Here is a 71611-nt window from a genome sequence, read left to right on the forward strand (position 1 = left end):
TTTGCATTTCCCTAATGATTAGTGATGTTGAGCATCTTTTCATGTGCTTATTGGCCATTTGTATTTCCTCTTTGAAGAAATTTCTATTCAAGTTCTTCGCCCATTTTTTAATCAGGTTATTTGTTTTGTTGTTGTTGAGAGAGTAGGGCATTTTATCTGTCTTGTTCACTGCTGTATTCCTGGCACCTGCAGCAGAACCTGGCACATCATATGCACTCTGTTTACTTACTGAACATTTGTTGAATTAGTGAGGACCTTTCACTTTCAGAAATCACTAACTGAAATGGGATTCTTCCAAAGGGGTGGTGATGCTATGGATGTGATATGAAATGTGATATCTCACTTGTTTCACCTTTTTGTAAATCCTGTGTGAGTTCTGTAATAGGAGGCTAGGTGAAGTCGGGGCTTTCTGGGTGGCTTAGTGGTAAAGAATCTGCCTGATGCAGGAGACCCCGGCTCGATCCTTGGGTCGGGAAGATCCCCTGGAGAAGGAAATGGCAACCCACTCCAGTATTCTTCCCTGGGAAATCTCATGGACAGAGCAGCCTAGTGGGCTATAGATCATGGGGTTGCAAAGACTCAGGCACAACTTAGTGACTGAACAACAACAAGGTCAAGCTGACCTCACATCTAAGGGATTTTGACTATGCCATAGTGAAGGAAATTTAGGCTTTTGGGTTAGGCCCCAATTCATATTCCAGAACTCCGTTTCTTACTGGCTATATGGCCCTGGGCAAGTTACCTCTCTAAGCCTCAGTTTGCAAATACATCAAAGCGAAATTGAAAGTGAAAGTTGCTCAGTTGAGTCGGACTCTGCGACCCCATGGACTATACAGTCCAGGGAATTTTCCAGGCCAGGATACTGGAGTGGGTAGCTTTTCCCTTTTCCACGGGATCTTCCCAATCCAGGGGTCTAATCCAGGTCTCCTGCATTGCAGGTGGATTCTTTACCAGCTGAGCCACAAGGGAAGCCTAAGAATACTGGAGTGGGTAGTCTATCCCCTTTCCAGCGGATCTCCCCGACCCAGGAATTGAACTGGGGTCTTCTGCATTGCAGGCAGATTCTTTACCAACTGACCTATCAAGGAAGCCCATCAATGGGAATAATAATGCCTACCCAATAGGGTGGTCACAAGGAAGATGTGAGGTAATAAAGTCCTGTCACTGATTGATCATTCCCTTTCTTGCTCTCCTTCCATGTGATTCTAAAATTCTATAACATCCTACAAATGACCAGAACACCAGGACTCACACTGACCCTCATATTAAGCACATGTATCTGTTGATCATGTTCTCTGTGTGAGATACTGCTCTTAGGAGGGAGGAGGCTTAGAGATGTGTGAGGCATGGGTCCTACCCTGGGGACAAGGCTGGGGGGCAGATGAGCTTGAGGCCAGAAGAACGCTGGAGTGATCCTGAGCTGGCTTTGCAGGAATGGTGGGGATTAGATAGGCTAAAAGAGTGCCCTGAAGTGACAATGACAAGGGCATGGCTATATCAGATTTAAGTTCCTGCCTCTGGACTTCCTCTCACCCACTGGAGGCCACTCAGGAGATCCGAGCAAGGGAAAAGCCAGGTAGAAACCGGTGAGGGCTCGCTGGGCTGCAGAAGGAGGCATGGAAATTATCTAGGGATGCAAATCCTCCTCACAACGAGGAAGTCGTTCCCCTGGGTTACTTAAATTTCTTCTGCTGGAACTGAAGTTTGTTTTTCTCTTCTGCAGTCTTTGGGGGAAGGAGAGAATTGCTAATAACCTTCCTCCATTACCCAACATTGATCTGTGGGAGGGGAGACGGCCGTCGCCTGGTCTTCCTGCCTTTCCCTGTGTGTATCCCTCTGGATGTACTAACAAGGGCTTAACCAGAGATGAATAAGTGCCAAGGCATTTCCAGCTTACAGCACTTCTCCAAAATCCCTCCTCCCTCTCCTTCCTCCTTTCCCTTTCCTCCCCACCCCTCTATGTCCCCAGCCCCGGTCCTTGGGGGCTCCAGACAAAGGTCATCCTCCTGGAGGAGATGATCCTGCAAGCCTGCCCAGGTGGGCTCACCTCTGCTCCTCCCTGGGAGCTGCCAGCAGGCAGCCTGGGAGCCCAGGGATGTCAGGTCAAACGCAGACGATGTAGGAGCAGGAGCTGGGGGAGGCAGGGGGAGGCGGGGTGTCCACCAGGGAGGTGATTAGCTTTGTGGCGCCTCTAATAATAATCTGTGAGGCTAACAAACAGCACTGCGGAGGCGGCGAGGGCAGGCTGCGCGCTGGCTGTCTCTGTCCTTCTTAAGGTTAGACCAGGAGGGAGACCTTGTTAATTGCAGACTTATCCTGATTACTACCAGCTCTCAGCCAGTGAGCCACAGGAGGCAAAGCCAAGGCTTAGTGGAGAGATTTGGAGCAGCTGGAGTCTGCTGGGGTAGGGTTTCCTACCGACCCTGGGGACCCAACTTGCGAGAAAGCCCTGGGATTCAAAAACTCAGTTCATCTATCGGTCAGTATTGGCTGGCTGCAGTGTGTTCTACAGAACATTCAAAGGAGTCCTGAATTTCATTTTTTGAAAGATATGAGTTGAACCAACAAAGGTAAGTCTCCATCTATCCCCTCAGAGAATCCCTTAACACACACACATACACACTCACTTACAGGTTCTGAGCCTTGTGGTGTTAGACGCTCTATAAATATCCATTGCATTGAATTAAACTTGAAATTGGACCCAGAGACTAGGGGTGTGGCTGATCTCCCTCTGGCTTCCCTGGCTTCTTTGGTGCTTGACCTTGTAGCTGCTTGGGCAAAAGGACAACACAGAGTGAGGTGGGGACACCTGCCTCAGCTGGGAGGTGGCTGAGGCCATGAGGGGCAGCAGCAAAGGCAACAGAGGGGCCGGGCTGGCATCAGGGGCCATGAAAGCAGACGGAGGACACTAGACCCAGCTGTCCAGCAAATGCAGGGTGGGAGCGTGGCCACAGCAGGAGCCCTGGTTAGCAGAACACGCCCAGGCTGAGCCCCATGAACTAGAGCCAAGAGGACAAAGAAGGGAGATGAGCCATGGGCAGGCAGTTTGCCGAAGGTCAATACCAGAAAATCTTTAAAAATGCAGTTTTCTGAGGCTAGCCTCTGTCAGAGAACAAGTGGCTCTTACCCCAAGACCGCAAGGGATCTCCTGGAAATAAGCTTTATGGAGGATGCTGGGCTTTTCTGGTGGCTCAGCTGGTAAAGAATCCGCCTGCAATGCAGGATACCTGGGTTCCATCCCTGGGTTGGGAAGATCCCCTAGAGAAGGACATGGCAAGCCATTCCAGTATTCTTGCCTGGAGGATCCCATGGACAGAGGAGCTTGGCAGGCTACAGTCCATAGAGTTGCAAAGAGTGGGACATGATTGAGCGACTAAGCACAGCACATGGAGGATGCTGGAAAGAAGAGGGTAGAATTTCCTCCCTATTGGGTGGAAGCTTGCCTTCTTCAGAGAGGTCCCAGTCGGTCTCTCATATCTGGGCAACTCACGGGGATAACAGCCCTGGTTCTGAACTGCCCCATCTTGTGCAACTGTTAGAATTTTCTTTATTTCTGTCTCTTCCTGGTTGCCCCCTGCCCTCTCCTCTGAAGACCTTATGGCCATGTGCACTGGCCTGAAATCCACCCCTTCCCAAGGCACCTGCTCCTGACACCCCTCTAAGATCTGATCTACGGTGGCAGGACTAGTCATGGCACCATGAAATAACACCGATAATAATAATGAAGGAATGGATGGCCATGTGTTAGGTTCTTTGATGAGCCAGGGCCCTGAGCTCAGTGCATTATTTCATGGAATCCTTTTGTCAATCTCATGAAAGATTGTTTAATCATTTTATGAGACCTGATTTATATGAAAGAAGAAACTGAGGCTCAGAGACGTCACACAACATGTCCAGGGTCACTCAGATAGCAAGTTGCTATGGCGGGATTCCAGCTCTGCAGGGGGTTGCTCTTTCTCCTCCAGAGAAGACCAGGGAGAGGGAAGAGCAAACCACCCCCCCCACCCCGCTTCTGTTGTCACGAGGGCTCAGGGTGTCCAGGCCCATCAGGTACCCCCTTCCCTACCTCCGTCCCACTTCAAATGGCCAGAAACAGGGTTTCATCCCCTTGGTGGACACCCAAAGACCCACTGTTAGTGCTTAGACTTGGTCTTTGTTTTATATGAAACAAACGAATAGAGAGAGACATTGGAGGAAGTCACTTTAATCCCTTGATCCCCTGAGTTGATGGGAAAAAAAGAAAGATCAATTCGGCAAATGTTTCCTTCAAGGATGTCAGAGCGAGGCGCTGTGCTCTTTCCTTGTTTCTCTGGAACATTCCGTCAGCAGGAAGTCCCTCCCACAGGGTACCATGGCAGTGCCCCTGGGGACCAGAGTCCCTTTCCAACTTTTTCCCAGCCTCCTGCCCTGCTGGTCCTGCCCCAGCTCCTGAGTCCTCATCAGCTCAGAGCTGGTGGGGGTGGAAGGGGCACTTTCCCACAGCCCTTCTTCTCTGGGTTGGGTTCTATAGTTCCTGCTTATTGGCCCTTGGTACTGTTCTGAATGCCTTATGGCTACCAATTCATTTCATCCTCCCAGCAATCTGGTAGGGTGTGCACCATTCCCATTTTACTGATGAGCAAACAGAGGCCGGGCAAGATGAGTGACTTGTTCAGGGGCACAGCCTAAAAGTGCTGGAGACAGATGTGAACCTCCACGACCCAAGTCCGTGGCTCAAACTCCGCCTTCTTGGTACAGGATGCTGGGGACGCTTAAAGTGATTTTTTTATGTGTGTGGGCGGGGGGAGGCTGGACAAGGAAACTTTCTACCGTGAATAACACTGCTCTACATGCCAAGTTCCAAGCAGCTGACGTATTAATGAGCATAGCGGTGGCCTGGCTGGTCTTTCGTGTCCCCCTCAGAACTTGAACAAAAGGCACACTTGCCAGGCATTGGGTGGGTGGTTGATTGATTGGAGTTTTAGCTGCAGGAAGCTCCACTGGCTTTCACAGTTGCTGGGATTGCAGCAGGAGAGGAGGGAGGAGAAGTGGTGGGCCAAGGGAATGGGCCCCCCCGTGAGCTACTCAGTCCTGGGGTGCTTGCTGTGCCTCTTCCTCGGGTAGAGTGCCAAGCAGACACGGTGGGTCCCCATGAAGGTGGCAAAGCAGATGTGTTCCCACCTCCCTCTCCTCCTAGGGGACTCTTCACTCCTCTTCTTCAGCCTGAGAAGTGGGGCGCCCCAGGAGCCTGCAGCATGAGCTAAATTGGACTTTGCTTACAGGAGGATAATCTGTAGGCCCAACTATGCTTGCTTTTCTCAGGCTGCCTTGGGATGAAGGCATGGATCTCCCAGAGGAGGCTTGACTCCAGCCCCCAAACCTGGGAGGGAGGTCGGGCTGTGTACAGGGAGACACGCAGGTTAGTTCTAGAAGCCATCTGCTTTTCGCCTTCAGCTCAGAGTGCCCACATCTGCTGCTACATGTCCAGGTACCCCACCTGCTTGATCTGCACTGGGGGAGGCTTGGGGCAGGAAGACGGGGGAGAGCTGGGAGGAGGGGAAGAAGATGTAATGTACTGAGCTGAGACCACTGGGGGAAATAAAGGATCTATTTTTTTTCCATTTGTTCTTAGCAAACATTTGTCATTTAATTTCTTCCTAATTACACAATTACGTAATTATGTAGTATTAGTAAAATAAAGCCTAAAGACGTTTGAGTAAAGAATTACTTAAGTAAATAATGTCTGACTAAAGTAATTATTTCCCGGGTTTTCTTTTTTAAAGTAGAATTGGATGAAATTAGTTCAGGCATTGTTGCGGAGCTGAGTGGGGGTGGGGGGGCTGCACAGGCCTGGGGCAGAGATAAGGGCCCCCTGGTCCCCTGGGGTTCAGCTCCCAACATCTTGGAACTTTCCTGTCTCTGTGGATGTGTCTCTGATGGCAAATTCCAGCCCTGCTACTGGCTAGTGGCTTGGGAACTGGCTTTTGTTTTGAGCTTCACAGGGTCCCTCAGAAAGGCTAGTTCTTACCTCAGTGGGAGGGGAGGAAGTTCAGCGCAGGGGAAGTACCTAGTTTCTGAGGGCTGTGACTCGGTCTCTCCAGGTTTGCAAAGAGGCAGCCAATCTTGAGACCACCAAGTCCATAAAGAAACCAGCCCTGAGGGTTCGCTGGTGGCTCAGTGGTAGAAAGTCTGCCTGCCAGCGCAGATCCATGAAGATCCTACATGCCAAGGAGCAACCAAGCCTGTATGCCACAACTACTGAGCCTGTGCTCTAGGGCTGCGGAGCAGCAACTACGGAAGCCGGAGTGCCCAGAGCCCGTGCTCCGCAGCAAGAGAATCCAGCCCGACGAGAAGCCCCCACGTGGCAACCAGAGAGGATCCCCCACGAGCTGCAACTAGAGAAAAGCCCCATGCAGCAGTGAAGACCCAGCATAGCCAGAAAATACATTAAAAAAAAAAAAAAAGAAAGAAACCACTCCCCCACCACAGCTGCAGGATGAGGGACTAGGTCCTATGAGAGGTTGGGGGCTGATATGATGGCAGAGGTGGAGCCTGGATCTCAGGGCTGCGGAGCTACCAGGAGACCTAACGTGGCAGGCCCCTGGGGTCAGGCGCAGCTCACTCTGGGAGTTTCCCTCTTGGTGTGAAAGGTTGCAGAGAGAACAGCTCCTTCAAGGTTGGCAGTCAGCTCCCCAAGGCCCTGGTGAACTTGGACCTGGCCCTGTGCTTGAGAGGGGTGGAAGTTGGCCTCCCAGAGAGTTGGCAGACCTGGGAGGAAGGGAACCCCTGGATGGGGTGATGCTGCTAGAGTGCCTCCTGGATGCCTGGGCCCATCGGTCAGTTCTCCAGATACGAGCCCGTTTCCCCATGCTTCAGGGTCTAGGGATGAACTGACCCAGCAGCTTAGTACAGAAGGTGATTCCTGGGGGAGCAGGCCACACTGTGCTCCCTCCATCTCTCTTCTGCTCCCATCCCCACAGTGCTCGTCCATCCTTCAGAAGAGAGTCACTTGTTCCTCTGACCTGGAGGGCTTGTGACCGTCTGATCTGGAGGGCTTGTGACCCTCTGAGATCCCCCTACCTCAATGAAGCCCCAGACAAGGGAAGTCCTGAAAGACTCTTTGACACTCCTTAGGAGAATAGAAGCAATCTATTCCTCCCCTGGAGCTATTTTTGAGTTAACTGAGGACTCACAGCCCCTGCTGAGGCCCCGGGGAAGCTGAGGGACATGTTGCTGACCTTCTGTACTCCTGGTGGTGGTGGGTGTCAGGCTGAGTTGCTTATCACGGCCCCCTGCCTGCTGCACATCTCCGAGAGCTCAAAAGTGACTTGCTTGAACATGAAGTGGCTAAGACTTCTTAGCCTTCTCATTGGGACCTGGCTTTGGGCCTTTGATTGACGGCTCACTGACACCAGCACTCTTTGAGAAAGGAACACAAAAGAGGTTTCTGGAAAGTTACCAGAGCCACAGGAGAGTATTGGAAAGGAATGCTGACACAGTCGTTTAGGCCAAAAAACACAAGGTGGGTTAAAAACATTAGCTTTTCTTGAGTGGCTTATCTGTTGCCATTGAACTACAAATGTTTGGAAGTATTTAGTAAAGTTAAAGAGACATTGCCCTACAGCTGGGCAACTGTACTCTAGGCATATGCTGTAGAGAAACATACAGGTGTGTGGAGACATATACCAGAGAAATCATAGCACTATTGTTTGTAATAGCAAAACAGGCAAACAAAAAACGCAAAAGATGGAGCAACCAAAATTTCTAACAACAGGGGAATAAAATGAATAAGTTGAGTAAGTTGTGAAGTACTCATTCAATGGAGTTCTTTTCAGCAGTAAAAATGAATGAAGTGGAGTTACATGTATCAACATGGATGATTCTATGAAACATCACAGAGCTAAAGAAGAAGGCTGCAGAAGAGTATATCCACTGTGATACCACTTCTAAAAGCTGTAAGCTATGCAGAACCAAGCCAGGTACTGTTTATGAATAATGCATAGGAATACAGACACCAAATTCAACGATGCCCAAACTCAAGAGCCTGGAAATAGAGAGTGAGAGGGAGGGTGGGCAGGAACGGGAGGCAGTACAAGGGCATCCAGCCTTATTGGTCATGTTTTATTTATGACACTGGGATGCGGGTGTAAGGGTGCTTATCATATTATTCCTTAATTTTTTTGAGTGGTTGAAATATTTTAAGAAATTTTTTATTAAGAAAGAAAAATGTAGAAATCCAAACAAAAATTAAAGACCCCCTTGGTTTTTCACAGAAGTGCCAGAACATGGTATGCATGTGTGTGGGTGTGTGTGTGTGTATCCATGCATGTGTGTGAGTCTCGGTGGAGGCAGGTGGGGAACAGTTGGGGTAGAGAGCAGTGGCAAAGACCTCGGATAGACTAGGTCATATAGCTGGCTCCTGGGAAGTTTTCTGGATTGAATACTTATTCAGGAAAGTTCCTGTCTTCACATAATATTTGCCTATGTAAGAAGCTAAATATTCATTGAGTAATTAGCCAGTTCAAATGTGTGGTATGATAAGACAATTCCTTCTAATTATAGGGATGTCAGTTAAAAGATGTCATGCTAGGATGCCATTCACTGCCAAGACAGCTTTAATAAAATTCTCACTGAGATTTTGATTCAAAAAGGTAAAAAAAAAGAAAAAGACACTATTATTTTTGATAATTAAATATTTACCAGAGTTGAGAAAATAAGTCACACTAATGTTTTAGGCTAATCAAGAGCTCTTTTTAAAAGTTCCAATAAAGATATTGTTGCTCTCACAGCTCCGCTGCCGGGTTCAAAGATTCTCTGGACTGACTCTCCTGGAGGGTCCCCAGGCCAGCTCTGACTATTCCTAACTTCACATGTGGGCATCCATTCCTCCTGGAGACATTATTTAACTTGTTGTTCAGTTGCTCAGTCATGTTGGACTCTCTGCGACCCCATGGACTACAGCATGCTGGGCTTCCCTGTCCTTCAGTAATCTCCTGGAGTTTGCTCAAACTCGTGTCCGTTGAGTCGGTGATGCCGTCCAACCATCTGCTCCTCTGTCGCCCCTTCTCCTCTTGCCCTCAGTATTTCCCAGCATCAGGGTCTTTTCCAGTGAGTCGGCTCTTCATGTCAAGTGGCCAAAGGATGGTCCCTCTGGTGTCTGCTCCCTCCCCGCCGATTCCACGTGTCACGACTACAGAGCCGTGTCTTTTTTATGGGGTGGAGGTAGGGATGGGGGAGGAGATATGTCACCCCTAATTCAGTTTTCTCTATAATAAGGGAAGCTCAATAATGAATTGAGCTTGACAAAAAGTTAATGCAATAAAAATTGCACCCTGACTCAAAATTTAGCTCCGATACTCCCTGGTTATGTGCCATTGGGGAAGTGACTTAATCTCTCTGAGTGTCAGTTCTGCTTCTGTAAAATGGGGATATTACATAAATACCTTACAGGATTCTTTGTTGTCGTTGCAGTATAATTGACTTACAATGTTCTGTTAATTTCTGCTATACAGCAAAGTGATTCAGTTATGTGTGTGTTCTTTTTTGACATTCTTTTCTATTATAGTTTACCTTAGGATATTGAATATAGTTCTCTGTGCTATACAGTAGGACTGTGTTGTTTATCCAGTCTATATATAAAAGTTTACATCTGCTAACCCCAACTTCCCTCTCCATCCCTCCCCCAGTCCCTTCCCCCCTTAGCGACCATCTGTTCTCTATGTCCATGAATCTGTTCCTGTTTCATAGACAAGTTCCTTTGTGTCATATTTTAGATTCCATACATAAGTGATTTCATATAGTATTTGTCTTCCTCTTACTCGTTTACTCCACTTAGTATGAGTATCTCTAGGTCCATCCAAGATTAAGGTAATTTAAACCCAAGTCTTCTTATACAGACTTGAGGACATTGTCTACTCATTTCTGTCTTTACCTCTATGACCTGCTAGCCCTCCCTCTGTGGGCAAAGTTCAGCATGGGACCCATCTTGTCTCCCCCCAGCTCCTGGTTTTCTCAGAATATGCTCCCATGACCACAGCTACTTGGTGCAGGGATGGTATCTGACCCAGGTTGGACCAATCTGAGAACTTTCCAAGGATTTTCAATGAAGAGCTGAAAAAGCTAGTCAGACCATCTCTGCTTAAAGTGAAAACTGAAAGCAAAGTAATTCAGTTGTGTCCTGCTCTTTGCGATCCCATGGACTGTAGCCTACCACGCTCCTCCGTCCATGGGATTTTCCAGGCAAGAGTACTGGAGTGGGCTGCCATTTCCTTCTTCAGAGGATCTTCCCAACCCAGGGATCGAACCCGGGTCTCCCACATTGTAGGCAGATGCTTTACCATTTAAGCCACCAGGGAAGATATCTCTGCTTAAAGATACTGTAAATAGGAAGCACCCTAATTGTAGTATAACAGTTAAGATTGGATTTTGCTGCATTTAACTGAAACTTCCACAACCCATGCCACACACACACCCAAAAACTAAACTAAACAAAAATAGTAATTAAATAAGATAGACATATATATTGCTCTTCTGCAAAAGCACTCTAGAAGTAGATTGTGCAGGACCAACTGAGAGCTCCCAGGTCAGGCCCTGATCTTTCTGCTTCTCCATCCTCAGAGCAATTTCCAGCCTCCAAGTTATCTCCTGTTCCATTAAGAGTGCAGGAACTTCAGTGACCTTATTTGAATTCCATGCAGTTGGAAGGACAAAAGGGAGAAAAAGGCCCTCCGTTTTTAGAAGGCCTAACCCTTCTGCTTACATCTCATTGGCCTGAACCTAGTCACATGGCCAAACCTAGCTGCAAAGATAGTTGGGAAATGTAGTTTTTTGGCTGGTAACCATGGCTGCCCAATGAAACCAGGATTCTGTCACTAAGGAAGAAAGGGAAAAAAATGCACGTAGCACTAGGCTATCAGTAATCTCTGCTCCGTGGAGTAATTCTGTCACATGGAGAAATCTGGTCTGTTATCACATCTCTATATTTCCCATGGCTTGGTTATTTAATCTTAGCTCTGATTATGGGAGATTCTTTTAATAAACTCCTTCTTTTCTCCCTTTCATTAGAAAAAGTGTCAGTCACAGCCATGAGGGTCCTAATATTCCTCTCCTTTAAGATCCCTTTACAGCTCCCTGAGACACTGGAGGGACTTTAATAGCTCTTGCAGCTTTAGTGGTTACTTTAACTAGAGGCTCCCATGCGCATTCATTTGTGAAAATGTTGTGGTGTTTTGCTTTCTCAGTCACTCTCTGCCTCTTTGGTCCTAAATCCGAGATTCTTTGGCTCTCTTCTGGGTTGTGGGTCCCAGAACATTACAGGGAACTTAGAGCTTTCTGCTTTCTTGTTTCTTCCAGTGTTGTCTGAAATTAATTTTGTTTCTCTTCTCCACTCAGAAGTACTGGAAGAGAATTTGAGCTCCAGTGACTCAAGCTGTAAAACCGCTTCCTCTCCTCCTGCCTGGCGGGACCCCAGAAGAGATCTCCAAGACGTTTGTCTGTCTGCCTGGCTTGTGCCAGGACTCAGCACACCCTCTTAGTTTGGCAGAGAGCAAGGTAGGAATTAGGAGAAGAGTCTATCCTTGGCTCTTCTCTGGAGAGTCACTTGTGCCATAATTCTGGTGACATCCAACCATGGGGTTCGGTTGACCTTGGGAGACCCTGGAGGTATATTTTAAGAGGAAGACTAGGCATCCTGAAGATTATTTTTTGACAAACTCAGTAATTGCGTAAAAACAGGAACCATTTCACCCCACCCCCACACCCTATCCCAGAGAGGCTGGGGGTGGAGCTCAGAGCTGATCATGGGATTTGCAAGGGCAGGTCATTGTGGTTAGTTGATGGGCATTTGAGAATGCATTTTGTGCTGAGTCTATGGGTAAAAAATACTTCTCTATGAGCTGATTTTATTGCTGCAATGAACCTCATCTCTGTGAGTCAGAAGGTCGTCCTCTGCAGCAACCATGTGACTGGGAGTCAGAGAAAAGAGGAATCAAAGGGCCTCCAGAAGTAATTTTATACACCTCTTGCCTCTATTCCATTAAATCCAGTTGCCTAATAGCTAACAATGATTGAGCACTCATTATCTGTGCGTACCATGCTCACAGAGTATGTATAATCTTATGTAATCGCCCCATAACCTTTTGAATTTAGTAATGTTAACACTCCAGTTTAGCAGATGGGAAAACTGAGGCTCAGAGTCATTCACAAAGTTGTCAGAGCTGGGGTTTAAATTCAGGGATAGTTGGATTCACAAGCTTATCCTCCTACACACCACACTTTACCACCTTCTGCAACATTTACTGAAGGTCTCCACTGCGCCTAAGCTGGTTTCTAGATGCCACAGGCAGGACCAGATCAAGATGGAGGCTCCCATTACCATCTCCTATTTCCTGCTTTCCTTTCCATTAAGTGCCCATCTGTCACCATCATGCGGAGCTACTGCTAAACAATTCAGTGGAAATATAATGCAAGCCACATATGTATTTTACATGTTTTATGAGGTATATTAAGTGAGATAAAAAGAAACAGAAATCACTGAAACTCATACCATCTGTAAAAAATGGTTTAAAAAAATCACATTACCGTGGTATATCAGTGTGTAGAAAACAAAATCATTCCAACTAAATCGTCCATTGACACTGACAGCGTTGTTTTTCTTTATTTATGTTTATCTTTATCTTCATTTTTCATTGAAGTATAGTTGATCTACAATATTGTTTTCGTTTCAGGTGTACAGCAAAGTGATTCAGTTATACACACAAATGTATGTGTATAATATCTTATGAAAACCTATAATGGAAAAGAATCTGAAAAAGAATATGTATATGTATATATAGATATATCTATTTGTATATAGAGATATACATATATATGTGTATATGTATATATAGAAAATTATGTATATACAGATACAAATTATGTATATATACATAATTTGAAAAATAATATGTATATATATACATATACACATATTCTTTTTCAAATTCTTTGCCATTATAGTTATTATAAGACATTGAGTGTATTTCCCTGTGCTACACAGTAAGTCCTTGTTGTATATCTAATTTATATATAGTAGTTTGTAAATGTTAATCCTAAACTCCTAATTTATCCCTTCTCCTTTTGTGTTGTGTTTTTAATACTAGAAATGATACATGTTGCTGATCTGTGTACTACAGTACAGCAATACTATGTTATGGAATATGATGGTTAGAGTGAAATGTGCTTCTACTAAACTTTACAATAAAACTGTATCTAATGTCAAAATATTTTATACTAATGCTTCTGCCTTTTAATCTAAATTAAATTCAAAAGTCAGTTTCTCAGTGGCATTTGCCACATTTCAATTGTTCAATAGCCATGTGTGGCTAGCGGCTACCGTTTCAGGCAGCTTAGGTCTAGCATCTGATTGAAGTTTTTCGTGATGCAAATGCACTTAAAGCATCCTGGCCAGAGAGAAGACAAATCAGGCTGGAGCGGGGCGTCTGTAAGAGAAGCAGAGAGTGAGGCTGGGATGCCATATGGGTCCATGGGAAACAGAAACCGCCATCAGTTTTTGAAACAGGATAATACAATGGGAATGGTGCTTTAAAAAGATTAACTGGATGCACTGGACAGAATGGGGTGTGAGGACACAGATTAGAGGCAGGAAGATCGCATTGTGGGGAGGGGAGATGGTGGAGCTGTGAACTACAGTGAAAGCTGCCAGAAAACGAAAAGATATCTCTGAGAAACAGTATGAAGAGTTACTATGAAAAGACAGCCTCTTCAATAAATAGTGCTGGGAAAACTGGGCAGCTATATGCTAAAGAGTCAAACTGGATTGCTTTCTCATAACATGTATAAAAATAAACTCAAAATGGAATAAAAACGTAAATGTAAGTCTTGAAAACATAAAAGTTCTAGAAGAAAACACAAGCAATATGCTCATTGACAGTGATTTTAGCTGTTTTTTTTTTTTTTTCTTTCCTAATTTGTCTCCTTAGGCAAGGAAAACAAAAGAAACAAATGGGATTATATCAAACCAAAAGGCTTTTGCACAGTAGTGGAAACTGTCAACAAAATGAAAAACAGCCTGCTGAATGGGAAAAGATATTTGCAAACAATACATTTTATAAGGGGTTAATATCCAAAATATACAAAGAACCCATACATTGAAAAAACAAATAATCTGTTTAAAAAATTGTCAGAGGACCTGAATAGAAAGTTTTCCAAAGATGACATACAGGTGACCAATAGGCATCTGAAAAAAACGTTTAACATCAGAAATTATCAGCAAATGTAAATTAAAACCACACTGAGATACCAATTCACATCTGTCAGAATGGCTATTATAAAAAATACAACGCATAACAAGTGTTGGCAAGGATGTCTTCCCAGAAGAGAACCTTTGCGCACTATTGGTGGGATTGTAAATTGGTGTAGCCACTATGGAAAACAGTATGGAGTTTCCTAAAAACAGAAAAAATTAAAAAATGGAATTATCCTACTCTTTTCATGCACAAGAAGCAAAGAAGGATCGTGACAGCACCCAGCAAGAAGATAGCTAGCTGTCTGCAAGCCAGGAAGAGGGCCTTCAGCAGAAACCCAAACTGCCCACACCTTGCTCTTGGACTTTCCACCCTCCAGAACTGTGAGAAATTAATGTCTGTTGTTTAAGGCACCCAGACTATGGGATTTTGTTTTAGCAGCCTGAGCTGACTAAGACACCCTATCACAGGGGTGCCTTGACTCTCTAACTCTTTCTGAAGGACTGGCTCTTCACAAAGTGAGTGGTTCCCGTGAAGCCCCTGGGAGGTTTTTCCTGCCACAAATGGGGCTGGGGACCAGTGAAGGGCTGACTGCCTTCCTCCTCCTGGCCGGCCGAGTGAGAGGCCAGATGGAGGGTGTCTCCTTCCACACCCCTCCTCATTTTTAATTGAATGACTGCTCCCAGGGATCTGTTTTTCTGCTCTAAATGGTGTGTTTTGATGGTGGTGCTCTAATATAGTTACCCACCTGCAAGTACATACCAGAAAAAAAAAAAGAGTTGCGGGCAGGGGGGGTGGCTTTCAAATGGAATAGGAGCCCGAGGAGGCCATGGAGGGGGAGGAGATGGGAAATATTGCCCTGCTCCTGTACAGCAGCTCAAGGGATTTACTCTAGGCTTTCAGAGCCAAGTGAATATTGCTTATTCATGTGCAATCTAATCCTCTGTGAGGCCTGAGGCTGAGGGCAGCAGGGATGACCTGGTTACAGAGGGGCAAGGAGGGGCTAGAGTGCCTGTCTCTGGGCGTTGTGGGATGGACCAGGCATCCAGTGCTCTGGGAAGGCTGGCATCGGAAGTAGGCCCTTGAATGGCTCTGATACATGGGCAATGGCTGGGAGGAAGTGAATACGGGCTGGAGGTGGGATTGGTGATCAGACTCAGGATCCCTTGGTGGATCCAAGGTACAGAGTATGCGGCACAAATATTCAGGGAGCAGAAATGCCTGGCACCCTCTGCCATGCCCCTTGGAAAGGACAGCTGAGCGGCAGATTGATGCACACTCCTGGGCAGAGGATATCTTAATCACCCACTTGGTGGCTGATGGATCATCAGAGGAGGAGCGGCAGAGCCGGGCCACCCTGAAGCTCTGACTTGATAACATGTGATAATTCACTTAGGGGCACAGGGGAGGAAAAGCTTTCCCAACTGTGGCTCACCAGCGCTGAAGACCTGAAAACAGCCACTTGGGACGGCTTTTATGTTTAGCTGTCAGCTTAGAAGCAGATGTCTAAGCGAACCTGGACACGGATCAAACAAATATGCTGGAAACCGCATGCAATGCACAGATCTGCTCTTATATCCTGCTGAGGGCCTGTGTGCCCGGCCTGCGCCCCTCCAGCCACACAGAAGGAGAGACACAGGAGAAGGCAAGACCTCTCTGTGACATCTGATGAAGTGTGGGGGCGATTCTAGTACAGAGCCATCACGAAGCAGCAGGCAGTAGCCTCTGCAGGGCACAGAGTTGCAGTGGGGAAGATAAAGTGGTCCTCTTTTGACCAGTGGAAGCTAAGACCTGCTCTCTGGCCACAGGAGCTTATGACAGTTCAGAGTCTGGTTACAGGAGACTCCTGTTTCCTAAAGGGAAGGCAAACATTCCCTAGGAGCCACTGGGTGGAGAACAAAGACAGCTTCTTGACTTACCCATCTGTTCTCACTCTTTCTCCACTTCCTGCCAAAGAAAGAACCTGCAGTGGTTTTGTTTCAACCAAAAGCTGAATTCCGCTGGGAGGGTGGAATCCTGTAGTTATTCTCATCATGGGAAGAGGTAATGCCACCTTAACTGTGTCCCACCTAAGGGGCAGAATCATAGGTGTCTTTTACCAAGAACACCTGTGCTGTCCTTTAACTGAACAGGTGTAATAATGATAGAAATACCAGCAGATATCACTACGTAGTGTTTGCCCTGCATTCAGGCCTGGACTAAATACTCCACGGACATAGTCACTTCTTCTGATCCCATGTTAGTTCTTCCTGCCGCCCTCCTCCTCTGACCTCAAAAACCCTCACAACCACATTCCCCAGGATTGAAGCATTTGGGAACTCAGACTGAAAATAAACCCCAGGTAATCTCTGAGCAGGTGTGTGTTACCTTGGGTTGGCTCCAGGTAAATGATTAATTGGTTGATACCTTTATTGGCTGGACTGTGGCAGGTGGGGATGGGAAGTAATTAAGTAACTGGACAGGTCAGAGGTGATGAGACATCTAACAGTGAGTTTAGAACTGTAGCCACACTATGAAGTTTGTAAAAAGTGCTTGTCCTTGTGGAAGTACTCTAGGGAAGCAAAAGCGCATGAGGAGGGAAATGTTCTTAGCCTCCATTTTACGTACAAAGGAACCGAGGCTGGAAGTTGAGGAGTGATTATTCCAAAGTCAAACAGCAAGTAAGTTGCACAATCAGGATTTGAACCCATGTCTGTCTCACACCAAAACCACACCTGTCCCTTTTGAGACCAAATCCCAGCTCAGAGGAAGACATGAACAAGACCATGATGAATACAGAGGAGACATCCAGCCTAGCACAGTTCATATGTGTGCATTTGTGCTAAGTCACTTCAGTCGTGTCCGACTCTTTGCAACTCTATGGACTGTAGCCTGCCAGGCTCCTCTGTCCATGGAATTCTCCAGGTAAGAATACTGGAGTGGATTGTCATGTTCTCCTCCAGAGGATCTTCCTGACCCAGGGATTGAACTTGGGTCCCTTGCTTGGCAGGCGAATTCTTTGAATGAACTCCGGGATTTGGTGATGGACAGGGAGGCCTGGCGTGCTGTGATTCGTGGGGTCGCAGAGTCAGACACGACTGAACGACTGAACTGAACTGAACTGAGTGCAACCTGGGAAGTCCAGAGTTCATATCTTTGAGTAGATATTGCATGGGGATAAATAAGGATAGAAAGTTCTATTGCTGTAATAGAAAACACCTTTATAGACTGGAAAGGCATTTCCTATACCAGTTTCTCTTTCTCTTGGAGACTCTCGGAGATAGAAGGGACAAAGGAAGACATGTAGTTCCATCCCCTTCTTTTACAGAAGGAAAAGGGATCCAGACAGAGGAACCAGGCTGTTCAAGGTCACACAACTTGTGAATGACATGATTGAGCCTAGAATTCAGGAATTCTCACTCTTATTCCCAACCTCTTCTCATTGCTCTGTGAAATTTCTTACATCTTTGGGTTCTTCTCACCATGAATAACACATGACAACTTGCTCCAATCTCATTAGTCTGAAGAAGAAACTTTTATAACACATTTTTCTACTCTCTCCCTATCCCTTTTCCTCTTTTCACCCAACTAACTGGAAGGATGACTTAGCACCAGCACGATCTACCTGGGACAAGGGAGGGGGCACAGATTTCCTGGGTTGGAAAGATATTGGTACTGGTTTCTTTAAAAGTATCTTGAAGACTTACCTAAAACTGTAATAATAAAGATAGTGTTCTACAGGTGAAATGATAGAGGACTAGACTGTTTAAACATGGCATAGTTTAGAATCAGACCCCCACACATGTTCAGTCACCTCATTTATGATAAAGGTGACTGTCACGTCGTGGGGGCAAGGATGACCTTTTTCAATAAGTGATGCTAAGTTAACTGGATATCTTTATTTGAAAAAAAAAATTAAATCCCTACCTCACACCAGACAGATAAATTATAATTCTAAATGAAAATTTAATTCTAAATTAAACTATAATTCTAAAATGAAAGCTTTTAGAAAAAAAAAGCAAAAACATGGAAGAATATCTTCTGGATCCAGGCTAAATAAAGATTTCTTCAACAGGGCACAAAATGCCTAACCATAAGGGGAAAAAAATCTGATGTATTAAACTACATTAAAATTAATAACATCAATTGATAATAAAAAGTAAAACCACACAGCTAAGAAAGCAGAAAGGCAAGCTACAGAGTTGGAGAAGATATTTGCAGAATACATATCTCCCAAAGGACTCATATTCAGAATATGTAAGGATCCCTATAAATCAATAGGAAAAAGGCAGATAATTCAGTAGAAAAAAGGAACACAACATTTGAACTGGCTTTCTCATAAGAAGATCTCCAAGTGACCAATAAACATATGAAACAGTGCTCAACTCTTTTGATAATCAGGGGTATGAAAATTAAAATCACTGTGAAATATCACTACATTTTCAGCAGAGTGCTTAAAAGAAAAAAGAGACAATACCAAGTATTTGGTGAGGCTATGGACCAATCAGAACTCCAGCGCTGATAGTCGGAGTGAGAATCAGAACAACTATTTTGGAAAACAGCTTGGCAGTTTCTACTGATGCCAAACATACATTTCTTAGAACTAACAGAAAAACATGTAAGTTTATCAAAAGACACACAGGAGAATGTTCAGAGCAGTATTTTAGTACAAGCAAAACACTGGAAACAAAGCATATGTATCAACAATGGAAATGATAAATAAATTGGGTATATTCACACTCTGGGAAACTATATAGAAACGAGAGATCAAACTCTAACCTATGCAGCATCATGGATGAATCTCATAAATATGGTGAGTGAAAGCGAGCAGACACAATGGAGAATATACTAGATGATTCCATTTATTTAAGTCAGAAGCAGGTAAAATGGATCTACAGTGTTAGAAGTTAGGATAATGATTACCTTTGAAAGGACATGGTAACTGGGAAGGGAGGGATAGGGGGGCCCAGGGTGGGATGAGTGGAAATGTTCTTTTGTCTGATTTCAGGGTACATTTTGTGAAAACCATTGTGTTGTACAATTATGTTAAGCTACCATAAAACATATCTTCAATTTATTTTTCTCTCGTAAAATGGAAGAAAGTCAAGAAAAAGGGAGGTAACATCAATTTAGACATACTTCAAGCCTGCTGTCTTGCTAAATTTTACAGGCACTAACTCATGTAATCCTCCCAACCGTCCCATGAGATAGGTGTTAGGTCCTCCATTTCACAGATGAGGAAACTGAGACCCCAAAAGGGTAACTGTCCAAGGCCACGCTATTAGCAAGTGCTGGAACAAGATGAGACCTAGGATTTGAATCTACATTTGCCTGGGCCAGGAGCCCATCTTCCCTCCACATCACAGTGCTTTCAGCGAAAGAACATGAGTGCTGGGGTCAGAACAGTTAGCTTTGAGTCCTATTGCCGTGACTCACATGTTGTGTGCTGGCAACGGTTGCTGTTTAGTCGCTAGGTGGTATCCAGCTCTTGCGAACCCATGGACTGTAACCGCCAGGCACTTCCTGGGAATGCCAAGGTGTGAGAGGAATGCAAGAATACTGGAGTGAGTAGCGATGATTTCCTTCTCCAGGGGATCTTCCCGACCCAGGGGTCCAACCTGCGTGTCCTGCCTTCGCATATAGATTCTCTGCTACTGAGCAACCAGCAAAGCCCCACATGTTGTGTGACCTTGGGTAAATCAATCTAGCTGGTTCTTGAAGTTTGCATCTGCGTTTTGAGGAATTTGGGCAGGGGTGGCGAGGTGATGCTGGTTGAAGGCTCTGGTAATGTACATGAAATCACATTACAGAGCCCCACGCTCAGCAGATGCAGAATCCTTTTTGTTTCATCAAAACCCTATGAGGCATTCATGCCGTCCCTGGCAGGGGTGTGGAGCTCAAAGCAAAATTCACCATGCCCCTCTCCCTGTTGTCACTGTTCTAGTAAATTCAGATGAAAGTGAACATCAAGGGCAAGGTTGGTGGGAAAAAGGAGCCATGTTCAGCCTGAGGGTATATGTGAAAGTGGGCAGAAGGCCTTGCTCTGGTGTTGAGGGAGTTTGCTGGCAACCTTATGAAAATGAGCTTCAGGTCTGTGGTTTTAACACCTGCCGGCAGAGCTGAGTTCACCGTCTCCCCTTGAGTTGCCTCCTTGATAGGAGAGGTTGGAAACGTGGAGAAGGATCTTCCCAAACATGCTAGCCTCGCTCTCTTAAACACAGCAGATTCCGCAACCTCCTTTCACAACAGAACTGAGTTAAACCTTTTTTTTTTTGAGTCCCCCTAAGAATAGTCAGAAAAATGGATGGAGGGTAAATAGCACCTGTGTTTGTTCAACACAATGTCACCTGTCCCCACATTGTTCAATGTCTGCTGAGGAATCGGAAACTCCTTGGGCTGGGAGGGGGAGTGAGGACCTGAGCTCTATGGGGTGCCCAAGGGCAGGAAATATGCATGGATTTTCTATGAACTTATGACCACGGTCCTGTACTCCATGTGAGGCACATGAAAAGATGCTAGTTCTGGGTAATGGGGAAGAATTGTCCTGTGGTCATGCCTCAAAGACCTTCTCTCCCTTTTAAAGGCTCAGAGATCAGTGCTACGGGGTGGGTGGGGGTAGAGGGGGAAAGTGAGAGTTTTAAGAGGGCGGGATGGGGGGCAGTGAGCAGGAGCCAAGCGCCACCCCCCATCACCCAGCCTGCCCCCTCCCTACCCGGCTCATCTTCACCGAAGTCTTCATTTCTTTGTTCCTAAATTGCACACATTGATCTGCTGTGTACAAAGTTGCAAAGCAAGTTGGCAGGAGCACTGGAGTGTATCAGGTCTATGAGGGAATAAATATACTTGGATTTTCAGTTTAAATGAGTTGAGAGCCAGGGAATGGCTTGACAGTCATGGGGAGACCAAGTGTCTGCTTCCCACCATGTAAGGCCCTTTGTAGGTTGTAGCTGTCAGTCAAACACTGCCCCAGGGGTACCTGCCCTTGGGGACAGATGTCCCCCCGACACACACCACTGGCCTGTCGCTGAGGAGAAGAGGCGTGGGTGGGAGAGAGGCTGGAGTGATTGGTGGCCAGTGGCTGGTGCTGGGAGGGATGTCTTTTTAAGGCTGTCCTCACCTCTCTCCAGTCAAGGTCTTGTCCTTTGTGCATGAGCTTTTCTGCAGGGGAGGGGATGGGCTGAGAAGGTCCCCAGGCTCTGGGTTCTTGATGCCCAGCCACCTGGGCACAGCCTGTCTGCTCTGCCACCTTTTCTAATATTAATATCTTGATTAATTCCAGACCAATTGTTCTTCTTTTTTCTTTCTTATTTTCTAGCCTTTTCAAACCACCTACTCCTCTGTAAGAATGACTTTGATTGAAGTTTGAAGTTTTCAGGTTCAGCTGTTTTCTAGTTACTTGTTATTAGAAAATGTAGCAATTTTCTCACCCCCACCCCCCAGAAAAGAGGGAAAAGGTCCTTTTCCCTTCCCCCATGCCCCTCCCGGCGTCTCCTATTGTGTCATAACTTAAAAAAAAGACCTGCGAGATATAGTTATTTATTCTTCTCCATCCTTCCTTCAACTCGACTTTGGTCTGAGGCCAAAGCATGGGGGAAACAAAGGAGCAGCCGTCCGAAGAGTCTCCTTCAAGGCAGAAGTGCTTGTTCTTGTGACCGCTGCCCTCCGGATGCTGCCGTCTGGGGTGGGGGCGGGATGGGGGGCAGATAAGGCGGGTCAGGGGTGCGCTCAACACCCGCCCCTGCACGGGCCGGCCCTGAGGGTTATGAAAGACCTTCTTGTGTTGGATACAATCAGTGCAGAGGGAGCCTGCTCAGAAGGTCACTGCCTCCTCCCAGGGTCAGCCTTGCTGAAACGTATAGCTCCCCTCAATAAATCTATTGTGCGGCTCCTTAGGAAGCCATGGGAGTGGGTTAGTGCTTGAGGACCTGGGGAGGTGGAACCCAGGCGGGGAACAGGGGACAGGCAGAGAAGGCTGCGATCCGTCCCTCCCGCCCCCTCCAGGTTGGGCCTTGTTTTGGAAGGAGGACGTGGCTACCTGCACACCCTCAGGGATGCTCAGAAGCTTGGCTCTGAATCTCTGCTCCAAATGAGATGAGGAGGCCCCAGAAGGGAGGTTTTGCCTGGAGAGACCCTGTGCGAGGTGCTGCTCCCCAAAAGACAGCAGGGATTCTTTCTCCCAAATGAGCCGCACCTCATTAGTGAGTCAAGCCAGAGGTTCTTTCCTGTCCACTGTTACTGGGGCTTATTTTTTCCCCTCCTAATTTATTTTATTGCTGTTCTGAGAAGGAACATACACACGCACCAGCAACTCAAAGGCATAATGAAAAAAAAGATTGGTTTCAAAAAGCTGAGGTCTGATCACAGGCCCCGAACCTAATCTAAAATCTCCCTGTGGGGCAGGTGAGAGTCGTGGAGCGCCCACCCTCACCATGCCCAGCTCACCAGCCTTCGGCCCTCCCCGGCCTTGCTCCAGTCTTTCTGGGAGAGTTTGAGTAGGCTCTGGGAGTTGGTGAAGGACAGGGAAGCCTGATGTGCTGCAGTCCATGGGGTTGCAGAGTCGGACAAGACTGAGCGACTGAGCTGAACTGAACTGAGGCTGAGGTCAGGAAGCACTGCCAGAAGCAAGCAGCTGAAAAGTTAGGCCAGGACTCTGCTGGGGGAGGGTGGGGGCCCAGGAAGACTGCAGGCTTGGGTGAGCAGGCTGAAGGGGAGAAGGGCCTGTAGGGTGGGATGTTTGAGCAGGGGACGGGGAGACTGAGTTTAGATGGAGGGTGGCTGAAGGGCTTAGTCCAAGCTCCAGGCTGCAAGATCCCTGCTCAGAGAGGTCCTTGGGCTGGGGGTGGGAGGGGCTGACCAAGGGAACCCAGACCCTTCAGAGAAGCTCCCGGAGGCCTGGAGACGGACAGGTGCTCAGCCTCTCTTCTGCCTTGCCGTGATCAACATGTCTTTGTCCTCTGCCTCAACAAGGCTCAAATTAATCACTCCTGCCTCAAAATTAAAAAGGAAAAACTATAAACAGTCCCATGGAGACAAGAGTTCAGCTCACAGCCTCTGCAGCAGCTGCCAAAGGGAAGTCACAGTGTACTCCCAGCTGGGTTCAGGCAGAAGTGGCCTGTGCGTGTAGATGCTGTGTCCCATGGCCGATTTCGGTGTTCTAAGGGGTATATTTGTTAAATTCTTGTCGATATCCAAGGGGCCCTGTGTTGACTCCATTAGGAAACCAGATGGAGCTAATCAATGCTGGAAGGACTGTAGTTAACTCCTGAGGGAAGGCAAATACAAACAGCAGCATTCAAATCGATGTAAAAAACACCCCCCACCCCCACTACATTTGGTTGGGGGTGGCTGCCAGCAGGCCTCTGCCGCAAGTCTGGGCTGTCAGAGGGGACGGGCTCCTCCTCCCTGGAAGGCAGGAGTGGACAGGGGACCTCTTGGGAGTCAGCGCCTGGCTGACTTCTTAATGTGGGTCAGATTCCATGTTAGCTGTGGGCTTTGGGCAGATCAGAGAGCTTCTCTGGCCCTTGGTCTCTTCATCAGAAGCGAAGTCACTGATGGTGAAATGCAGTTCACAGCTCATCAAGGGCTTTCATCATCTTACTTGATATTCTTCACCCTTGGAGGTAGGCATCATTATCTCTATTCCACAGGTGGAAACAGTACAGCTCAGAGACATTAAATGACTTCACTAAGGCCACGGTCAGATGGAACAATAGAGCTATAAATCCAGGCTCTCTGGCAAGTTCTATATGCTTTCTTCCCTCTAGGCCATCCATTCTGGAAGGACCTGACACAGTATTACCTCATACGATCTCTCTAGCCCCATAAGGTGGCCACCATTGTGACCACCACGTTATCAATTACGAAATAAAACCTCCAGATTCAGAGAAATAAGAGACTGATCCAAGGTCTTATAGATTATGTAAGTCCCGTCAGCCAACACCCCTGCTTGTTCAGATCATCCCAGCCTTGGGGAGGACTGGGAGGAGCGGAGATCCGAGGTCTTTTCTTTGTAAAACATGCTGTGTGACTTTCACCTTCTTTTCCAAGCTCACCTGCTTAGAGAATTCCTTTCTTCATGTACCACCAATTAGACTGGTGCCTCCAGATGAAAGAGCATTGGAAATGAGATACGGAGAGGCTGGGTCTGGGGGTGGGGGTGCACCGAGAGGAGCCAGAGTCTCTTCTACCAGCTCCCTGCAACCTTATTTGAATGACAGATCCAGGGCTTTGTGAGGCCGGGGTTACACTTCTCACCAGTAGCCAAAAATTCCGTCTTAGGGTGGCGTGAGTGCTAAGTCACTTAAGCCATGTCTGACTCTTTGAGACCCTATGGGGTTAAACTCTGCCTTTTATTCTTCCAGTTGTGACTGAGCTTATATATGCAGTGCTGGATGGTTTGACCCAAGTCTCAGGAGAGACCCTACAAGATTTACTGGAGAGAAGATTTCTCTCCCTTTTTTGAAAAGGGGTCAGCCAGTAGGGACCTCCTTCCCCAGCATCACATCCTAATGTCCATTTTTTTCAAAAATTGATTTTAAAAAATTTATTTATTTTTGGCTGCGCTGGGTCTTCTTTGAGGTGTCCTGGCTTTTTCCAGTTGCGGCGAGTGGAGGCTACTCTTTGTTGCAGGGCACATGCTTCTCATTGCGGGGGCTTCTCTTGTTTTGGAGCATGGGCTGTAGGCATGGGAGCTTTAGTAGTTGTGGTGCACAGGCTTAGCTGCTCTTTGGCGTGATCTCCGGACCAGAGATCAAACCCCCAAGTCCCCTGCATTGACAGGCAGATTCTTAACCACTAGACCAATGGAAAGCCCCCTAATGTCCAATGTTTTGCCTTGCATGGGGAGACTGGAAGAGATAGCTAGGACTCTGGGATTACTATTAATAGTGGTTTCTTATATACATGGATTGCTTCACATGTATGTAGTTCACAGACAGTGTTTACCTACATTATCTTATCCAATTTTCAAAATCAATGTAGGGTCCAAGATTACTTTGCTTTCCTATCCTGTAAATAAAGAAACTGGACTTGAGAGAGTCTGGGTGATTTGTTCAAGGTCGTGAACTAGAAAAGAAGCCGAGCAGGGTCTTCCCAACTCTTGGTCTGGACCTTTGTTCACTTAAGTGAAGTTGTTCCTCCAGCTGTCTGTGAAATATGGTGACAGTGGTTCTTGAAAGGCAGTGTTGGTGGGGACTGTGGGGTCCTGGTGGTCCTCGTCCATGAGATAAGGAACAGGCTGTGGTTTGGGAGGTGAAAAGGTCTAGGAGGCAGTGGTCTCTCTGCTCCCAGGATGCAGGCAATGCTTCTCATGGAGAAGCCCCCATAAATGTTTGATGTCTAAATGAATGAATGAATAATTGAGTGACTGGGTCTCAGCTCTCCCGATTCCTAGTTAAACGTGCCTCCTAGGACACCACTCTCATTGATCTGAAAGTCTAAAAATCAGTTTTCATACTTTAAAAAACAAAACAAAACAAAACACCCATGGGCCCTTTGCTGAGGGGAAACACAAGAAGAAGTCTGGGGAGCGGGGAGAGGAAAGAGAATTTTGAAGTGGAGAAACTGAGGCAGGGGCCTGCCTGGGCTTGCGACTGAAGGGCACCCAGCGCAAGGAGCTACCTTTGACGTTTCCTGACGGCCTCATCTCTGGGGTCTGGGAGGTGAGAGCCAACCCCATCCTTGCTGTAGAGCCCTCTGGACTCTGGACACGCCTCTTGGCCTCCAGCCAGAGCCCAGGCTTCCAGCAGAGGAAGACCACCAAGCAGGACACGTGGCCGCCTCGCTCCAAACCTCCTCTGAGTTTCATTTGCGACAAACCACTCTTCATAAACCCCAGAACTGCCCGTCGTCACTGGGGTGAGGGAAGCGATGCTGCTGCGAGGGAAAAACAATTAGAAATACAATTAGTGTTATAAAAGCAGGTCATAAATATTTGAGTTCTCTCTCTGGAGAGGAGGGACAAGATGACAGCTCACAATTCCTTGTATTGACAAAAGAGGAAACAGTCCATGAAACTGGTCATTTGCCTGGGCATTTTTATCTATCAGATCCAAGAGTCGGAACAAGGGAAGCATGAATGATTGGATTAGCTGTCCAGCCTTTATGTGCTTCTGCAGCATCAGCAATATGCAATGACTGCAACCCTCAGATGTGGGCACGCACATGCACGCACACACACACACACACACACAAGCCAACGTGGTGGACACATTCCCACACAACCAGGCAGAGGTGACCACTGGCTCAGACACTCCCATCCAACCGCAGAAGAGGGTGAACTTCTCCACTAAGGGCAGATGTAGGAGAACACGAGGCTCCTCCCCCAGAGTTCCTCCTCTGCATTCCTGGAGAAGAATGACAGAGCCCAGGGCATCCTCTATTACCCTATGTCTCTCTCACGGGCCTGACCCTGTGTGATGCCCTCTGAGTTGGTGTGATTTGTGCCTCGGCCTTTCCTTCCAAGCGTCCATTTGGCTGTTCCTTGGGTGGTCTTGGCTCCATGGCCTGCTGGATGCGGCAAGGCCTGTTCACTTGGCAGCCCCAGCCCCTCCAGTGCCTGGCTTCTGGGTTAAACTCTCTGTAACTTTGGGGCACCCCCACACCCCAGGTCGGGGAAGGTGGGGGGTGAGTGGATAGAGGGTGAGCATGGAGACTGTAAGTGTACTGTGCTGTGTGGGACCCAGGCCTGCTCTGCAGGCATATGCAACCACCTGGCACCTACACCCACCAGCAGGAAGCAGAGCTCCCATTGCTGGGGGCACTGTGCCAGCATGGCAGATGGGCATGTGTGTCAGCTGCCAAGGGACCTCAGCTAGGATCCAAATAGGTCTGCATTTTTGGAGGGCAGGACATTCTCTCCTTAGCTCCCCTTCTTAATGCAAGGCCAGCTGATGAAACCATCTATCTGTGTATTGCCTTGGTTCCTGGTGCATGTAACTCCACTTACCCCTATTGTTAGGGAGGGTGAAAGGATGGATGGGGCACACGGGCCCTTTCCATGTTCATATACACCTACATGTGTTCTGAGGAGGTGCACCTGTGTATCCTTGTGAAGCATGGGATCCCGAAATCGACTTGCTGGGGATTTTCTTTGGCTTTCTGACAAATGACTGCACAGCTTGATCAACCTGAAAGTGCTGGGAAGCCCACTGCCTCATGGGCAGCTCCTCCTTTGCTGGCTAAGAGTGGTTGTTGGACAATTTTATTCCATAATACAAAATCTGCATTCAGATTAATTCCGGTTCTGCCCTGCAGCAACTGAGAACAAATCTACCTTCTCTTTTTATATGACAGCTCTTCAAATATTTTAAACCAACGTTCACATCCCTGAAGAATCTTTGCTTCTCTAGGCTAAGTATTTCCCATCCCGTCACTTCCTACAGTCATACCTTGAGTGACATAGGACCCAGATTGCTTGTTAGGATTGAGTAGTGGATTGTTGGGGAAAAAAAAAAAAAAAAAAACGAAACAGGTGCTGAAATCAGACCTAGCTGAGTGTGAATCACCCTCATTCAGTAGTCGACTGAACAGAGACCTGGTATTTGCAGCTAAATTGCAACTGCCATCTTGCAATCCAATTACCCACACATTTGGATTAAACAGCATTTACTGAGCTGTTACTAGGTGATATGGGATCTATCCTTATTAAACGTAGGTATTACTACTTCTGTTTTAGAAATGTAAAAAACTGGTGCATAGAGGTGACCTACCTTCCCTTTGGTCATACAGCTAGTCTATAAAAGCAAGGATATGAACCTATTATGGTTTTTGTTTCCAAGTCAAGTACGTGTCTGTATTTGGAGACTGACTGGGCTGCTGGAGATGCAAATGATTTGCATATGTAAGTATATCTGGGGATTCCCTGATAGCTCAGTTGGTAAGAATCCACCTGCAATGCAGGAGGCCCCGGTTTGATTCCTGGGTTGGGAAGATCCACTGGAGAAGGGATAGGCTACCCACTCCAGTATTCTTAGGCTTCCCTGGTGGCTCAGCTGGTAAAGAATCTGCCTGCAATGTGGGAGACCTGGGTTTAATCCCTGGGTTGGGAAGATCCCTTAGAGAAGGGAAAGGCTACTCATTCTAATATTCTGGCCTAGAGAATTCCATGCGCTGTGTAGTCCATGGAGTCACAAAAGTCACATACCTTTGACTGTGTGGATCACAATAAACTGTGGAAAATTCTGAGAGAGATGGGTATACCAGACCACCTGACCTGCCTCCAGAGAAATCTGTATGCAGGTCAAGAAGCAACAGTTAGAACTGGACATGAAACAACAGACTGGTTCCAAATTGGGAAAAGAGTACATCAAGGCTGTATATTGTCACCCTGCTTATTTAACTTATATGCAGAGTACATTATGCAAAATGTCGGGCTGGAAGAAGCACAAGCTGGAATCAAGATTGCCAGGAGCAATATCAATAACCTCAGATATGCAGATGACACCACCCTTATGGCAGAAAGCGAAGAGGAACCAAAGAGCCTCTTGATGAAACTGAAAGAGGAGAGTGAAAAAGCTGGCTGAAAACTCAACATTCAGAAAACTGAAATCATGGCATCTGGTCCCATCACCTCAGGGCAAATAGATGGGGAAACAATGGAAACTGTGACAGACTTTATTTTCTTGGGCTCCAAAATCGCTGTGGATGGTGACTGCAGCCATGAAATGAAAAGACGCTTATTCTTTGGGTGAAAAATTATGACCAATCTAGACAGCATATTAAAAAGCAGAGACATTACTTTGCCAACAAAGGTCTGTCTGGTCAAGGCTATGGTTTTTCCAGTGGTCATGTATGGTTGTGAGAGTTGGACTGTGAAGAAAGCTGAGCGCCGAAGAATTGATGCTTTTGAACTGTGGTGTTGGAGAAGACTCTTGAGAGTCCCTTGGACTGCAAGGAGATCCAACCAGTCCATCCTAAAGGAAATAAGTCCTAAATATTCACTGGAAGGACTGATGCTGAAGCTGAAACTCCAATACCTTGGCCACCTGATGCGAAGAGCTGACTCCTTGGAAAAGACCCTGATGCTGGGAAAGACTGAAAGCAGGAGGAGAAGGGGACGACAGAAGATGAGATGGTTGGAGGGCATGACCTACTCGATCGACATGAATTTGAGCAAGCTCTGGGAGTTGGTGATGGACAGGGAGGCCTGGTGTGCTGTAGTCCATGGGGTTGCAAAGAGTTAGATACGACTGAGCGACTGAACTGAAGTATATCCACCATGGTGGAAAGCCATCTTCTCAACAAGAACGTTCCTGGAGAAGGGGCTTGGGTAGGCTTTCCCCTCTGCACTCTGTTTCTGTTTGAATGTTTCAAAGATGACAATATTTTCAGATTATTCTCTTGTACTTGAAACACAAATAAGGTGATTTAGACTGTATCTTCAAGTTGGTTAAAATCCAATGGGTGGGGCAAAATATGCATGTATGTGTGCTAAATTGCTTCAGTTGTGTTCAACTCTTTGCCTGCCAGGCTCCTCTGTCCATGGGATTCTCCAGGAAGGAAACCATTCCCTTTTCCAGGGGATCTTCCCGACCCAGGGACTGAACCTGGGTCTCCTGCACTGCAGGCAGATTCTTACCATTTGAGTCACCAGTAAACCCCTGACAAATACATAAAGTCATGTAATCACTACCACAATAAAGATACAGAACAATTCCAGCAACCCTCCATATTTCTCTTGAGTACCTTTTCATTCAACTGCTCTCCCATCCTCAGCCCCCTGGCAACTACTGATCTGCTTTTAGTTCCTACAGCTTGCCTTTCTCAGAGTATCCTATGAATATAATTGTACAGTGTGTAGTCTGAGTCTGGCTGTTTCACTTAACACAATATTTGAGACTCACCCACGTTGTCGTGTATGCCAATAATTCATTTTTTCTCATTGTCGAGTAGGACTACACTGTATGGGTATACGACAGTTGGTACACCCATCCACTAGACCTTGAGTTGTTTCCAATTTTTGGTGATTGTGAAAAAACTTCCTTTTAACCTTCATAGACAAGCTCCGGGTACATGTCAGTTCATTTCATATGGTAAATACTTAGATTGGAATTGTGAGGTCATATGACAAATATATATTTAAATTTATAAGAAACTGCCAAACTGTTTTCCAAATTGGCTGTATCATTTCACATTCTCTTCCACAATTATAGAGCATCCTCGTTGTCATATATCCTCCACAGCCCTTGGTATCATTCATTCATTTGTAACTTTAGCCACTCTAAGAGACATGCAGAGTTATCTCACTTTAGATCATAGAGCATCTTTTCATGTAATTGTTTGCCATCTATGTATCTTTTTTTTGGTGAAATGCCTGTTACTCATTTTTTTAAAAAGTGGGCAGTTTATTTTCTTATTATTGAGTTTTGAAAGCTCTTTATGTAGTCCTGATTCCAGTTCTTTGGCAGATATGTGTTTTGGAAATAGTTTTTTGTCTGTGACTTGTCTTTTAAGTCTTTCAAGACTGTCTTTTGAAGAGAAGTTTTTAGTGTTGATAAAATCCAATCTGTCAATTTTTTCCTTTACAGGTCCTAATTTTGGTATTACTTAAAGTCACAAAAGTTTTCTATTTATTTCTCAAGGTTTTATAACTTTGTTTTACTTTAGCTTTTAAGTTCCTTTTGGTGTGATGTATACGGTGTGAGGTAGGGGTGAGGCCTCTGATGCGACAGCTGCTGTTGGGCTCTTTGGATCTTCCATCTTCCCTTCAGTCAGGCTGTTTGCATCCTTTAGAGACCTTTCACATAATGCCTGAGCTGGTATTTATAACTCTGCTTAACTAGGCTGGCTGCTGCTGCCCTGAGCATTTCTTAAGACTCAAGAAGGACGCAGTTGCAATCTTTCCAAGCCATTCAGTAATTATTTTCCACTCAGAGCACAAAGCATGCTAAGATGTGGAGACTGCTTAGTGTACAGGCTGCCTGAGGGGTGGGATATGTCCTGTGAGAGATGTGCTGGGTCTAGCTTAGTCACACGTAAGCCACAGACTGTAGCCTTGAGAGTTGGTTAGTCACACTGCCTTCTGGGGTGGGGCAGAAAGACTCGTCTCTCCTTCCACCCTGGGCCTTTGGGTGTGACCATCTGAGCAGAGCTGCCACCAAGCAATGCTGAGGCTCTGAGAAGTGGCCGAGTAGCGCGGGAGGCGAGTGCAGACCAAGCCTCGGAGGCAACGTGTGCTCGTGCGGCAGACACAAGGGTCTCTTGTCAGGAGCTGCTTCTCAATCTCTCCTTTTCCTGACTGTAAAGACAAACAACAGTTCTAGAGCACTTGGGAAATGCCTATGGTGTGAACTCAGCAAAGGCTCCAGATGATCACATTTCTACTCAAGGCACCAAAATAAGTCTTAGCTACCTACATTTGGGCAAAAGAAAATAGAACCATTGGAGTCCCTAGCCTGAAAACATGCCTGGAAAATTCCTTAGTCTCTATCCTCCTGCCTCTGACCGGGATCTCACTTAAACTGACCCAGAACGAGGAGCCCCTCAAAGATGGTGCAGTCTCCTTTGCTTACTAGCTCAAATGTTGACCTAGATTTTGGCATTTTGGTATCAGTACTGGTATTTAGGCAAATGGGGTCTATGGAGAGGGAGTTAGCTGGTGGGCAGAGGCAGGTTGCTATGGGATCCACAAGAGACCAGAGCTAGGGTAGAGGTGAGCAAGGAGGGATCTGGAAATGGGAGATCCAAGTGCTGATGCTCTAACACTCTAGGGATTCAAGGAGAGAAGGTCTCACTTTGGAGCAGACAGCTCAGGGGTTTTGCTAGTTTTCTTGGCCAAATTACTACATTCTCCTGGGCTGCTGTTTTTCATTTGTAAAATAGGGAAATGACCACTCTTCCCCCTCAACTACAATGCCACCACTAAGGGTCCTTACACAGAACTTGCTCTAAGTGATCCAGGAACTAGATTTGGCCTCTCTAGGCTTCATTTTCTGGACAAGGGAATGGCACCCCACTCCAGTACTCTTGCCTGGAAAATCCCATGGACGGAGGAGCCTGGTAGGCTGCGGTCCATGAGGTGGCTAAGAGTCAGACACGACTGAGCGACTTCACTTTCTTTATTCACTTTCATGCATTGGAGAAGGTAATGGCAACCCACTCCAGCGCTCTTGCCTGGAGAATACCAGGGACGGCAGAGCCTGGTGGCTGCCATCTATGGGTTCGCACAGAGTCGGACAGACTGAAGCGACTTAGCAGCAGCAGCCCCAGGCTTCATTTTCATTCCAAGGCCCTTGCCTTCTATGATTTTATTTTTTTAATAAAAAATTTTTAATTGAAACATAGTTGACTTATACCTCGCATGATTTTATAACTCTTTTTTTTTTTTTTAATCTATGCCTTCAAATTCCTGCAGAGATAGGAGATTGGGTGAAATTACTGGAGATTCACCGGTGCTGAGAGAAGGTTGAGAAGATGCAGTCTTTGGCTATAGTGAAGGGACAGAATTTGGACTGTGGCTGCCTCCCCACTTCTTTCTGTTTCTCTATATCTTATACATCTTTCAAGACTCTTAGTTCAAGGCCCATGTGGTCTGGGAGGCCTTCCAGTACCAGCTTGTTAAATGCACTCTTTTGTAAACATAATCTGTGTGTGCAGCACCATTTGAGCTGTATTAATTCATTAACATACTTAACTTATAGCTGCCTTGAACCAAAGTGGAGTTCTGGCGTCTTACACAGATATGTGAAACAGAGTGAGATAAACATATACTAGAAGCAAATGGGAAAAGAAAATCTGAGAGCAAAGGAAGGACTGTCACAGGGGACAGGACAGAGGATACTAGAAGCATAAAGAGTCTGAGACCCCAATAACCCAATTAGTCTCACGATTATAGTGCCTCGAAGATGGGAGAACAAAAAGGAAGGAAGGAAGGGAAAGAAGGAGGGAAGGGGAAAGAGGGAACAAAGAAGGGAGGGAAGGAGGGAAAAAGGGAGCAGAGGAGGCAAAAAGAGAGGAGATTGTTTAGGAGAAACCCACCTCTGCCAGCGCTGACCCAGGAAGGTGCTTCCCTGGGGTCCTTCCTGAAGGGAACTCCGTGTGACCAGATGATCAAGGTCCTCAACAACAGCCTCACAGCGGACACAACTCCTCATTTCTTCAATCCACTCCTTGCAGCATCGTCCTTTCACACAGGCCAAACTTCAGCTCAGGAAAACAGGGGCCAGAAGGACATGGTCCCCTGCTGACATGGCTTAATCCGGAGGCCCTCTGTTTGCATGTTTCCAGAAGCAAGGAGTGACTACACATCCTTCAGTCACTTTGATGCATTTTCTTTCTCTCATCCAGGCTTTTGATGGACACTATGTGGCAGTGAGTTGGAGATCATATGCCCTGCCAAATACCTAAAGAGCAGCTATTGGGTTGCCAATTAAGTACAAACCCCATACGCCTTAGACATAAACATACACGGTTAGAATCTGTCAACCCTGGGCTGTCATTATCTTATGAAAATTGATGCACCTACCCACGATCTGGGCTGGCTCACAGGACCACCCTCAGCTCTGAGCTGGGCTGAATGGGCTTGCAGGGTGACTGATCCCTTTCCAGGCCAAGCTGTACTATAGGATGGAGTGATTTCTCCAGGAGTGGAGACGCTTGGATTCTGCCCTTCCTAAAATGAGAGGCTTTGTCTATATGATTTCCAAGTTCCCTTCTGGCACAAACATTGCTAATTCCAGAAGGAAAATGCTTTGTGAGAGAAGGCTGTTAAACACTGGAGTGGTCTGCCATTGGAACGGCAAAATTGCCTGCCTCAGAGATGTGGAGTCCCATGCTGTCTGGGGTAAATTGGAACAGATCTGCCTGGAGGCAGGGGGCTGGACAGGATGGCCTCTGGAATGTTTATCAAGGTGTCCCAGCAGTGGGTATTCAGCTGGCTTATCCATCTCATCTCAGAAGTGTGTAGGACCTGCTTGGGTCATTTATGTTCTCTGGGCTCACGCCTCCCTCCTCAGGGTGGGGGGCTGGGGGCACACGTGTGAGCTCTGGTCCACGCTGATCTTGCTCCTCCTCCTCCCCCGTTAGCAGCTGCGGTCCCGGAGCCCCCTCCACAGAATCTTTCCTGGGAAATGTATTAGGCAGCACAGCACTCTGCTCATAAAAATACAATAAACGGCCCGGCAAGCGGTCGGCAGAGTAATGAGTCTAACCCAGTGGCATTCTTGGAAGGGCCTCTTCAGAAGCAAAGCTGAGAAGACGTAAGAAAAATCTTGGGGGGTAATTAGGTTTCTGGAGTGGGGGGACTTCTTAAATCATGAGACGCAGAGAGGACCTGGTCTCTAAATCATACATCAGGCCAGACTGAGCCCTAGGGCCCCCTCCATGGCCCCCCACCCCTTCCTCAAATGGGGAGTAGCCCCTCTTTTCACGTTCATATATCACATCCAGCCCTCTGGAGACCCACATGAGAAAAAAACTTCTGGTCCTGGAGGGGCTTGGAGAGGCCGAGGTAGGAAGTGGTCTTACTGCCTGAGGTGGGGCCCTGCTGGCTGAATAACTGCTTTTTGTCTGGGTGGTGTATAGGTGGGACATGCATGGCAGTAGAAGAAGGATGGCGGGGATGACTGAACAAAAATGCCTTTCAGCCTCCTGATCCCTTGTCAGGGGCTGAAAGGAAAACTTCCAACCGACTTCCTTCCAATTCCCCAAGGCCTGGCTGGTACAGAGTGGAAACGGAGCAATGAGCTAGCTTACCTTCTTTTCTGGTGTGGTCCTCCGGCCCTGCCCACGAGCCCTTCCCTACTTCCTCTTAGAATGAGCGGGAAGTGAAGTCACCTCTGTTCTCTGGGCTCCTGGAGTCCCAGCTCCCCCACTACTCCTGCCCTTTGGGGGCTCTGTGGGGGGCCAGAACTGAAAGGCCTATTCCTACCAGCACCGCCTGCCTGCAAGCTGGGTCAGGCAGCAGGGAAGAAGTAAAAAGTGACTGGGGAATTCTGGGGCCTCTGTGGCACGCAGACCTTCAGGGCATTTAAGGAAAGTAGATTAAGAAATCTTTTTCCAGATAAGAGAGGCCTGTAAAGAGGCCAAAGAAAAGGAAAACCACCCCCACTTTGATCACGGGGGATTCTAATTACTCAGATATTGATTGGGATAATAAGTTTACCAAAACTCCAGAGAAGGAGAGGTATTCCTCCAGGTATTTTGCTTTTGCAGGATTTGCTGAGCTCTCCTGTGAAGTCAAAGTCAATTTGAAGGCCTGGCCCTGACCCTGAAGCCAGCAAAATGGGCGTTGGAGGCCTTTTCCTCCAGTAGAGGGCGCAGTGCGTGGTGCACCTCCCGAAGCACCGCCCTCCCTCCCAGGGCTCTTCCCTTTTTTGTTATTAGCATGATAGGGTATTAATAGGGCTGCTATTAATACCTCCCCCCCCCCGGGGGGAGTGGGTTAAGGCAAAACAGAGATAAGAACTGAAGCTGCCCCCTCCATCTAGACTCCAGAATCTTTTTCAGTAGTTTCCTACTTCTCTTCTTCAAACTTCTTTTAGATTTAACCCTGCGCTAAATGCCTGGCATGCGTTGCAGACCTACGCTTCAGCCACACTGGTCTTCCTCTCAATCCCACGTGTCCCCACCAGGCACACACAGTGTGGGATTATGAGCTCTGGCTTTGGAGTCAGAACGATCTGAATTCAAGTTCTGCTCGGCTACTTCTAGCCCTGTAATCCTGAGCATGTCCCTTTACCTTTTGGAGCCTCAGGATTATTGATGGAATGGAAATATTAGTAGCACCTGTCTCCGCAGAGCTGTTGGGAGAGTTAAGTGAGATAATATGAAACATTGGAGGAAGCAATTAATGAAAATAGAAGCCATTGCTATTGTTTTTATCCAGTTTCTCTCTGAGATTTTGCAGAAATGTTTGCTTCTGCAAGATTTTATCATGTCAGAGTCAAGGCTCTTCTCAATCTTACAGGCTCAGTTTACACCCCAGTTTTGCTTCACCCCAGTGCCACGCACCCTCCCCTTTTTGCTCCTGCCGCAGCTGCCTGTATCTCTTAGAGCTGCTATCATGCTCCCTTTGAGTTCTGATTTTGAACTGGAAGAAGGCAGGGATTATATCTTTTTTATCTTTTTATCTTCGTTAATACCAGAGTTTAATACTCTACATACCTTATATATAGTAGGTCTGCAATACATTTTTTCTATCTTTTAAAACAATAGATACCATTTAGTGAGCAATTACTATGTGCCTCTTCCTTTTCCTTCTCCCATTTAAGCTTCACACCAACCCTATGTAATGTGATTGCGTTTTTTAACAGATGTGGAAAGTGATGATCTGGAGAGATTAAATTATTGGCTGGTCACAGGGCTGATAAGTGGCTGAGCATTGCTGTAGCTCAGAACTGTTTCCAAAGCCCTCCTTTATATCTAGGCTAGGCTAAACCTGTGGCTTCCCAGGTGGTGCAATGGTAAAGAATCTGCCTGCCAGTACAGGAGATGTACGAGATGTGAGTTCGATCCCAGGGTCGGGAGGATCCCCTGGAGTAGGAAATGGCACCCCACTCCAGTACTCTTGCCTGGAAAATCCCATGGACAGAGGAGCCTGGTGGGCTGCAGTCCATGGGGTCATGGGGTCACACAGAGTCGGACACACTGAAGCGACTTAGCAGCAGCAGCAGCGGCAACCCAACCCCCAGGCAGCCTGCGCACTAAGCAACTTCCAGCTCTTAGCATGCTTTGTGCTCTGAGTGGGAAAAGAGCTACTGAATAGCTTGGAAAGATTGCAACTCCATCCTGCATGAGTCTAAGAAATGCCCAGGGCAGCAGAGGCCAGCCTAGTTAAGCAGGGATGTAAATGTTAGCACAAGCATTACAAGAAAGGTCTTTAAAGAATACAAACAGCCTGGCCGAGGGAAAGATGGAGACTCCAAGGAGTCCAACAGCAGCCGTTGCATCACATGTGCTTTGAAGAATATGTGCCAGGAAGTCTGTCTGTCAAGGAGGGACTCCTCAAATTTATCCAGGCTGACAGAAGGCAGGGGAGAAGATTGGTTCCATTACAAGGAAGTGCTGGTGGGGAGGTGAGGAGCCAGTGGAAGCTTGGCATTAGAGCTGTAGAGACAGGAAGGATGGAGACGAGGGGATACATCCATAAAAGATTGTCATCCATAAGGAACTGACAGTGTGAATACTGATGCTGATGCATGGTGATGATATTGACTGAAGATGTGCTTGCTATATGCCCAGTACTGTGTGATGTTCAAAGTGACCAGCTGTCTAGTCTCAGCTATGTAAACATGATTCTTTCAGAACCCAAGGGCACTCCTTTTCAACCTTTCTCTACTGCGGACACCCCAGAGGTGTCCGACCTTTTCTTACTCTCTCAATGGGCATTCATTCTATGCTCCGTCTGTGTTTGCCACCAGGATGGACTCTGCGGAGATGAATAAAACCTGCGTTCCAAGCTGAAGGACCTCACAGTCTGATGAGGGACAGGACACGTAAACAGCCATGATGCAGAGGGATGTCTGAGGAGGTATATTCAAGTGTTTTGGGAAATTGGAGAAGGAATCCAGAGAAGAGGCAGTATTTGAGCTGGGAAGACTTTTAAGGACGGGAGGATTCAGGTAGGTAGAGTGTGATGGGAGGACATCGTGAGTAGCAGCAGCAGGCTGGTGAAATCTTGGAGGTGTGAGACTGTATGGTGTGTTCAAGGTGGGCTTCATGGACACCCCTGTGTGACTAGGGCTGGATATGTGAGAAGTCGCAGTAGATGAGGTCTGAAGGGTATGGTGAGTGGATGGTTAATCCACCCAGGATGGCTGTTCTCATGCTGTCTGTGCATATCCCGCTCCACCAGTGCCTGCTTCACCTGTACCTTACTCACATGACTGACTTTCTACCTACTTGGCCCACCCTTTCACTCCCATTACTGATTGTTCTAGTCTTTAGAGCCAAATGTCTCCACTGTGATAGCTTATCAAAGGGATAGTGAGGGCGTGCCCCTCTCTAGTTGCCCCAGCAACCGATGAGCCAATCTGCTGTCAATTCTTTCCTAAAACTGGTCACGTCCCTCCCCCAGGAAGGAAGACCACTGCCATGCCCTCCTGCCTTCTGCTGCACACAGCGGGGTCGGGAGCTGTTGCTCCAGGACCTTGCCTCAGATATGTGAGCTCCCCCAGCCATTAACCCTTAATATCTCTACTGCTGACTCTGGGCTCTTTCTTCAGTCTTGAAGCTGTACTTGTAAACCTTGTAGGCTTGCGGGGTGCAACCCAACAGTGGGACAAAATTGTGAGAGATCTTCAAAGGACGTGTTGCTGAATCAATCAGCAGATTTGTTTATTGAGCATCTTCTATGTGCCAAGTATGGGACTTGGCACTGGGACTCTAATGGCTAGAAAACCAGAGTCAGGTTCTGTTTTCTACATAGGATGGCCATGTGTCCCAGTTTTGTTCTTGTCCTGGAATAATTATGACTAGCACCTCTTTTGAGTTTCAAAAGTGTTTCTGTTTATACTAGAGACTATCTGGTCATGTTACCTATAGAACTTCAGTTCGGTGCAGAAAGACAGATATTAATCAAACAATCATCTAAATACAATATATAACTTCAAATTGTGCTAGGTGCAATGAAGAAAAGCTACAGAATGCTGATACAGCAGGCACTGGGGAGCCACTCCAGTCTCCAAAGGAATTTAGACTTCTCTTCAGGCAAAACGAAGACATAGAAGGTTTTTAAGTTGGAGATCAGATCTCAGTTTCAGAAGTCATGGGATTTGTATGTTTGTTGAAGACTTCTTTCTGTCTCTTTTTTTATATCTCCCAGTTATTAACAATAAGGATCGAAACAGAAACAATGCTTTCATCACATAGTATTTCACATTATAAATGAGTTTTCATAGGTATGTTTTCTCGTCAGAGGGGCAGAGTGGAAAGTGCGAAAAGTCAGATGAAGTTAACTTTCTGGCTTTGCTCTCTCTCCCACCAGCGGCCCGCCTGTGCCTCACCTGCCTGTACCTCAATTTTCACCTTTGATCAGTGTGTGTGCGCTTAGCTGCTCAGTCATATCTGACTCTTTGTGACCCCATGGACTGTAGCCCGCCAGGCTCCTCTGTCCATGGGATTCTCCAGGCAAGCATACTGGAATAGGTTGCCGTTTCCTTCTCCAGGGGATCTTCCTGACCCAGGGATTGAACCTGGGACTCCTGCATTGCAAGTGGATCCTTTAGCATCTGAGCCACCAGGGAAGCCCTCTTTAAGCAGGGATGCGCTAATTCAAAGAGCTACATGAACCCCAGTATTCAGAGAAGCGCCATTTACAATATTCAAGAGATGGAAGCAACCCAAGTCAATTAACAAATGACTGACTTAAGAAGATGTGGTGTGTGTATATGTATATGTATCCAATGGAATATTACTCAGCTGTAAAAAGAATGAAGTATTGTCATTTCCAGGGGCTTCCCTGGTGGCTCAGATGGTAAAGGGTCTGCCTGCAATGCAGGAGACCCAGGTTCGATTCCTGGGTCGGGAAGATCCCCTGGAGAAGGAAATGACTGAGTCGGACACGACTGAGCGACTTCACTTTCGCTTTCAGCAACATAGATGGACCTGGAGAATGTTATAATTGGTGAAATAAGTCAGACAAAGACAAATACCAGATATCACTTATATGTGAAATCTGAAAAATAATACAAATTAATATATATACAAAACAGAAACAGACAGACTAAGAAAACAAATTTATGGTTACCAAATGGATAGGGAGGCTGGAGGGACGAATTAGGAGTTTGGGATTAGCAGATACAAACTACTATACATAAAATATAAAAGCAACAAGGATATACTATACAACACAGGGAATTATACTCTATGTCTTACAATTACCTAGTGTTGTTCAGTCATGAAGTTGTGTCCTACTCTTTGCAACCCCATGAACTCTATGTAGCACAGCAGGTTTCCCTGTCTTTCACTATCTTCCGGAAGTTGCTCAAACTCAAGTTCATTGAGTCAGACATATAATGGGATATAATTTAAAAAAAAAGAGAGATAAAAACAGAGTCACTATGTTGTACACCTAAAAGTAAAGCAATATTGTAAATCAACTATACTTCAAGAATTATTCATGGATGTGCACACCAGAAAAGGTCAGTTTTAATGGTTGACAATTTTTTAATAAAATAAAAAAGGTTTTAATTAAAAAAATTTTTTTGGTCTCTCTGAGGATCTTAGTTTCCCCATCTGGGATGGAGCCTGTGCTCCTTGCAGTGGAAGCAAGGATTGTTACCCACCGGCCCACCAGGGAAGCCTTAAAATAAATATTTTTTAAATAAAAAAATCAAAGAAGAGAGTGCTCTTTCCTATACGCAAGGGTGACTGAGAATCAGAAGTCATGTAACTAAATGGCTAGCACAGTGTCTGGCACATTGTAGGCTGTTGAAAAATGCTACCAACTCTTATAGGTTTTCTGAGCTTGAGGACACTTAAAGGAAGGGGGAAGACTGATGGTGATTTAACAAGTAGAAGTAAATTGGGCTGGGAAATCCCTGGAGGTCCAGTATTAGGACTCAGTACTTTCACTACCACAGCCACGAGTCAGTCCCTGGTCGGGAATCTAAGATCCCATAAGCCATGTGGCCTGCCAAAAAAAAGAAGGAAATTTAGCTGAAAAACAAGGGAGGCTATGCATATAGGGTGGCAGGGTGTATGGGAAATTTCTGCATGGTCCCCTAAATTTTGCTTTGAACCCAAAACTCACAAAATGTCAGTGAAACAAACACACACACACGCACAAACGAACAGCTCCTCTTTTCAGCCGGACTCTCCTTGTCGGTTAAGGACAAGAACCTGCTTGCCTGGCAGGATAAGAAGAGGGGGAGAGAGAGGTAAATTTTCACACCCAAGCTGTGCTGCCTTCAGCTGTCCTGAATGTCTGGGAAACTAGACAGTGTGGCCTTGACAAGAGTTTACTTGGTCCCATCTTTTCTCCTTCTCTGGATGGCACGGGACCCCCTCACTGGCTGGAGGATGGCTCCTAGGAACAGGGATGCTGGCAGATGCTGTGCCGAGGCAGGGGGTGATGGAGGGGCAGGCCAGCTGGCTTGATCAAAGAAGGAACCAGGAGCCTGAGAGCTAGGTGGGGGTGAGCCCTGCAGCCCAGGCGCTGATTCAGAGCTGGAAGTATTTTAACCACGTCCATCCAAGTCTGCCTGTTTTCTTGACTGGGAGGCCAGACTCCTGGAGTCTGTATCTCATTTTCTTTGCTATTTGCCCCTGGTGCTGTTCTGCTGTGTATTTGCTGGGACCGCCTTAACAAAGCACCACAGGCTGGGTGCCTTAAACAATAGACATTTCCGTGCTCACAGTGCCGGAGGCTGGAAGCCTGAGATCTAAGTGTGAGCAGGTTTCTTTCTTCTGCAGCCTCTCTCCTCGGCTGGTAGGTGGTCATCTTCTCTGCATGTCTTCATGCGGTCTCTGCTCTGTGTGTCTGGGTCCTGATGTCCGCTTTTTACAAGGACACCAGTCTAGCTGGATTCGTGCTCACCCTAATGACCTCATTTAACCTTCATTACCTCTTTAGAGACCCCCAAATCTCCAACGACCGTCCCATTCTGAGCTGCTGGAGGGAGGGTGGGAGCTGGCCTTCAACTTACGCATTTGCAGGGCTGGGGTGGGTGGAATTCAGACTCAAGCGTACAACTTGGCAAGTTGCATCTTCGGTTGTAGCCCTTTGGGAGAAAAAAAAGTGGGCTGGATGGCCTTCTGGCCATTGCCCCTCACAGAGGAGTGAAACTGGGAACCTGCTAGGTTTTTGAAGCAGTGCAAACCCTCTCTAAATACTCTTGTCTTTACCCGAAATCACTGGGTAATCCACCACCAGCTTTGGGGTTCCCGAACCCCTGCCTCTTACCTCCTGAAGGCTGCCTTTAGGATGGGGGTCTGTTTCTGTTTCTGGCTGAGAAATAGGTGTCTCTTCGGAGGTTTCCTTTCACCTGGAACTGTGATGATGTGTTTGTGTTTTGTGGATGTTCCTTTACCTGGAAAGAGCTGTCAGATTCTGAAGGTCCCGCCCAGAAAGCTCACCGACTGCAGAATGAGGGGACCGAGGAAGTGACTGTTCTTTCTTTCCTTCCACCCCTTCTTCACTCTGCAGGGGAAGGCCGGAGACCATACCTGTGCCTGTAATATCGCAGACCTTCTGGGATCCACAAATGTGTTATTAGCCCACCAGGTAGCACAGAATGACTGCATCTGAAGATGAGTGAACAAAGGTAGACTCCCACTTACAGATGGGCAGGGTTCCAAAGATTTGCCTGGAAATTAGTTTCTGTGAATTGGGAACACTATTCTCTCATAGAAAAAATGTTAAGTGGAGGGAGAGGTTTTCCAGGAACTTCTTGAAAATCTATTTAACTCACACATAACTAATGTACTAACTGTGGTCATTTCTATCCCCAGCAACCAAATACCATGCATGTTAGCCTTTCAATGGGAGAATATGTTGTGTGTTCCAAGTCTGTGTGTCAAGACAAATGCTTCTTCTTCATTGATGTAGCTCCCCTGGCAGTGGCCTTGTGGCAAGGAGGTGTTGTTGGGTCAGGTAATTCGGAACACCTGTAATGTGTAAAGAGTGTAAAATATTCACATTTAAAAATGCATGCTCACATGATTGATTGCATTTAAGTCTCATAGTAACCCTACAAGGTAAGTGTCATGATGTCCACTCCAGGGAAATGGGAGTATGGGACTCAGAGATGTCAAGTGATTTCTTCAGGATCACACTGCAAAGACAGTTGCAGTTCTCAGAGTGCGAAGCATCTGATGCCTGGGTGAGTGCCTCTCCAGCTCATCTGTGTTGCGAACACAAGCTCTGGCTTTTAACGAGTCTGGTGCTCCCTGGATGGGCCATCCTGGCTGAGGGCACAGGCCCACACTCCGCCAGGCGTGACCATGACCTTGGGGCGAGGCGCTGGAACAGGGGAGTTGAGCGGACCAGGCAGAGGTTCGGAGATGGCGGCAGCCCGTGCAGATGGCAGAGTTGTTTGGATAAATGGTGATTTTCTTCCTAGGTGATTTCCCAAGGCCACTGAGGCCTGACAATTCTGGCAGGAAAACCAAATTTAAATGGGTCTCTCTTCAAGTCTGCCTGAGGGGGAGGCATTAGTCAGAGGACTAACCACCTCACCTGACTCTGCACACATAGACGGAGGTCGGGAAGAAGCAGAGTCATGCATTCAGAGCTGCTTTATATTTCGACAGGAGAAGACAAACAAGAAAGCACAAATCCTGTGCAAACCGATGTGGAATGAAGAGTAAACCCCTCTCCCTGGGAGGACTTCAGAGGGCGCCTGTGGACCTCAGGGTCGGGGACAGCCTCACTCAGGAAACTTCTGGGAGTTTGACACGCGATGGAATGTGAGAACTGGAACGGTGTTTCGAATTTTAATTCAAGCCATATATTTTCAGACAGAACACTCAGGCTCAGGGAGGCTCTAGGCTGGCCTGCAGTTCTAAACTCTTGAGCCAGAGAGGCAGGAGCAGAATTCAGGTTCCTTCCCTCTGTGTCCAGTGGCTCTTATGATTACACTGGAAGGAGAGGCAGAAAGGACCAAGTGAAAACGATGTTAGAGGCAGGGAGTAGGCAGAGTGGACTTTATAGATGGGGTCCATGTTGAGGAGGAGAAGTGAAACATCGGGCAGAAACGTTGAGGAGGGCAGGTGGCCAAAGACCCTGAAGGGTGAGGGAACAATTTTTTTTTCCCATAAATGGCAACATGGGACAGAGGGATAGACTTTTTCTGTCTCCCATGGGTTTTTGCTAATATTATTTGCAAAATGAATTTTTCTACAAATACCCTACCTTTTAATTAGAAGCCCAGAATGTTTCAGCTTGTTGAGTTCACTCAGTTGTGAGCTCCCTGCTCCACATTGAAAGGTAAGGCATAGGGTCCCAGACCTTGTGGACTCTGCAAATAGAGCCTCTTGTTTTGTAGCTTGGCCAGAGCTGAGGACTCTTGCAGAGAACTGAGTTCCCATTGGCCTGGTCTCAGCCTGCCCTTCTTTTTCCCCTGAATCATGGTCAGGACCCACAGGGTCCCTTGAAGCTTCAGCCTTGTGTAAGTGGATGCTGGACAGGCACAGAGAGGAAAGGAGAGGGTGAGGAGCCTGCTAGGAGGCCAGGAAGATATAAGGCTTGCAGCTGACCCGCCGTTGGCTGCCACTGGCTTGTTGGTATTGCAGAAACAGGGCTCCAGCACCAGGGGAGGATGTCAGGGTCAAGAACTGCAAACTGTAAACCACAGTGAAGTGAGATGAATCAATCTGCAGTGACCTAATAGACAGGAGGAAAGCCTGCTAACAGGAGGCTTAAAAAAGGCTCCTAGGATGTGCAGGACTGCAGGAGATCACAGCCAAGCCAGCTCTGTTCACTTGGACAACTAGGTTCTGGTCTTACGATTGTGAGGGTGGACCAGGCAAGTCAGGACCAGAAAGCATCTCTGAAGCCACACTCTAGGAGGTCAGAGGTGAAGAGGGTTTCCTGGTGCAAGTCTGTCTTTTTTACTATCCCGGACCCTGGAGAGGAAAGCATCACTTTCATTTATGTGGTTTTCATTCTTTTCCAACTATAATACATGTTTGTTATTGGAAATGTAGAAAACATACAAAAGAAAGTAGGAGAACACTCACAATCATATCACTAAAGATAAATTGCTATTCATATTTATCTTTGGAGGGGAGAGAATTGCCCTCCTGTCTGTTTTTTTTCTATGTGTACAAATTTCAAGTTAAAATTGGAATGACACATTATATTTGCATTTTTATAATCTTTTTCAGTTAAGATTATATCATAAGCCTATTCCTATCCTATTAAATATTATTCTATAGGTTCATAGTATTTAATTCTGTGGATGATTTAATTCTGTGGATAAATGATTAAATATATTTAATCAATTATCACTGATAGCTTGCAAATGGGCACTATTGTAAATACTACTGCAATGAACATCTTTGCATCACGATAACATTTGACCACATTTCTGTCGATTTTCTTAGGGTACCTTCCTAGAAGTGGAGTCAGTGTTTCAAAGACTCTTGTTATACATTGGCTAATTGCCTCCCTCACTCCCTCCAGCCCTCCCCGTCCACCGAAATGTTATCCCAATTTGTACTTCCATTAATCAGTGGCTATGACAGTGCTGTCGTTTCACTGCCCACTTGCCGCAAGTGTGAGTTATTATATTCTTTCAAGTGGAAGGTCATCTTTCCAGAGCCATGCTCAGCTTACTGATGAGCTTCAAACATGTCAGCTGACGCCTTTGTGTTTATTGACAGAATTCAGCCCATGTACATGTGAGGGGAGTCAGAAAACTTGGGAAGAAAAGAACATTTGATCCACAAGCAGCATTAAGTGCTGGGGAGGGAATGAGGGGCCCCCTGTGTGAGGTGTGGCTCGACTCCTGCTTTTCCAAAACTCAGTCTATTGAACTGCCATACATAACCCCTCCTCCCAGAGCCCCTGCCAGGGAACGCTCCCTGGCTGATCAGGAAATGAGAGAACAAAGCAAGCCAGACAAAGGCAGGCTTAGTGGTCTGGGAGGCCAGCGACGGGCAAAGCCCCTGATGCTAAGCAGAAATGAAAACGTTAATGGTGAGACACCCAGAGAAAATGTATTCCATATGCACAGGCCTCTGGCAGCAAAGGAATACAAATGCACCTGGACTTCAGCCAGAGGAGCGGGAGCAGCCGCTGGTAACTTTGGACTAACTTGCTTTCTCACCCTTAGGTCTGTTTAAGCTGAAGGCACTTGAGGTGCTGACTTTGACCTTTTTCCTGACTCCAGTGATAGATAAACCTATCGCTATCATAACTTATTTTAAATAATCGCCAGAGCCACCATTTCTTGTGTGAGCCCAATAGCACAGCAGTCCCCAACCTTTTTGGCACCAGGGACGGATTTCGTGGAAGACAATTTTTCTATGGACCAGGGTGTGCAGAATGGTTTTGGGATGATTCAAATGCATTACATTTATTGTTTACTTTATCTCTATTATTATTACATCAGCTCCATCTCAGATCAGGCCTTAGATCCTGGAGGTTGGAGACCCCTTCTAGAGGACCAGGTGCCTCCTTTCCACATATGCAAGTTGCTTTTATAAAACATATTTAAGCCTCAGACTGGTTTTCTGAAGCAGGAATCATTATCCCCATATCCCAGATGAGAAAACTGATGCACAATGAGATTAAGTCGCTTGCCTAATTCATCTGAGTGGCAGAACCTGGATCTTAAATCAGGCTTCACTGGCTCACTGCCTGTGTTCTGGCCACTCTGTGTCTGAGTGGGACCTGATTTCCAGATTCTTCGGTGTGGAGATGGGAGATGACGAGCCCTTGCAGTCCATGAGCCAGAAAGGCTAGGCCTGGCAGTCTTCGGGAAGGCTGGCTGCCCAGGCTGGTATGAGGGGACAGGCTTCTTAGGTGGTTTGCCACACCCTGCCCGTAGTAAAGTGGCAGAAGCAAGAGCGAGTTTCCTTGGATGATAAATGGCCAACGGGTCTTGACATGTCCTTCCCGTGACTGTTGAGCCAAGTCTATTTAGGCAGGATATTCCCAGAAATCACCTTGGTGGTGGGGTGGGTGGCTGGTGAGACAACCCCCACTTTTCCTGCCATGGAAAGCCATGTGCACGGAATTCCTGGAAGACAGGCTGGCAAGCAGTGTCCAGGGAAGGGTTGCAACCTGCCTGTCCTCACACTCCAGGCTGCAGCCGGGAAAACCAGTTTTTCTGGAACTGATTTCTCTCAAGTCCTCTGGCCTGTTTTTTCACAGATGGATTCTGTGGGTGACAGGGAGCAGAGTCAATGCAGAAGAAAAGAGAAGGAATTATTTCTAAGGAATCTCTGGGACACCTGGAAATTGGGTAGTTTCCTAGCCAATTCTTGACTTCTCTTCTCATTAGGGCCCCCCTCCAACTCCCCTAAATTCCCCCACTGCAACATATGTTTTGCTGACCAAGGAGAATTCTTAGTGCTGACTCGCGCTTTTGCTGGAAAAACACTGGACAGACAAGAATAGGATTTTTTTTTTCTATTAAAAAAAAAACAAAAGACAAAAACACAAAGCACAAAGCTTTTAAGTTAAGTGCTGGGGGACTGAATGCTCAGGGCAAAATGGGGGATGGTTATTGTCTAGCTGAGAAAATCCAGGGTTTGCTGGTCCAGTGTGGGAACAGTCGTGGGGAGAAAGTTTTGTATCCATGGTTTTGCTCAATCTCTGTACCTAAATGTCGAGGCTGCAAGGTTTGGGGCACCCAATGTTAGCATTCACTGAGTCCTTTTAGGTCTGAGGCTCCTAGGTCTTAGGCTGGCTTCCCAGGTGGCGCTAGTGGTAAACAGCGTGTATGCCAATGCAGGAGGTTTAAGAGACCCAGGTTCAGTCCCCGTGTCAGGAAAATCCCCGAAGGAGGGCATGACAAGCCACTCCAGTATTCTTCCCTGGTCCCATGGATAGAGGAGCCCGGCGGGCTACAGTCCATAGGGTTGCAAAGAGTCGGACATGACTGAAGTGACTTAGCACACAGGCATGCATAGGTGTTAAGCTCATTTAATTCTCTAGGCATTGACCTGGGGTATATACCCTTTTAGCAGATGGAGACACTGAGGTTTGGAGATATGTGGTGCTTGTTTATGTTTTGTCAGAGCCAGAGGTGGGATTCAAACCAGGCACTCCCAGACCAGAGGACACACTCTCGACCTCTACCCTGTTATTCTGCTTCCCAGTGATCAAGGGCTTATGCTCCAGAAAGGAATACGTATTTGTTTGTTTTTACCTCTTGGTCCTTGAGTATTACAAATAAATACTCAAGACAAAGCTCCTGGGAGGGGCTCTCAGTTCAGCTCTATGTGCTTGATAGGATCTATAGGACAGTTGGACCAAGGCAGGGTACTCCTTTGTCTGCTTTCTGTTCTTGATGAAGAAACAGCCTCAAGAGGGGTGATTGCAGTGGATACCACATCCACCCTCCCCCTACCACAGAGTCTAACGATGAGTAGGTTTGAGAGGGAAATCCTTGTTTGGCTGAAGTAGGAGGAATCATGAAAACACACTGGGCTTTAGAAATGTAAATATCTGCACAGTTCGATGGATGAGGACGATGGATAGATGCCAGAGGAAGCCTGGATGTGAGAATCTGGCAGACAGAGATGGATGTGAAGAAACACAGGGAGTGAGAGAAAAGCAAAAGGCAAAAAGCCACATGCATGGGTGGAGAGAGATGCTTCAGAGTGGCCGGGAGATGGAAAAGCGGCGGGAGCTGGGCCGCCGCCAATCAGAGGAGAGGGAGAAGCGAGCCTGATGGCTTCGGCGGCTGGAGTGGAGGGAAGCACGGCCCCTGGGGTGACTCAAGGGTGAGATGCATCCAATAGAGGGAGAAACTTGCTTCCTTCTTGCCCCAGGCTGCTTTGAGAGGAGTAGGTAAGACGCATGCATGTCGAGTGGTGGTTCTCAAGGTGTGGTTCCGGGACCAGAAGCATCAGCATCACCTGGAAGCTTATTAGAAATGCAGAGTTCAGGTCCTACATCAGACTCTCTGAATCAGAAACTGTGGCTCAGTCCAACATTATGTGTTTTCACAAGCCCTGTGGATGATACACGCTTGGGTGATACAAGCCCTTAGGCTTCCCTGGTGGCTCAGATAGTAATGAACTGCCTTCAGTGCAGGAGAGCTGAGTTCAATCCCTGGGTTGGGAAGATCCCTGGAGCAGGAAATGGCCACCCGCTCCTGTATTCTTGCCTGGAGAATTCCATGGACAGAGGCTCTTGGTGGGCTATAGTCCAAGCGGTCGCAAAGAGTTGGACATGACTGAGTGGTTAACACACAGAGGTTGAGAATCAAGATGGTGTAGAGGGATAGGGAGAATGAGGAGGTGAGATCAAGACGGCATAGAAGTCTGGAGGCAAGTTCAGTGTCAAAGGGGGCAAAAGACAGAGGACAGCAGTTTTGTGCTAGCAGGACAGGTGGATGGGGCATGGGGTCAGAGGAGGCTGAGAGGCTGCGAGGAGGCTGGAACACAGAGGAAGGGGGGCAGGCTAGCAGGAGACACCAGCCAGCCCAGGATCGAAACAGCCCATTAAAGGGCCGATGAAGGGTGCTGACGGTGCTGGAGCTCTCACCATCCTCCCCAGAAACTGGATGTCAAGCTTCCGCCAGGCTGGGGAGAGCATGAATGCAGAGAGGAGACATCACAGGAGGGCACCCCAGAGATTCGGGGTCCCCCGCGTGGTCTCCACTCCATTTTCTTGTTGCCACGGTAGAAATTCAACCAGAGGTCCAACATGCCCAAAGATCCCTTTGTGTGGATGTTAACTTTTCCTTCTTCCCTCAGCAAGGGAGGCTCTGGTAAGCTTTAATTATGAGGGTCTGGGAGACCAGAGTTACAGTGTACAGAGTGAAGTGCCGCTGAGCCCAGGGCTTTGTGTTGGTGCCAACAAGAGCAGGACAAGGAGCCGGCTCAGGGGAGGGAGGGGGGCTGACGACCCTGGCCTTCCAGGTCTCTGTATCTACATAAGCAGTGCATGAATGCCTCCTCCATCTTCATCGATTTTTATTTTACTTCTCTGTCCACCCTGACATTGGAAGGAGATGGATGGACTGACAGCTGGAGACATTTCTCTCTGAACCCTGACATTTGGTTGCCTTACTTACAGCCAATGCCTCGACGCTCTGCACAGACAGGGCTCCTAGAGACCCCAGACCTCAGGGCAGCACAGAAAGGTCCAGCTGTGGGCATCTCCTTGTACTCACTTACTGCTACAAAAATACCCCTTATAATGGTCCAGGGAAACCTTTGCCTATAGTAAGTAACCATTACTATACTTACAATTTTGAAAATGTTCATTTTGGGCCTTTTGAATAGAGATTCAAATCTGCTCTGGAGATTGCACTTGAAGAGAAGGCGTTTTCTATACTTTCCATTTGAATTAGCAGGCAGGCTGCCTGGAGGCCTCTTAAGGCCACACTTGGAGACCCTCTGTGCTGGCAGACAGCATGGGTGGAGGTAGCTGCCGTTCCTGCTAATAGATCAGGAGAAACTAGCTAATGATTTTGAGGAGACAAAAAAAAAAAAAAAAAAACAACAACCCAACACTCAGTTGAAAGCAATCTCCATTAGCGTAACACACCCAACACAACCATGAGTTATTGTGTTGATTGGAGGAGACAAGCCATAAATTTCTCCCATTAAAGTTCTTGACTCACAATATCAGGCAGAGACTAATGACTTAAAAATAATATGTGCAAATGTTATCAGAATGCAGATGACCTGGGCTGTGGCCCCAGCAGGGAAAGCTGGTCTGATGTCCTGGAAAAAGAAGAGAGAGTCCATTTAGGGGCTGGGGCAGGGTACTTTCTATACATAGCGGGAATGTTTTCTTTTCAATCAAAGGGAGGTACTCCAAAGACATGTGAAGAGATAGTATTCGCTTTGGGGGGCAGTTTGAAATTAAAGCTGAAGTCCCAAGAAAGGAAATGCAAGGAGACCCTCAGCCCAGGGTTCTGGTTCCCACTTGCTCTGAGTTGACATCACTCGTGGGAAGGGTTCCAGCCAGGCAAGACCCTGGTGGGAAGGCAGTGAGCACAGCCTGGACTCTGGAGGGGTCCCGTCCTCCCGACTTGGCTCCTTCTAGGGGGAGCAGCTCTTTTCCTTTCTCTGTCTTTATTCTTCTCTGTGGTCTCTTCCTCTACTTCAGAAGACTCCAACCAGGCTCTGGAGCTGTCCTTGCTGCCTCTCTTTGGGCTACTTTTTCTTTCTCTGTTAATAAGCTTCCGCATCAGATCGAGCTTCCCTGGTGGCTCAGATGGTAAAGAACCTGCCTACAATGCAGGAGACCTGGGTTCAGTCCTTGGGTTGGGAAGATTGCCTGGAGAAGGGAATGGCAACCCACTCCAGTATTCTTGCCTGGAGAATCCCGTGGACAGATGAGCCTGGTGGGCTACAGTCCACGGGGTCGCAAAGAGTCGGACACGACTGAGCGACTAACACTTTCACACTTTAATTCTCACCTGCTCAGCCTTCCTGGATTAGCAGCCAAGAAGTGTTGCTTTTCCTTGCCCCAACCGTCCCTGTCCACACATGAAACCTGGTGCCTCTTCACTCACCCTCCTGTCAACTCACCAAGGCACTTAACCCCAGATGGGAATCAACTTAACCACACGGTGTTCTCTTTGTATATTTGGAAGAATTAATATTTACTACAAAATAGCTTCTGCATATTCTTCCTGCCAGCATGGCTTTAATTTCCTAATGGGAATTCTCACCCCTGTGTTTCTTGGCTCCCTCTGCTCTTTGCTTCACCCCTGCCCCAGTCACTCTTGTGACTCATGAGGGCCATTAACTAATTTGAGTGAGCAGATGAAGGAACCCTTCTTGGTACTGTCTTTGAGAGAAAGAATGAATGTAACTTCTAGGGATGTGGGGCCCATGTTGGAGGAAAAAAATAGCCTTTGATATGTCCCAGACTCATATTTTCTAAGCAACACAGCTACCTGGAGCGACATTTGGCTGTTAGAAAACTGCCTGACTCTCTGAATTCCAAACTTGCTTCCTTCATGCCCCCATCCTCCCAGGCCTTGATACTCTCCAGGAGGCAGTGTCCAGCTGGCCTTGAGGGAGCGCTGTCCACCACTATGCAATCAACAGTGTTTTAGAAAAAAACCATGCTTGAGTCTATACTTACCTAAGCTTGCTTCCCTGGGCTTCCTTGGTGGCTCCGTGGTGAAGAAAAATTCTGCCAGTGCAGGAGGCATGGTTCGATCCCTGGGTCAGGAAAATCCCCTGGAGAAGGGAATGGCAACCCGCTCATTGTTCTTGCCTGGAGAATCCCATGGACAGAGGAGGCTGGCAGGCTGCAGTCCATGGGGTCACAAAAGAGTCAGACAGTGTCCTAGAGATTACACAGCAACAGCAAAGCTGGTTACAGGTGCCACAGAGGAAGATCAGCCTGGGATTTTGTGCTATTCCCATTCCGTTCCTCATGGAAGTGGGGCCTTGACTCAGATCCTGACACTGGAGGACACATCCCTCCTTTTCACCTCTCTACCCCAGGGCTCAGAGGCCTCTTGCTGGAGAAGGGAGCATCTAGAAACAGTCTCTCGAGGTTCTATGAGATCATTTTTCTCTATTTCCTCCCTCCCTGCCCCCTCCCCACTTTTTAAATTTTTTATTAACAAGGATGAAAGTAAATGTGAACTCGAAACAATAAGGCATGGAAAATCACAGAAATAACTTAATTAAGTTTTTAAAGATTTCCATGCTTGAATAAATTAGCCTTCCTGCAAATGTCACAACATTCAGGAAAAAAAAATTGTAATCAATGGAGCACAGTGCTTGCCTGCTCTTTATTTAAAGAAAGCTTCATTGGTGCGTTTCCTGTACCCCTGCTCCTCCCCTGCAGCTGTGGCTCTGGGCCCCTGGCTGCTGGGCTGAGGGCAAGGGCACAGCTCTCACATCAGCATATTCTGGCTGAGGCTCCAGACAAGGAGGGGAGGATTGACAGTGGGCAGAGTGGGGGAGGGGGGGGAGTGGGAGGACTGGGAGGGGGAGACTGTTCTGGGCCAGAGTGAGGGCCTGTGGTGGTTCTGGTTCTCCTTTGAAAGGTAACAAAACCTAATCTCTCTTTGTGGGTTGGGAGTGTTCATGAAGGTCTTCTCTGATGGTTCAGACGGTTAAGAATCTGCCTGCAGTGCAGGAGACCTGGGTTTGATCCCTGGGTCAGGAAGATCCCCTGGAGAAGGGAATAGCAACTTGCTCCAGTATTTTTGCCTGCAGCATTCCATGGACAGGGAAGTCTGGCAAGCTACAGTCCATGGTGTCACAAAGAGTCGGACATGACTGAGCAACTAACACTCTGTGTGTTGTTATGAAAGCTGGACTAGGGAGCTCGGGCTTTCCTGGTGGCTCAGATGGTAAAGAATCTGCCTGCAATGTGGGAGACCTGGGTTCCATCCCTGGGTTGGGAAGATCCCCTGGAGCAGGGCATGGTAACCCACTCCAGTATTCTTGCCTAGAGAATCCCTGAAGACAGAGAAGCCTGGCTGGCTATAGTCCATGGGGTCGCAGAGGGTCGGACACGGCTGAGCGACTAAGTACAGTTCCCTGTAAAGCCAGTAAGGGGGTGTTGATGGGGGATCAGACCTCAGGGCCAGCGGGTAGAGGCCAGTCCCCTGCCATTCCCTCCAATGCTCCCCTCACCCCACCCCCAAGTCCTTTTCTCATAGCCAGGGCTGCCAGAGACTGTAAGGGGCTGGAGGGAGGCAGGGAAAGAGGAAGAAGGATGGAGGGGGAAGGCAAGGGCCCAGGTGTCCTGCCTGAGGCCACACAGACAGCTTTCTATGGCCATCAAGACCCAGGCTGATCGCTGAGCTAATGAGTACGTGCCTGCTGCTGCGCTGCTGCCTTGGACTTGAGTAGTGAGTGATGTCATGCTGGCTGCCCGGCCGGCCCTGCTATAATGCAGCTGTCAGGGCCCCATGGGGAAAACTTGGGGAGAAATACGAGAAGCCTAAACAGCAGCAAAAGGCCCAGTCAAGTGAAGGGAAATGGAATTACAGTAATGCTGAAAGCCGGCACACTGGAGAATTAAAACACTTTGTTTTGGAACCAGATTCGACTCAACCCAGGTTATTAAATTATTTATTGTTTGCATCTCCAGTAATGGGAGAGAGTAATGGGGGAATGCAGTCAGCCAGGGCAGAACTTGTTTTAATTATCAGGCCTGTTTGGGGGCCAACCTGGATCTAGCCTGGTGCCCCCGTGAGTATGGAGCTGAGTGAGGTGGAAATGGAATGTTCCATGTTTAATCAGATTAATCAGATCTATCGGCTGTAATAACCCAGAGGCGGATCGTGTGTGTGTGTGCGTGGATCCTCCAGAGTTGCCATGGGGGATGTCAGCCCATTGACAGGGACGTTCTGTGACCCTCAGCTGCTCTGCTTTGGTGAGAATTGGTGTGCCCCTTCATCGCTACCCTTGCTGCTGCAGTAACTCGCACCCAGTCAGCCCCACTGGGTGTGGAGTGAGCGTGGTGACAGGCCTGCAGGAGGCAGGAAGTCTCCCTCGGTCCATCCTGGCCACTCTTCAGCTTTTGGCCGTCTGCGATAGTGCGATGATGATGATTTCTGATGCCTGGGATGAGTCAAGGCTTGTGATGAGCATTTTACATGGATTCTTTTGTTTGATCTTCACAATAACCCTTTTAAATAGGGTGACCATGCACCATGATCTGAACACGGCCATCCTGGGCCTGTTGTTTCTGAGTCAGTTTTAAGCCCCTTCCCTTTTACTGTTAAACGAGTTCTTGTTTGGACCGTAAATGATTGCACCCACTTTGTAGATGAGGAGTTGAGGCTTAGCACTTTGCCTAAGTGTCCCCAGCTGGTCAGGGGCAGACCAGGTTTTACACTGGCTCTGTTTGGAATCTGAACTCTTGATGCTCCTGCTTCTGGGCTGGTAGGGAAGAGGAAGGGCAGGGGACGGAGCTGAAGGGGAGGCTGAAGCAGCGCTAGTGCTCCGCTGATAGGCAGCAAAACGCAATCTCTCTGTAGGGGCTGGAAGTCAGAAGTTGGGGGCACCCAGCTTAGGAAGTAGTTTGAAGATGCCTGTTGACTGACTGGTCAACCTGATCTCTGGGGGCCTGGGCCTGCAGTGGCTGCAAGGAGGGTTTTGGCTCCAAACCAGAGATTGAGGCGGGTTGCGGCGGTGAGTACCAAATCCTAGCCACTAGACCAGTGGTCAATGACAAGGCCCTGGCCCTTTGGATCTGCAGAAAAGAATTCCCACAAAGAAGAAAAGTAGTGAAATAAAATATTCATTAGGAGGAAAAAAGAATACAGTATGTGTGGATAGACACATGGGCAGACTCAGAGAGAGTGTTGCGCCTTTAGTTTTCATCACTTATATGGGACATTTCTTCCAGGTTTCCTTTGGGCCGTCCTTTTGATTTGCCGGATTCAGAGTCTGTATTTGGTATATCTCAGGATCCTCCCATGTGCATACATGCATCTCTCAGCCAAGATGGGTTCCATGGAGAAGGCCTCTGGACAGCCTTGACACCACTCCCGTTTTGACTTCCAAGGAGCTCTCTAGTCAGGAAGGTCTCCTTAACTTTAAGAATGAGAAATATGTGGTCTCGCATCTTTTATCTGGGCAGGGCCGAGCCTCCTTCCTCAATGGTCCTGCTATCTTCATCTTACAGTTTCCATCCACAGGGAATGAACTCCAACTGTTCACCATGGGGTAGTTGGGGGCGGGGATTGGCATCTACCTCCGGCATCAAACCTCTGGCAGCTGAGAAAGAGAGTCTGCCCTTTGAAATCCAACTTCTGGGTAAACTTGTTCAAGGCAGGTGCCTGGAGAACTTAGATGGGGACTAAGTATTGTTCTTTGCCAAGAGGTGACCCACATGTGCCTGGCTCTTTTTAAAGTCCAGATGTCGGCACAGAGCCAAGAATCTGAGTCTCTATCTCCAGTCTTTGGCCTCTGATCTGAAGCCACAAGAAGGGACAATAAGAAAATCCCCCTCTAGTTGGCTGCCTGTAACACATCCTGTCCCATCCCATTTGTGGAGGAGGGAACGGCTTGGTGAGCCTGGCTACAGTTATCGGAGGCTATAAAGTCGGTGCCTGAGAAATGAAAATTGTTGTTATTACCATGCAAACTGTTGATGTAAAGGGCTGGTCTGGAGTACTTTGCTTCCTTAATTAGAGCTGATCTTTCTTTTCCTGCAAATTTGGGGACTATCCTGTTATTAATGACCTTTTTGGATCCATGCCCAGGACTTAGAGATATTGTCTTTGGATCCAGGTAATGAGGTCGCTACTGATCCTGAACAAATGGGGAAGTGATTTAATAATTACTCTGCACTGTCTGTGGGTGACCTTTCATTTGTCGAGATGAGAGGCATCTGTTTATCATCACCCCCATGTGGAAGATTTTGATTTGGGGGGATTAGTTCTCCTGGACGGAATCCATTTCGCTCTCTGCCTTTGTCGAAGTTTGCCTGGAAAGGTACCACGTGCCATGAGCACGTGCAGGAGCTGCAGTGGCAGAGACAGAAGTGGGCCAGACGGGCTGACACATGCGTTCAGTGAAGGACTCACTCCCGGGTGCGTGGACTTGTGCACTGGTGAGGTGGGTCAGTGGTTTAAGAAAGGATGGTGTATATCCTCTTCTTTAAACCTTCAGTGTTAAAGTTCTGATACTTAATTCCTGTGTGTGAGTGTGTGTGAGTGTGTGAGTGTGTGTGAGTGTGTGTGGTGGGGGCGGTTCCCACTCATCAGGCAATTAGCACAATTCTGACTCTGTCTACCTGGGGATAGTGTCCGAGCCCACACGCTGAGGGCTCAGTCTCAGTCTCACAAGTCTATCCCCCACTTCAGACGCCCGTCCCAAGTCCAGGTTGTCACCTGTGCTTCTGATGGACCGGAGCAGACAGATTCCAAGGACCTTCCTCCCTGAGTTCAATCAGTGGCTACAATAGCTCGTGAACTCAGAAACATTTCACTTACTAGACTACCGGTTTATTATAAAAAAGGACTTAGGAACAGCCAGATGGAAGAGATGCATGGGTCAAAGAATGGGGAAAGAGTACTGAGTATCCACGCCCCCTCCAAGAGCCCTCCTCTCCTCAAATCTCCACATATTCACCAGACACTCTCATCCTTTTGGGTTTTTATGGAGGTTTCACTGCATAGACATGATTGATAAAGTCATCGGCCATTGGTGATTAAACTCAGCCTCCAGCCCTCTCCCTTCCCTGTGGGTTAGGGAGGTGGGGCTGAAAGTCCCATCCCTCTAATTCTGCAACTGGTTCCACTGGCAACCTTAGGTGGTGTAGGGGTTTTCTAAGAGTCAGCTCATGAACCTGACTTTTCTGGCATTTGTCACTTAGGAAATACCAAGGGTTTTAGAAGCTTAGTGACAGAAGGGGACCAAGACCAAATGCCTATTTCTCATTGTAAATCATATTGCACAGTGCAATGGGAGAGATGGCCCTGTGTGCCTGGGTGAGATGTGGTGGATCTAACCGGGGGAGAACTGAGCTTGATCAGGGAGCTCGTGCTACGAGGAGGGACCAGGTCGGCTCAGTGTTCAGGGAGGCTGAGTCTGTCCTGGCCGAAATCTCTCTATTACTGGATCTTGAGGGACCTCTGGAGGGCTTGATAGAGAGTCAGTGAGAGGAATGACAAGGACTGAAGACTGGGGAAAGAAAGCAGAATAATTTGAGATGCACAGCAAGTCGGGCAATGTCAAGTGTGGGCAGTGTCTCAGAGACCTTGGGGCTTGCTCTTTACTCATTTCTCCGTGGCTACTAAGTCCATGCTTACATGTCTTCCTGGCGGAACTCATCCCTCCTTCATGTCATAAAGGCCTCCATTCCATTTCCAGTCATTTTAAAATAAAATTCCTTTAAAAAAATCGAGACAAGAATATCTGTTCTTGACCATTTGCCCACTGACTTTTGTTCTTATTTTGGGGGCATCAGTTTGTATAGGTCCTCTTCCTTAGGACAATTCTTTAAACTTTGGAAAGGAGCGCTCTTATTCACCCTGAATCTTCTGGTTAAACATCCCATTTCTTTATATGCTCTTCATGAGTGATGGTTCCAAGCATGCCCTCCACCCTAGTCACCTGCCTATGACCAAGGCTTGTTTTATGTATCTCTGAATATGTGATGGAACAGATCTCTCTCTTTTCTTTCAAAAAATACTGTTTTATAATGCAACCTAAGAAATAGAAATTTTTAAGGGGATGGAAGAAAGCTTTGGGGTTCCCTCTGAAGAAGAGGTGGAAGAGATCACAGAGAAACCTAATGTTTTGGGGAGCAGCTCTGGGTGAGAGGACACAGGCAACCACTGATGTGGGAGGGAGTCTAAACCTCATTGTGCTGATCTCAGAGCAAGTCTTGAGGGGAGAAGCTCCCCCTGAGCTTCCTGGTGAGTCAGCACAACTTGATCACACCCCAGAATGTTCCTCCACGCTTCTCCCTTGCATCCTACACATAACCATGTGCTCAGCTCCTGACTTCCTCATGGGCAGTGAAGGCCCTTCATGCACAGAGCCTAGTACAGAGTGCAGCAACAATGGGCTGGATGAATGAACCAAGAAAGAATCAGTGGATTCAGATCGTGCCTGCCCTGAGGTTTCTGTTGATGGGTTCCATTCATTGGCCTGTTTGGAAACTCTTGTTACTCCTTTTCTTAGTTGTGACTACCTTTCTCCTACTGAAGCGAACTCTCCATTATCCAGCTGCGTTAAGAAATAGGAAAGAATCACAAACACATAACATGATTCTAGCTGAAGAGAGCTTTAGAAATCTCCCCAGTTTATTGAAGAGAAAAAAAACCTTTTATTTTCTCTGCATTCCCACTCCAATAAATTCCTTCCTTTTCTTTCCTTCTTTCCATAACCCAGCTCTACAAAACAATTCCCTTGTGAACACCCCTAATTCCCATTATCTTCCCTTCCTCCACTGTACCCTCCAGAAAACCCCACCCACCTGCTTACTTTATATCTTCTTTAAAGTTGTTCAGCTGGAATGCATCTTCCTCCCCTTGAGATAGATCAATTGAACTCCAAGGAACACATCCTTGGCCCCACCTCTAACCGTGATCTCTAGTAATGTGGCTTCTGCAATCTGTAGGTCCTGTCCTATTTCTGTTGCCCATTTTAAAAGAATATGTTTTGGAGGACATCCACCTGGGTGAGTTTTCTGCATATCTACTCTCTACACTTGGGCTGGAGGGCATCTTAAGGATCAGATGATCTTGTACATTTCAAGGTGTTGCTACCTTGAAGTGGGAAACCTTTTACATAAAACCATTGGGGGCTTCCCTGGTGGCTCAGACAGTAAAGAATCCACCTGAAAGGCAGCGGACTTAGATTTGATTCCTGGGTCGGGAAGATCCCTTGGAGAAGGGGATGGCTACCCACTCTAGTATTCTTGCCTGGAGAATTCTGTGGACAGAGGAGCTTGGCGGACTACAGTCCATGGGATCACAAAGCATCAGACATGTCTGAGCTACTTAACGCTTTCACTTTTCATTATTTATAAAAGAGATGAATGTGAGGTCTTGCTGAAGAGGTGTTGAGGGGCAGGGTCCTTCAGTTTGGACCATCCATTGCTCCTGAAGCTCCATCGTTTGAAAATGCTGATTTAGCCTGAGAGGCTTGTTGTCAAGGTGAGGGGACCAAGGTCCAGAGAGGCAAACCACTTACCCGAAGTTACACAATAGACCCAAGACTAGGAATGCTTACTCTGGGGCTCTTTTCACCAGAGCAGGGCGCCTCTTGCTCTGACAGCTGTGCTTTTTAGCCTTACAAGCCTGGCCCTGGCCCATGGTGAGCCCTGACCACCCTCAGCTCCTATTTGAACCCTGAAGGTCAGTTTCGCCGGCAGACAGATGGGCTGGCGTCCCAGGGCCATGTTCCCCAAGCTCAGGGGTACTGCCACCCTCCCACCTCCGTCCTTTCTAGGGATTGAAGCCAAAGCCTCTTACAAAACTGTCTTCTGAGGGCCCCTTGGCTGTCCTGTTTGTAAAACCATTCACAGTCAGCCTTGCCTTTCATTTCCTTAATCTTAAATTGCATCAAAAAGGGAGAGATTAGAGGTAAAACCTCAATAAAGGACTGAACAAAAGCCCGCTCCCACATTGGATTCTCACACCTAGCTTTGCCTTTTCTCCCCTCCCTCTTGTCTGACAGACACAGTGTATGAACCTCTATTTTTTTAAAAAACTTAGATTAAAACGCTATTTAGAAAAGGCCCGCGAGTTTGAAGTCACCTCTGGTTCATACATTAAACATCAAATGTACATTAGCTGTGAATTATGGTCATGAAAAGTAAATCCTTTAATGCCGTTTTCTGTGTTCCACTGCTGAAGCTTAACATTAATGGCCTCTTAGCGACTCTGTCAATGGGTGGACTTCTTATTTTCCAGCTTTCACCACCCCGAAGACTTCCCTTTCTGTGTACCTGTAGACAGACAACCGTGGGAAAAGATCCTAGGGCAGGTTAAGCTCAGGAGCAAACCCACCTGGGTGGTATGAGCCATCACTCTCCAAAGGGCAGGTGGCCACACCTTGCATAGGGCACCACTATTGCTCCTTTACAACTGTCCTGGGCTTAGTTCAGTTCTGTTTGCAACATTAAGTTCTGGGGCTGTAATTGTTAGGAAGGTGTCTAACCAGTATGGAGATCAAGTTATCGATCAGAAATCCTGGCAGTAGAGAAAGAGAAGTTGTACACAAACAGCTTCTCTTAGAGGCAGATGCAGAAGTCAGGTATGGGTCTCGGTGTGGAAGTCACACTCTTGCCTTTCTGAGCCATCTGTCATTTTCTGCAGGACCAGGGTGAGCCAGACCAGGCAAAGAGTGGGGTGATATATATTCAAAGTTCTTACCCTTAGGAGAAGGACCTTTCCCCTCTAAAACTGTAGGAGCACTCCCTGTAGGAGCAAAGATGCAAGCCACCTAAAAAGGCTTTTTCTCTAATCTCATCTAAAACCTGGGAGGCCAGAAACCTGCTGCAGTTGTGGACAAGCCTTAGCAGGTTTTGAGACAAAATTAGGAAAGTCAAAATGAATTACTTCTCCCAACCTACGTTGCGACCAGATTAGATAAAGTCAAGATAATGATAGAAAATGATTTAAAAAGGCATTGAATTGCATTTCAGTGTTTATGCACCTTTAAAGCTTGCACTAAATTGTACAAGTTATTTAAATACATTCTTTAATATTTATGCTTTGTTGTTTTAATAAAGACTTCTATTTTTAAATAAAATGCATAATTAAGTGGAACGGAATATTTTCCTCTTTGACACGCTTAATCATGCCTCTGGGAAGCTTAAGTTGTTCCAATTATAAAGTCCAGACACTACCATCTACACCATGGAGCACCCTGCACTCAGTAGGTCTTCAATAAATATTTAATTATCAGCTATTATGTGCCTGACACTGTGTTACATTCTGGAGACACAAAAAGAGAGGAAAAAAAATGATATGGTTCCTTCTTTAATGGAGCTTGTATTGTAACACAATGACAGAGTCAGACGTTAGTTATACAAATGTGCGGAAAGCTTATGAGATGAGATCATCTCAAGAAGCATGGAATGCTGTCCGATGAGAGCTTATCCCAAACGAACTTGGTGCGTTGGAGGGGTGGAGAGATCAAGCAGGCTTCCGTGAGGATGTGATGGCTGAGCTGGGGTTCTGGGGGACAAGTTGGAGATCACTGGGTAAAGAGAGAGAAGTCAGGAGAATCCCAAGCAGAAGGAGCGGCATGAGCAAAGCCTGCTGGTAGGAGGCAGCATGGTGATTTTGGGGAACTCAAAAGGCAAGGATGACGGACCCAGCAGATCAAGGCTGTGCTGCGGACACATGTGAATACTGGGGCTGAGGAAGGTGCGTAGGGAGCTGACATCCAGCCCTGCTCCACTTGCCAAGCTAGAGTCCCATGAGCAGCTGTGTCCACAGGAAAAGGCATCTTTTTTCCAGTGGGGCTGCCCAGAAGGAGCACCTTTCTCTTATCCCGTCCAAAGTGCCTTGAGTGCTTTCAGCCTGGTGTCTGGACCACAGTAAGGAGAGAAAGAGAGAGACTAGGTTACGCTGGAAAGGCAGCCAGACTTGAAGCCCCCTTCTGTGGGCCCTTATCCGAAAGACAATGAGAAGCTAATGGGTTATAAGTGTGTATGTGTGTGATGAACAGATTTGCATTTTGAAAAGATCACTCTAGTTGCAGCGTGGAAAACTGATTAGAAGGGCATCAGAGTGAAAGAGGAGTTTGGTTTGGAGCAGAAGATCGTGAGCTTCGTCTTGGACTATTGAGTGTGATGTGCTTTGCAAGTACCCTAGTGGAGCCGTCAGGTAGGCAGAAAGCTCAGACAAATTGCACATATAAAACTTAGTTTGCAGTTGTCATAATATCCAGGCATTGGCCACAGGGCATGTAGCAACTTAATCTATGGGACAACTGGGAAAGAAAGAGAAAGAAACTAACTCCAGGCAGGGTAGGGAGTAGTGGAGTCTGCGCTGGTGGAAAGGCGGGCTCTTAAGCGTAAGCTCAGCACAGGGAAACTCCAGGCGAAGTGATGGTCACGGTAAGGTTAGTGTCGACACAGTTTATCTCCTGGTACAGGCGGCGGCAGCACTGTGGACACTTTGGCGATGATCCAGGCCCAGAACTAGTGCTCGGTTGGGTACTGACATAGAGTTCAGTTTATCTGGAAAAAGGACTGGCATAAAATGGATAAATTGGAAGGTTCTAGAACAGAGATTTAGGGGCAAGGTGACAGTTTCAGAAGAGGCTGTTGTTTTTTAGTCATTAAGTCATGACTGACTTTTGTGACCCCATGGACTGTAACCTGCCAGGCTTCAGAATACTGGAGTGGGTAGCCATTTCCTTCTCCAATCGTGCTTACCCAGGGATTGAACTTGCTCTTCCTGCATTGTAGATTCTTTACCATTGAGCCACCTGAGGATCAGAGCGTAAATTTAGAAGTGGACAGAATCCAGCCATACTCTCTGGGAGGACAAGGTGAGCATTTGTGGGAAAGGTGAAGCTCATTGGACTTTAAAAGCCTCATGGGTTTAGCTCTGGGACCACTGGGTACCTGGCTTAATGAAACGAGATCAATTATCTCCTCTCAACTGCAGGTGGAGTTGGTTCCCTAATAAACAACTGGGCTTGTTCGGGGCAGGGTTAGGGACATGGCAGGTCTGAGTCTGCCAGCTGAAAATTTTCAGTATCTTTAGGTAGGCAGGGTTGGAGATGGCAGAAGCTCATAGGGATAAGATCAGGAACTTTGTGAATATAAACCTATCAATTATGAGAAGCACTGTTTCCTCTCTCTTTCGGGTTAGTTGCCAGGTGTTCTAGTGGCCTTATCAATTCTGTGCGGAGGAGCAATTCCTTACTAGCCTGGGATAAATGTTGCACAGGTTAAAAAAAACTTGGGGTCAACTAGTCCAGAAAAGAGAAGGCCAGGAAGTAGAATCTCCTCAGCTGGCAGGACTTAAACTATTCTTATTAATAATAATGTCAGGCACTCTTCTAAACAATTTATGTGGATCAATTAATTTAATTAACTCAATAACCTCACAATACCTCTGGGAGGTCGGCCATCACTCACCACACTTTACAGATAAAGAAACTGACACACAGCTGAGAGGTTACACTTCCTGCCCAAGGTCTCATAACTAGTAAGTGTTCTGCTGCTGCTGCTAAGTCGCTTCAGTCATGTCTGACCCTGTGCGACCCCATAGACAGCAGCCCACCAGGCTCCCCAGTCCCTGGGATTCTTCAGGCAAGAACACTGGAGTGGGTTGCCATTTCCTTCTCCGATGCATGAAAGTGAAAAGTGAAAGTGAAGTCGCTCAGTCGTGTCTGACTCTTTGCGGCCCCATGGACTGCAGCCTCTCCATGGGATTTTCCAGGCAACAGTCCTGGAGTGGGGTGCCATTGCCTTCTCCGGTAAGTGTTCTGACCAAGAGTCAAATCCAGATCCTCTATTCCAGACCTTCATGCTTAATGTCTACATCATATTGAACGTGATGAGAAAATCACTGAGTCCCCGAGGGCTGTTTCATAGAACTGGCTTAAAAAATGCCTGAAATTCTGGAGCCTAGAATTCAGTGGCATCATTCCTGACTTCCTTTCTTCCTAGGAAGCCATGTAGACCAGGTAAGGGATAGCTGAAGATGGAGGGCGGCTGGAATAATTACTCTAATGTCTAAGAAGCGAGTTTCTGAGGGGATCTAAACTGGAGCAGGGTGGCAGAGCAGGGGGTGAGCGTGGCCATGAGATTAGGGCTCCCTAGGACATATCCTACAGCAGATCTTGGAAGCATGGCAGTCTCTGTTTCTGAATTCCCACCCTCTGCCTCGCTAGTCCCCAAGAAACAGATGTGGCCATGGCATCTGCACTGATTGCCCAGAAGCTATCTGTTGGTGGCGTTCCACTCATCTCTTTAAATAACAGCCTTGGACCTGTAGCACCGTCTCTACTCTTTTCAGAAACCTCTCTCCATAGTGGACTGCACAATACTGACGCTTGTTGCGAGCTGTTTGGAGTGAATGAATGAACTAGTTAGTGCAAAGTCCCGTGTTGTAACTCCCACGCACTTAACAGGTTTTCTCCCTTGGCCCGTCCACTGGGCAGACAGCCTCCTGGTATAGCTCAGCTGATGGATCTTTCATTGTGCCCAGTCCCTGTGCTTCCCAATCACTTACTTTCTCCTGGAAACCTAGCCGCAGAGCAGCAGCATTGGTGATCGAGAACAAGCAGGCCTGCGATCAGGGCAAACCTAAGATCTGAGAGAGGAGTCAATTTCTAAGAGGCCCTGTTGAGGAACTGAGTCTGTTGCTTGTGAGGGCTTTTGCTCAGGTGGTCTTTCTTTTTATTTTGCATTTTCTCCCCTGTTAGAAGGTTGGAATGGGAGGTGTATTGAAAGCACCTGGCTAGACCCAACCCTCATTTTCCTTCTGAAATATACTTGCCCATGAAACATCATGTTTCAAAGGACAGATGAGATCTGCCTGGCTACTGCAAAGCCCTTTAGTGAAGCCAAGAGCAAGAAGTCCAGAACAGAAAACAGGACTGCGGTCACTTGCTAAAAATCTTAATCGAGTTGGAAATCTGAGACTGTGATGGGAACCTGGATGATCATTCTCTTCCAAACTCCCATTTCCATTTGTCCTTCCTCTTCTCTCTTTTAGACGATAGACTCCATCAAAGATGGAGAATGATGAGCTGGGATTACATATCATTTGGGATACAGCTGAAGAGTTTGATGCTGCCAATTTAATTTCTACTGCCAATAAAAATCAAAGGAAATCCCTTGGGATAGGAAGGAATTCATTCGTCCCTTACATGGACAAAACACTGTAGAGAAAGTGAAGAAAAGAACTCTGAGAAGATCCACTCTGGAGGGGCCCCATAGGTAGCATTGGAAACATTTCTCTGAGCATCTCCCTTTTGTCCCTGTCAGGCCCAACACACAGTGGTCCATTTGGGCTCAAGAAAGAAACAAAGAGACTTCTACTTCCTCTTCTTCTAAGTCCTTTATGAAAGAAAGGCTCTGCATTTTTTAAAAAGGACCTATTCTAAAACTGAAAGAAGCTAAAAGGGAAATGAAGAAAACATAAAAACGTACAGGGGATGAGATGGCTAGATGGTATCATCAACTCAGTGAACATGAGTTTGAGCAAACTCTGGGAAATAGTGAAGGGCAGGGGAGCCTGGCGTGCTTCAGTCCATGGGCTTGCAGAGTCGGACATGACTGAGCGCCTGAACAAGAGCAGCAACAATGCACAGTGTATGCAGGCTTCCCTGATGGCTCAGCAGGTAAAGAATTTGCCTGCAGTGCCAGAGACACAGAAGATGCCGGTTCAATCCTGGGTCAGGATGATCCCCTGCAGGAGGAAAATGGCAACCCACTCCAGTATTCTTGCCTGAAAAATCCCATGGACAGAAGAGCCTGGCAGGCTACAGTCCATAGGGATGCAAAGAGTTGGATGTGACTGGGTGACTGATGCACCCATGCAGGCTTAAAATACAAGCATTTGTGCAATAAATCATACTTGTTATTATGCAGGAATGTTCAGCTTCGCTCCATACCCAATTTTAGAAGTCTCTCTTTTTCGGTACTAGAGCCATTTCCCCTCCTGTTCTGGGATGATGTTCTAGTTAGGTCAGTGTCTGGAAGGCTCTTATAACTAAAAGTGGGAAAATGAGCTGCCAGCCCTTCTCCAAGGAATAGGGCACCCCTTAACTTCCTCTAGGACCCCACTTACATGGAGCAGATGTGAACAGTCTGGACACACCATCTGCTAACCACAGGGAAGGGCCAAAGCGCTCCTTTTTTTTTTTTTTTCCTAGGGACCCTCCACAAATTCCAGCCAAGTATCCACAACACTGTAGACCATAGCAGTGTAAACCACACACAAGGAAGTCCCAGCTCACGCCAGTAGTTCTGTTTATTTCAGCACCTCCTTTTCTGCAGGCATCAGGTACACTGCAGACAGGGAAAACGGGTTTCAGAAATAGCACCTGTCAGAGAGCGGCAGGCACTGCCTCCCACCCCCGTCACCACCAAATGGTCTTAATTAACTTTGGACACTTCCTCGCCTCACACTTTATTTCTGAATGTTATTGAAAGTTGTCAGAACTTGTCTCACTCTTTTCTTTTATTATTAATGTGTAAATACAATGCCTCAGGAGTGTTACTAAAACACAGAATCTAATCCCAGGAGATTAATTTATGAACGCAGCATAGGGTGAAGTTGCATCCTGGTGACTGCAAATTGATGTTGGTAAGAGCCACAGGCATCGGCCTCTCTAAACCCACAGGGATTCAGAGGGCCAAGGTGGCTGGAGGGAAGCAGGGACGAGGGGAGGGCTGGGCTCTGCTGATTTTTGAGACAGTCCGAGGACACATGACCTTAGTTTACTCCTGGTGGGGAAGAGAAGAGTAAGGCCATCTTTCTCTCTCGAGGGTACAGTGCCCCCCTTGCAAGTCCATGCATCTATCAGCCAAGTCCATGGGCATTTATTGAGTGCTTACGCTACATCAGGGACGTGCTTAAGCTTCCCTGATGGCTCGGAGGGTGAAGCGTCTGCCTGCAAGGCAGGAGACCTGGGATCGATCCCTGGGTCGGGAAGATCCCCTGGAGAAGGAAATGGCAACCCACTCCGATACTCTTGCCTGGAAAATTCCATGGATGGAGAGACATGGTGCAGGCTACAGTCCATGGGGTCGCAAAGAGTCCGCCACTACTGAGCGACTTCACTTTCACTTTACGCTACATCAGTCTAAGCTCAGCTTCATGGGAATCAAAACAAGCAGAGCAGCAGTTATTGCTTGTGAGGACCTTACTTTTCCCTGGGGGAGTCAAACACAGGCACTCGAAACTCCTGGAGAACAAAGCTAGAATCCGCTTGTAGAGGCATGGCCTCCTGAGCAGCAGATCATCAAGGCATAGGTTAGGGGAGCGTCCCTGCGGACTGCAGTGACCAGGTAAGTCCTCCAGGTGGGGGAGTTGCTGGGGTGGGGTGGACTGGCTGCAAGCATGAGGTAGTGTCCTTAAAGATGGGTGCCCTGGGGCCTTCCTCAAGAGCTGGGAGACCTGGCTAATATTGCAGTGGTGCCTTTATTTCTTCAGAGCAGCTGAGGCCAGGCAATCTGGTGGGAAGGTGGAAAGAGGCCTTTAGGTCGAAGCTGTGCTTAACACAAGCTTGAGAAAGCATCTGTCTGTCCTTGTCAAGAATCTTGTGGGACATCACTGATCTGCACCCTCTGGGAACTCTGAGCACGACGCCAACCTTCGGAATTTGGGGCACAAAGAGGCCATAGCTGCCCATAGGCAAGGGGAGGAGCAGGACGCAGGGGGTCCAACAGGGTGAGCGAGCTGGGAGGCTGGATGAGAGGAGAGTGGCCTTCCCTTCTGGGCTGCCCATAATCGGCTGTCTTTTCAGCGACGGGGAGCAGATGCCGGACTGGGCGGCGGGGGTTAGCTCCTGTCCCCTCCCGAGGATGCCGAGGGACCTCCCTCAGGTTTCCCTGTGTCCCTTTCTCCAGCTCGCCTCCCACCTGATTTTGGGCTTCGGCTCCCTGCTGCGGCCGCTCCCTGCTCCTCCCGGGAGCCGATCTGTGTGTGTGGCGGCGGGGTGGGGCACCGACCCTGAGGGGGGAGGCCTGAGGTCGCACGGGGCTCGCCCTCGCAGAGCTGAGCCGAGGGCAGGAGGCGGGTGCAGGCAGCGGGCGGGCTGGGCGCGCGGGGTGACACGGGGCTCTCCCGCGCGCCGCCCTGGACGCGGCGCCGGCACGGACGCGGCGTCCGCCGTGCGCTCACTACGGCAGGAGGCAGCCGGGCACCGCGGCCGCGGCAGGAGCTGCCCAGGAGCCGGCGGCCGGGCCCGCGCGCCCGTCCGAGGGCCGTCAGGGTCCGCGAGCTGACAGGTCCCCGGGGCCGGTTGCGGGGCGCGGCGAGCGGCCCGCGCCGCGGTGGGTGATTGGAAGCGCTGGCGGAGCCGCCCGCCGGTTCGAGAGCAACAGCCTCGCCGCGGCTGCTCGCCCTGTTCGCGCCGGCGCCCTTTGCTCCCCTTTCCCTCTGCGGCGCTTCTCTCCCTCCCTCGGGGAGGTCCTTGGGGACAGCGGCGCCCAGGCAGCCCCTCCTCGCTACCCACCCGCCCCCTTACCGCCTCTGCTGCCCACACCCCCTCCCAGGGCGCCTCCGGTGGGATGGAAACTGCTCAGATTCCATGCTCCCTGTGTTCCTGAGCAGGTAGAGACAGACTCCAGTATTTTTGCTCCTCTGGACAGAGGAGCCTGGTGGGCTACCCTCCGTAGGGTCACAAGTATTGTGCATGACTGAAGCCACTTAGCACCCACGCACAGGGCCTCAGGGCTTAGGAGAAAGCGTAGACCGTGTCTTGTCTCTCCTCGCTTCTCACCGCTGGGCACGCTACTTCTGGCACCCCCACCATACATAGAATCTATAGCCCAAATCAACGGCTGCACAAAGGGCTGTCTGAGCTTGGCCCCTGCCCTTCACCCTGAGGCTGGTGAGAGTGGCAGGAGGCAGGGGAATGAGGAGGTAGAATGCTCTGCACATGGTAGGCGCTGAGGAAACATGCAAGGGGTCAGGCCCACAGACTAGGCGGACTCCGGGGTCCTGCGGCTGCTGGGGAACTGTGATTCAGAGCAGCAAACCAGCACTGTTAGCCGGGAGACAGAGGTGGTGGCCTCCGCAGCTCAGCCCCATTAGCTGGGCTGGTGTGAGGCGGCTTGCGCGTTTGAGGGCTCGGACAAGCCCGGTGATTGAAGGGCCGGTCTTTGGAGCTGCTGCCAGACTAATCTCAGGCCGGCAGCCCGTGCTTTTCGTTTAGTTTCAGCCCACTCGCTGGCTCTGCCCTGCAGAGGAGGCCCCCACCTCCTCCTGGGGCTGTGGATTAACCCCTAAAAACTGAGTTTTGTTTGCAGAGCTTTCTCCAAAGCCGAGGGAGCCTCTGGAGCCTCCTGCTTTTGCTCCTTGTTGACTAGGGGGATCCGTGAGGTCAGATGCTGCTGGCAGTGGCTCTGTCCCTGGCCCTGGACACACACTCAGTCTGGGAGTCTGCCAGGAAGCCTTTCTCACCCCGGCCAGCCTGTCAGTCCTGCCTTCCCCAGCCCCCCAGGGCGCAGTCACCCAAGCCTTCTCCTGAGGTGCGTCAGGCCTTAACTGGGCTTGGCAGGTACCAGCATCTCCATCTTACCAGCAGGAGAGATGTGCTCAGATGTCTGCCCACAGGCCCAGCATCCAGTTCACTGGGGAACAAACACCGTTCCCTTGATTGTTACTAAAGTGTTCGATTCATACCACTGGGATTCTGCTCAGTTTCCCTCTCAGCTCTCCTGCCCCAGAGCTTCAGTCTCACCTGACAGATGCTAGGACTGACCTCCTTTCTGATCCTTTACCACCCCCATCCCAGGGAGCTGAGCCTGTTCCTTTCGCCTTCCTGACGCCACTGGGGTCCTGTTCTGACCAGGATGACCATCCAAAGCCATAGCTATGTTATCCATCTGCCTTTGAGGGTCTCTACTGCCAGCTCCTCACTAATTAGGCCTCCCTCTTCCCCATGAATACCAACCTGATCGTGAATCAAGTCACATCCACCCTACCCTGCCTCCTTTCCCATTAGCTCAGTTTACACCCTATAGCCTGTTGGGCTTCTTGTACCCTCTCTGTGTCTGCCTGTTCTGTTCCCGTGGTTTGTGTGTTCCTCCAGCTCTGTAAGCCCTCACCTGGATGGGTACCTGCCCTTTCTGTAGCTCTGCCCATGAAGCTCTTCTTGAGAATCTGGGGGAGACGGTGAGTGAGATCTGGGGTAGCTACACCACTTACTAGGGCAGTTTCTTTGTGCCAGATGCTGTTCCAGGCACCAAGGATCAAGAAAATGGAAAGATAAGGTCCTGTCTGCTCCCAGAGATTTTTCTTTGTAGTGGGGAATCTGGAAAACCATCTGAGTACAATATGGGAGAAACTGTAGTAGAAGCTCATTCTAGCAGAAGAGGGGGCTTCAGGGAACATTTTGCCTTGAGTTCACTGGGCCAATAGTCTCTGTGAGTCTCCCTCCTGTGCACAGATGCAATGATCAGGGGAGGGAAGAGAAGAGAAGTGAGCCAGACCCTGGGAGCCAGTGTGGGTCTGGAATCATCTCCTATGTGAGCGGATGTCCCCTTATGCTCTTGGTGCTGTGAGGGGTATGGAGGTGAATAAGACCTCGTCCTTTAGCTTGAGAGGCTCTGTTACAATGGAGCAGATAGACACTTGGAATAAGTAACTCTAACAGAAGGCAGATTGAGAAAAGTGCCACGAAGGGTGTAATCAATACATTACTATCTATGGAGAAGGAGGTTCTTTGCTGAATCATTTTTTTTCAGGGGGAGGGGGAGAACTTCATGGAGCTTTCCTTTAGTACACATTGCTATCAAATAATCCTCTTGCACACAGAGAAGGATGAAAAATGATTATTTGCAGTGAATAGCTCTATATTTGAACCCCTCCTTGCCTGCTTATTCTTCTCTTCATTTTTTTTTGGTAATGATATAAATTTCCTTTGGGAAAACATCTTTTATGCAACTCTCAGTGCTTTGACGTAGGTAGAGCTCCCTCCCACCACCATTCTTCCCCTCCTGGTGGAGTTTACCAGTGATCACATTCCAAGTCCAAGGGCATGGTGATTGGCTCAGGAATGACTCAACTCACATGACGTGTGTCCAGCTCAGGACTTAGGTGAGTCATTAAGGGGAAGAACAGCTCCTTTTCTGTTGGGCTTGGGATCCTGAGGGTGCCATTCTGAAGCAGCTGCTGCCATCTTGCTGCCACCAGGTCTTGTATGACATGGAACTAGGACAGAGGAATGGAATGTTGAGTGAGAAACTGTCCTGGGGACAGTCCCCAAGTCCCCCTCTATGTGTCTGAAGCCAGGCTCTGTGCTTGTCAGTTACATCATCCAATACATTCCCTCTTTGTTTAGGCACTTTGGTTGGGGATTTGACCCCTTGTAACATGTAGCCAAAAGAGATATAATTGATATAGGTTTAGCAGATGGTGACTGCAGCCATGAAATTAAAAGACTCTTACTCCTTGGAAGGAAAGTTATGACCAACCTAGACAGAATATTAAAAAGCAGAGACATTACTTTGTCAACAAATGTCTGTCTAGTCAAGGCTATGGTTTTCCAATAGTCATGTATGGATGTGAGAGTTGGACTATAAAGAAAGCTGAATGCCAAAGAATTGATGCTTTTGAAGTGTGGTGTTGGAGAAGACTCTTGAGAGTCCCTTGGACTGCAAAGAGATCCAACCAGTCCATCCTAAAGAAAATCAGTCCAACTGAACTGAGCTCTGTGCTCACTATTTTTAATTACAGCCTCTATTTTGATAGGTG

At 47.6% G+C, this 71611-nt stretch overlaps 2 long non-coding RNA genes across 3 annotated transcripts in view; both read left to right on the plus strand.

Moving 5' to 3' along the window:
• Positions 1 to 93, plus strand: part of LOC132657816 (uncharacterized) — a 5279-nt gene extending 5186 nt beyond the window's left edge. For both annotated transcript variants that reach the window (XR_009596510.1, XR_009596511.1), the window contains exon 3: positions 1 to 93. This exon is cut by the window's left edge and continues 501 nt beyond it. This is a non-coding gene — a long non-coding RNA (uncharacterized LOC132657816).
• A 19626-nt stretch (positions 94 to 19719) lies between these two features.
• Positions 19720 to 45025, plus strand: LOC114118389 (uncharacterized). Its single transcript, XR_003591755.3, has 3 exons — positions 19720 to 19765; positions 37559 to 37759; positions 42286 to 45025. It is a non-coding gene; the product is annotated as an uncharacterized LOC114118389 (long non-coding RNA).
• The last annotated feature ends 26586 nt before the right edge of the window (positions 45026 to 71611 follow it).

Source organism: Ovis aries, chromosome 15, assembly GCF_016772045.2.
Source record: "Ovis aries strain OAR_USU_Benz2616 breed Rambouillet chromosome 15, ARS-UI_Ramb_v3.0, whole genome shotgun sequence".
Lineage (NCBI taxonomy): Eukaryota > Metazoa > Chordata > Mammalia > Artiodactyla > Bovidae > Ovis > Ovis aries.